Raw genomic sequence first — 72,089 nt, forward strand, 5'->3', positions numbered from 1 at the left:
CAACCGTCTCTGGAGGAGGGGATCCCTCTCTGAATTGCTCCTCCCAAGGTTTCTTCCATTTTTTCTCCTGTTGACAGTTTTTCTGGGAGTTTTTCCTTGTCTTCCTTGAGGGTTTAGGTTGATTGAGGGGCAGTTCTATGGGCGTATGTGAAGCCCTCTGTGACATACTTGCATGTAAAAAGGGCTATACAAATAAATTTGATTTGATTTGGTCCGCTGCCGTCTAAGGTCTGAGACCTCCTTCTCCTGCAACCACTGCTGAGATCTCGCTGTGTGTTTTACTCTTCCAGGCAATGTAGCCCTCATTGCTGTCTGCATCAAAAACGTGTTCCTGAAGGCAACATCAACAAAGTTGGAACTGTTAAGAAAGGGAGTTAGATTAACTAACTAAAGTTTGGGAGGAAGATAGCGCACCAAGACTCCTCCTCTACTCCAATCAAGCAACTCGCATCAGCCTAGCGAAAGCACGGAAGAATGCGACCAAACTCCCCGTATCAATTTACGAGGTTTGTATGAAGTGTCTTCCGTTGCTCTGGTCCTTGTGCTAGCATGTTTGTCGTCGCCCTCCCCTTTTCTCTGCTTCTCCCTGTCATCTATACAGGCTCCCCGGGGGATCCGATCGAGCCGCTGCTCGGCCGTGACCCATAAGGACTCTCCGCCACACACCGAGTCCATACCCGGTAACTATACATGCACAACTGGTAACTCACCTCCATCACCATTCTCTGCATCCCCTAATCACACTCTCATCCTCCCAGGAACCCAGGCCCGGCTCTGCTACCGGCCTCCATCAGCACCAGGCTCGGCTCTGCTACCAGCCTACACCAACGCGCGGGGGGGCGACCGACCGACCATGTAGAGACAGAAATTACATGCCGTCATGTAAATAAGATAAATAGCATAAAGCCATTTAGTTTGTTTAATAAAAGAGCAAGCTATAGATCTGTGATATAGGAATGGTAACCTTAAATTACTTTTTTTGTGATCTGGCGCTATATGCAATTTCTTTTCATTATTCTAATTTTTTTTTACAAAATGAACTTGAACTTCCAGGGGGGGCGGGGCGCCGCCCTAATATAATGATAGGGGAAACACTGCATTGCACAGTCAGTCGGTGAACAAGTTTAAGAAAGCTTTATTGCTTGCGGCCGGCCCACAAGGAGACAAAAACAAAACAAGCCATTGTGCTACAAAGTTTGTCTGCTACCATGTTGTGCTAGCTAGCTATTTAAACAGACCCGCTCTTGACAGTCATTGGTTAAAACAAAGGCATGCAAATGTCCCATTGGCTCCCTTGCATAGACCTGGGCCCCGTTCGTCGTAAGGGTTGAAGCTAAGTTAATCAATTGTCCCTTTAGCCCGTTAACATTAGCGAGATGAGTGAGAACAGCAAATATCGGTTCGTCAACGGCTGATCCGCATCCAAATCATGTGGTTAATTTCAATCAGGCTAAACTTATCAGGGAAATTGCACGTGCACGTCCTACTTCAAAAGGCAGGAAAGGTCGATCACAAAAACCGTGATTTTCTAACGGTATTATGGCGGAAAAGACGAAAGAGAGAGCGGTGATAGGCTATTCTCGCCATCCGAGCAAACTATTATGAGTCTCTAAGAAGACAATAAGCATATTATCATGGCTAAGTCAAACACCGCTGCCAGAGCAAGACAAGCAGCTTGGCAAAAAATTGCCGATAAGCTAAATGCGAAAGTTTTGGGGAAATGTATAGGCTCATCTTAAGTGCCTCGTTACCCCAATCAATCAGATCACATTTCTTTAAATGTGCCTGCTGGTATAGGCTTGATGGAAATTAATAATCGAATGAGATCTTGCTAGCAAAAATAATGATCTCAACTCTTTCAGAATAAGTAGGCTAGATAAAAACAAGGCCAAAGAGTATCTAATTGATACGAATTCATAGACAATTATGAGGATATATGTAGGCTACTGCGCTTATATCATGTACTATATATGTGTATATGCATGTAGGCCTATGTGTAAATCCCTCTTTGATTTCATTGACTGGGACATGGCCAGGGAATATGATGAATTGATTCATCAGCTGGTTAAGCGGCAAGTACACTTTTCTTACAGCAACTCATGCTGCGGCTTTGCCAATGTTTTCTGCATCGCCTATACTGCATAAAAATGTAGCCTATAGCCTACCTGACGCAAAAAACCTCAAGGCTATGCAGTCTGAAGCACAGTTAAAGTTTCAAGTAGCTTTATTGTCAATTTCTTCACATGTCAAGACATAAAAAGGACTCGATATGACGTTTCCCACTCTCCCACAGTGAAACATATAAAAAGCACAGGCACAACAGATAAGACAAGACATTTCGTAAAACATAGCGTTACATATTCACGTACAGCAGCATAAGCTAATAATAAAGCATTAAGCCTGCTGCGGCGTGTGATATTTGCAATGTACGGCCCGAGAAGGTCTTGCAAATAAATGAGTCCTTGTCGGCTGAATCGATATCGCTCAAACAAGAACTCATCCGTGTGAAATAAAGGATCTTGGCAATCGCGAAGAACTCTATTGGTATGGAAAGCTAATCTAACTAAAATATAGCTCCTTGGTCAACTGGGTCTCTCAAAAAGGGAGCTGCCATGTTATTTTCCGGGGGTGTGGCAAGCTTATCCATCTACACTTACGTTAGCCTGCTCTGGAGCAGGTTAGTGCTAATTGATATGTTACTATGGTGATTTATCGAAAGTTGCTTCCACGAACCAAAAAGAGGGGCGTTTTTTTATCTTAGCCTGAAAATTAGCTTGCTAAACCGCGTAGCGAGCTACGACGAATACCCCCCTGGTGCGCGTGTGTGCGTGCGTGTTCGAGTGTGTGCGTGTGTGCGCTCTCTGACCCCTCTAAGCTTGACCATCTCTTTTATGGCCTCTCCAGTAAGATAGTGATCAAGCCCAGGTTCCCTTTTACGTAAGCCTAGTGTTACCCAGAGTTCAGATTTGGGGGTAGGCCTCTCTGCACACAAGGAATACTGAACACAGAATCATTCTTATACAGGATAACAGTTACATCTTTAACTTTTCTAACATTTACCTACCCATATTTTTCAAACATATCAGCAACAAAAATGTTGACAAGATTGCGGCGAAAAACGATGGCATCCTTCATCCCTGCCATCGTTTTGTATTCTTGAAGAATCTTCTCCCCTCCTGGCTTTTGTTCCAGGACTCTTTGAACAAGCCTGCCATTGAAAAAATTGCAAAAAAAAAATAAAAAAAAATCAAGCAAGAATACACAAAACAATTTGATGCTACTTGTGGTGTATGTACTGTGCCCCGAGACACACTGTAGACTAAATGGCCCAAAAGACAATCTGTAATGCTTTGGGGAAAGGCAATAGGAATAGCATTAGGATTTATGCTTGATGTTATAACCTGCCACTCCAATTCTTTCAAAATTACAGACAGTACCATGCTGTGTCAGGCTTTCTAGTTAGTGCCAGAAAGTGAATGAGGAAGGATTGGCATGGAGAGGAACCATTCACCACTCTCTTCTGCTCTACTGGAGCATGGCTGTGAGGTTGGAATTGAATAATCCCTGTTGTTGCCTTGCATATAGTTTGTCAAAAGTAGTTCCTCTAAGGGCACATTTTCTCCACATATCTGGTTCTTGGCTACATTTCACATTGTGATTACTTAACTCATAGATGTTAAAGATGGCTAATGTTTGTCCAGGTAAATGTCATCATTTCTAGTGTTGTTTGGCATTTCATGAGGTACTTATAAATGTGTCCTTAACACTCGCAATATTGTGTGAAAACTTTCTACACTTAGAATAACTGGAATATGTAATGAAAAGGTTTTTTTTTTTAAACAACACCCTATATTTGTCAATTTTACATCATAATTTACTTTGAATGACATGCCCTCTTCTGGTATGTCAGTTTGACACTGGTAGTGGTCACAGTGGACTGACTGATGAAGTGGACACACTTTTCTGCAACCTTCGACCCCTTGTCCTCGATGTGTATTTACTTTATGGCTGACTGCTGCCAAATCGGAGTTGACCACAACTTCAGGCTCCTCACATGTTGTCTGATTGTAAATCAAGTGAAGTATTTAAAGAAATCAGTTGAACAACAGTCTTCCACTCCTGGATTTCACCATGCGCGGGTTCCTGCTCTCTCTTTGTGTAGCCCTTGCAAGTATGTTTCATTCATAATGTAAAATGTCATTCATTTAGCAAAAAATACTAATATTAACTACTTGAATATATTTTCTTTTACTTCTAATTTTCAGTCTGTGAAAACTATGGTGAGTATTACCAGTTTTGTTGGTTATTTTGATTAAGATCAAGTGAGTCTGTTAAACCTTATCATGTGTCTATTTTGTTCCACAGAACCAGGCCTTAACCCCAAAAAAACCTATGAATACAAATATGAGGGATCTGTGAATATTGGACGAGGCATGCCAGAAATGGCAGAGTCTGGTGTGAAACTAATGTGTACAGTTGCAATTATTGGTGTGTCAGATCAAACCTTTCTTCTACAGGTATAAATATCATTACAATGATTATGCAAGACAATCATATTCTTTACAGTCATGAGTAATATATGTCTACTAATAAAATATGAAAAGAGTAGAACTTATTTGATTGTATACATTGTTGTAAATATATACATATGTGAAAAAGATTTGTCTAAGCAGTTGACAAATTATTTTAAGGTTTCTGACGTGGATTTTGAAGAATTCAATGGCATCCAGGGGAAGAACACATTCAACGCCTCCCCTAAACTAACTAAACGGATGGCTGCAGAGCTTGCCAAACCCTTCATGTTTGAGTATGCCAAGGGACAAGTTGGTGACATTTATGCCCCTGCTGGGATCCCTGACACCATTGTCAATATTGTGAGAGGCATCATTGGATTCTTTCAAGTCACGGTCAAGACCACCCAGAGAGTCTATGAGCTTGAGGAGGTAATCCACCTTAAACTGAATATACAATCAGTGTCCATCCACCTTAATACTTTTTGGGAACCAACAATATAAGCCGGTATTTTTGTAATATTTGTACCTGTACCTACTATTTGTAACAGGCTGGTATTCATGGATTGTGTCAGAGTATCTATGCTATTGTGGAGGATGTTAAATCTAAAGATTTGGCCATCACCCAAACTGTTGACATCAATAACTGTCAGGAAAAAGCAGCACTCTACAGAGGAATGGCTCTTGCGGTTGAAGACAAGATGTCAAAAGAGGTTTGCCACTAACCTGACTATTTGAGGAGTATGAGCTGTCTACTTTACACTAATTCAAAAATACTTGATTACATATTCTAACATATTGTATGTACTATATGGAAAATGTGTGTCCCTGTAAAATCTGTGTTTTGTGTCCTACTTGGATGTAGAGAGGTGATTCCATATTTTCCACAGTGAGATACATCTATAATGTCAAATCAACTACTGACGGAGGTCTAATTACCAATGCTAATGCCTTGGAGCGACAACATTTCTCTCCCTTCAACGTGAAGGGTGGCAACTCCAAACTGCAAGCCATGTATGACAATTACACAGGAATCTTTTTGTACAATACACTCCAATAAATTGCTATTATACATCAGGTCTGTTAAACCTTACAGGACACAACCTCCAAAAATTGATTGTTGAACACTTTGGAATGGGCTTCGGCAGTGGCATTTTTGTACTGGCATTGATCAGAGGCAATATACTGTAAATAGACTTATGCCCATTATAAGACTATTTTCTTTTTCCAGTTTCAAATGGTTATCCTCATACCAAACCTAATCTTTTAGTTTAGATCTCTAAACTTGTTGACTTAACACTTAGGTTAAAACACCCCTGTATCACATATTTTGGCTAATGTTCTTGTACCTAAGCAACAATATGAGGTATATTTGTGTACCCAGAAATCTGAAAATATTGTGAACTGAAATGACTGAACTGAAATGAAGTTTCAGTGTGCAATAAGGTTGCTTTTATGTATTTTCCTCAAGAAAGGAACTGGTGCTGCTGGGGGTGAAAGACACAGGAGTAGCCCCTAGTGTTGTTCCCATGCAGAACAGAGGGAGTTTGGTTTACAAGTTTGTAAATGAGCTTGCTCAAATCCCCATTCTGATGAAAAATCTGGATAAACCCATTCCAAAGGTAAGGGCTGTGTACTTTACATAATCATCTAGTTAAAGATTACATGGTTGACATGATTGTGTTATAATGTGATGGTATAATACATTTTTCAATAATATTCACAGATTGTAGAAATGATCAAGCGCCTGGCCAAAGCCAATATCTATCAGATTGACAATTTAACAAGTGAGGATGTTGTAGATGTGTACCAACTTCTGCGTGTTATCACTCTTGAAAACATGGAGGAATTGTGGAAACAGTTTTCAGGAAATGATGAACACAGGTGTGCAGTTTTATTTATTAAGAAATGTATTTTGTCTTTTTTATTTGAGCAGCTTCCTTCTTTGATTTGAACAACTAGCCCTAACCCTAACTTGAGTGTCAGGTTATGTGTAGATTAATGTTTACTAATGTTTATCCCTTTCTTTGACCAGGCGATGGTTTTTGGACATGATCGTTGAGATGACTGACGCAAAAGTCCTCAAGTTTTTAATAAACAGATTCAAAGCTGGTGATATATTTGCCAATGAAGCAGGACAAACACTCCTTGTTACCTTCAATCATCTGAATGCAGAGGCTGAGTTAGTTGAGACAGCGAAAGTGGGTTTTTTAACTTATGTTATGATATTTGCATATTCAGTTGCATACATTATATACATATATGTCTTCTTTACAGGAATTTCTATCCATGTCCTTCAGTAAGTCCCATCCTATGCTGTGGAACACTATAGTGTTAGCCTATGGCTCACTGGTGTACAAGCACTGTGCCTATACAACACCTTGCTCAGTGACTGCTGTTCAGGTAAATTTGACATTTGCTGGTAAATCTCTTTCAATATCATAGTTAATTAAATACATGCAAATATGTATCTGTTTGCTAATGTCTTTGGTTAAATTCTTCTGATGTCTGTTTGCAATAGCCTTTGTTAGACTTGGCTGATGAAAGCCTGAAGACAGCCAATGAGATGGACATGATCATAGTGCTGAAGGCCTTGGGGAATGCAGGCCACCCCTCCAGCATCAAGACTATAATGCGCTTTCTCCCTGGCGTCGCTGCTACCCCTGTGGACCTCCCAGCCCCAGTGCTGAGTGCAGCCGTGCAGTCTATGAGACACCTGGCTATTAGAGATCCTCACAGTGTAAGGAAAAATTGTCAGTCTCTGATGCTGGTTGTTCAGCACCTATTTCAAGGCAGTATTGTGAATAAGTGAATTGATGTTCAGTATATCTTAAAACACTTAAACATATTCTAGAATTACTTAATCTGCTTGTAGGACTTGAAAGGTTGTTATATGAAAATGAGTCTGCCTGGCAGAGTGGCACAAATTATTTTGAGTCAAAGCTCCCATATGTTCATAAATATGTGTCTATGTTTGTGGTTCCAGGTGCAGGACATCACCCTAACCTTGTTTGTGCAGAGGGAACTTCCTACTGAGATACGCATGCTGGCCGTTATGATCCTGTTTGACACTAAGCCACCACTGTCTATGGTGTCAACAGTGACTACATTTCTATTAGAGGAGACTGACTTGGATGTTACTAGCTTTACTTATTCCCTCATGAAGAGTATTGCTACATCCAGGACTCCCGACAACCACTTCCTGTGAGTATTTCTTAGCACAAGATACACAATAATCATCTGTGTTATGTGAATTCAGTGCTTCTCATTTCATAAAAGTCTCTGCAGGAATCTTATCACCAAACTGAGCTGATATTAGTTATGGGGTTTAGTGTCATTGGGGATAAAATGTTTAGGTACGTAGGGAATATGAAGGGAAAGAGACTAACCCAAGCTATTTGGTGGCCTTGTCTTTGAGCACAAGCAGACACCTAGACTAGGGCAATGTTGTTAAGTGCCTATTCAGTGTGATTTATATTGATAGAGCATAGATCAATATTTTGTGTAGCATGTGGCTGAATGTTGGAATTATTTGTTAAAGACATTGCTTAACAATGTTCCATGTCAGTGTCACTTAGTCAGTGTCTGTAATGAATGTGATTGTGTGACAGGGGAAAGCATGAACATTTCATACATTTCTTTGACCAATAGATGCTGATGAACCATCATAAAACACAGATCGTTCCTTGGCATTAATATCACTGTAATGCTGTTGGAACTGTGCACTTCTAGTCCTTGTTTATCGACTGCAATTACTGTAAGCTATTTGAACATCACTGTGGTTAAAAGCATGTGCTAAATTAATAATTATGTATATAACTGTAACTATAATCTAAATATTGCCCATTGAAAGTAAAATATAAATATGTGCCCTAACCCTATAAGTTAATTTATGTGAATATATATATATATATATATATATATATATATTTTACTATACACACAGATCAACCATAACATTATGACCACCTGCCTAATATTGCGTAGATCCCCCTCTTGCCGCCAAAACAACCTGTCGACAATATTAGGCAGGTGGTCAAATTGTTATGGTTGATCGGTGTGCAGGCCGATTATGTAGATGTTACTAACTTCCACTGATACATTAACATGCAACTCTAGCTGTGACTGAGGAATGAACATAAACAAATGTGTAAGCCGGTGACAAGGCCATACATCTCTACAATTCAGAATTTAGATTTTTTTTGTGTTTGTTTTATATAGATCGACAGCATGTAATGTGGCTGTGAAAATCCTGGCCCCTAAATATGGTCGTCTTAGTTTCCGCTACAGCAGAGCTATGCGCCTGGATTGGTTTAATGGTAGGTTCAAATAAACTGCATGGAGGAAAAGTTAGCCCTGAAGATTTAACTAAATGGTATTTCTTGGCATACATGTTCTTGTTTCTTTTTCTAGTCTCCACAGATCCTTTAAAGTTGTTAGTTTTTATTCCTTTGTCAGTATGAAAGGCTAATGCCTCTTTGATTTCCAGATGACTTACTCATTGGCACAGCAATGGAGGTATTTATGTTGAAAACGGCTTCAACCTTCTTCCCAACAGCCATCATGGCTAAAGGAAAATTCCATTTCATCGGCAGAATATTGCAACTTTTGGAGGTAGATTATTTACATAAACTCATAATTTTTTCCTTCACAAAAATTCCTTCACAGCTTTCACACATGTTTATGTCCTACAGTTTGGTGTCCGTACTGAAGGAATCAAAGAATTGTTTGAAAATATTCCTGCCTTCAAAGGAGACCTCAGTCGCAATGACTTGGCGATCATCCTCAATGTGGTGAGTTTTTGTCTGTCTTTTCAAAACATATTTCATACTCTGCTTAGTCCTTTCATTTGATTGGTTTAATGTTTAATTAAATAAAAAGTATGTAATTTCTAGATGAAAAACTGGGAAAAATTGCCTACTGACAAGCCTCTACTGTCTGCCTATTCACGACTCTTTGGTCAAGAGTGGTTCTATGCTGCTGTAAAGACGGATTTTCTTCAGAAAATAATTATGGTAAGATTTCAAGTCATTAAACTTCCAAGGAACTCACAGCTTCACAACCTCATTGGGTATTGTGACAAGACCCTATTATATGTCACCATGAAGGGTCTCATCTTCGTTTTTTCCTTGCAGGCTTTTAATTCCTCAGCAGGTAAAGAGAGCCCAGTCTGGACAATGATGGAAACTCTTCAGAAGGGGATGTCATGGCATTGGACAAAACCCTTTCTTATGTTCGAAACACGCTACATCCAAGCCACCACCCTTGGTCTACCACTCGAAATAAGCAAATATTACAGCTCACTAACAGCAATTACTCTAAATGGTGAGCATATAATACCTATGGTATGGCATATGGGTGCATAATTGCATTTGATGACCAAATTATCACACATTTGTTGTCAATTATGCAGCAAAGGCCGGAATCAGTCCACCACTGACAGATCAGTTGGGGCCGCTGCTGACCTCCAATATTTCCCTGGAAACAGATGGCTTTGTTGGGTGAAGTATTGTCCATACAGTAGAGCAGCTACATTAATTATGTATTTATGCTGGGGTCAAATCTTAGTCTAGTATGATGTGCAATGGAACTGAGTGTGTCTAATTTGTCTTTTCAGAAGTACCAAGGATAACTTTGTCTTTCATGGAATCAACACAGACATATTCCAGTGTGGAACGGAACTAAAGAGTAAAATGATTTATTCCATGCCGTGGAGATTTAATTCAAAAATCAATGTTAAAAGCATGAAGTTTGAATTTGATCTTCCTACTTTGAAAAAGGACACAGAGTTATTTTCCATCAAGTATGTACATGGAAAACCTAATAATACATATCCACCAATTTTACAATTAACATAATTAACTCAAACCGGTATCATTGGATTTAAATGAAACAATATTCTACTTACTATTATCTAATTTTATGAAATAGCTTCAACATATATGCAGTCTCAAGAAATATTGAGGATCCAAGTTTGAACAAAATGACCCCAATGATGTCAGACTCGATTGACTCAGTAGAGGAAGTGCAGTCGGTGAAGGAGCCACTAAACTCTTCGGACCAACAGAAAATTGTACAGTAAAATTATTTATTGTTAAGTTACAAGGTCATTCTGAACAATGGAATTCTTCTGACATTGCAAGCAATAGATGCAGGTGAGTGAGGAAGGAAACAAAACTCAGATCACTGAACATACTTTATTCATCTGAACAGATTGTCAAATCAGATATCTACCAATCAAGGTCAAATGTGTGTGCTGAGGCTAAACTCTATGGGGCAGCTCTCTGTTTTGAGTCTGAGGTGAAGAGAGCACACTTCATTGATGAGTACCCTCTTTACTACTTCTTGGGATTCAGTCACCTTGCATATACACTTCGAACAGGTACCAACAAAAGGCCTTGGAATTTCAAATATTATTTCTGCATCACTTGTAGTTAGACGATAAGAATGGCATGTGAAGATAACATTTTACTAGATACCTTATCTCTCTTCTCTCAGTCCAAGCGAACAAACTTGTTGACAAGATTCATATTGAGATCAGTCCTGGACGAGACAAGCACGCAGTGAGTGCATGGCAACACCCAAGGCGTTTTTCCAAGGCTCACACAGTAAATACTTTACTTATATTCATGTTTGTGTCTACAGGCAGCAGCCAGGCTCTCCTCTGGCTCCTCAAGCAGCAGACATAGTAGCAATGAGCCTGTTAATGCCAAGGTAATAATAAAAAACAGTTAAAAGCACAACACAAAAATACATGTCTTTCTTACTTGTAATCTTAATTACATTAGTGATTTGATGAAATAGTGCATTAGAAACTACATTGTTTGCCACACTTTCTTTCCAGGTGTGGGATGCTACTCCTGAGCTAGTGTTTAGCATCAAAGCTGTGGCCATGGATAGCAAGGATAAGCCTGACGGTTACGAAGCAGTCGTTTACCACACCACCACAACTCTGATGGCCAACACTGAGGTGATTGTGTCGCAGGTTGGAGAGGAGGCCAACTGGAAGATGTGCACTGATGTCAGCATGGACACCATTCATGGAGATTCCAAGGTAACACCGAAATGAGTTTGCAGAAATACTCTAATCAACACTGGTGTCAATGTCTAACCAGAGACTGACAATAACTGAGGTTTTGATAAAAACAATAACAATTCTACAGTAAGCGATGTAAATGGAGTAGTCTGTAAGCTGTAATTTCATTGTCTATTTGAACAGATGCACCTTAGATGGGGTGCTGAGTGTCAGTCCTATGAAATGTCAATGAACGCCGCCACTGCACACCTGCCTGGATTGAACCCAACACTGAAGGTCAAGATGCACTGGAACAATGTTCCAGAATACATGAAAAAGTTAGGCAAAAGGTGAACCCAGAAGGCTACAGGTTCAGATGCTGCTCTGATAAGCACTAAGCATCTACCATTCCAATAGCTTAGATTATATTGTCACTCGGAGTCAGGTGGCTGAGCGGTTAGGGAAGCGGGCTAGTAATCTGAAGGTTGCCAGTTCGATTCCCCGGCTGTGCCAAATGACGTTGTGTCCTTGGGCAAGGCACTTCACCCTACTTGCCTCGGGGAGAATGTCCCTGTACTTACTGTAAGTCGCTCTGGATAAGAGCGTCTGCTAAATGACTAAATGTAAATGAGAAATGTATATCCAAATTTAGCTTTAAAATATATATATTTTTAAAAATGCTCTGAGCTAGATGATGTTTAAGATTCAGCTGTGCCACTAAATAACTTGTACTGAACAAATACAACTCAAGTCCACAAGGACTAATCAGGAGTCAAAATGCTTTCTGATTGTGTTCTAAGATTCCAAATACTGTATAATGCATTAAATCGTGTATAAATTCCTCCCTCAGAGTTGAAGAGTACATCCCTGGAATAGCATTCTTTGTTGGGTTTTACCAAAAACATGAATCAAATATCAAACATGAAATTTCTGCATCCGTTGTGGCCACCTCTGCTGATTGTATGGATATGAAGATTAAGTTTCCAGAGGTAAGAAAGAAACTTTTAGTCTATGCACATTTAATTTACTACTTTTTATGACATATCCTATTTTCTTTCATCTCTTTAGCTGACAGTGTATCAACGAGCAATACCTCTTCCGTTCCAAGTGCAAGCCTATACAGGCAACGTAACTTTGGGCATGCATTAAGAGGAATGAGGTGAGTTATATTTCTAGGGGGAGTTGTTTTTGGAACTTTCCATGCTTAAAAAACGTGTATGATATGTGCATATTTATCTATAATATGTATTGCAGAAATACACAATTTCTGAGGACCAACTCAAACCTGAACCAAATTGGAGAACTTTACCCACCCTAAACAAATTGTATTCATAATAAGTTTTTCTTTTAACACATTTGACCAGTTTGTTGGGTATTCCATAATCTGATTTACATCTGATATGTTGTTTAATGGAAATTGTTTCTTTGGAAAATTATAGTCCACAATACCTGAACATATAATAGGCTTTCTTTAAGGTGTGTTCAAAACTATGATGTATGTGATCAAGAAACAAATATGAGTTTTTCATTATTAAAATTCAACCATTGGAAAAACAAAACGGAGCATTACTTTTCTTGAGATTTCCTGTATTGTATCCATTGGACAGTGTAGCTTGTGCTGATAGCAGATTTACATTTCACATGGCATAACATCCTGCATACTGCTGCACCTTCTGCTCAAACTCTCGCTGGAGGATATCAGACAGATCTGATCGATTTCTGTTCCTGTCACTGTTGTTTTTGAAACTGAACTAGGCAAGGCTAAATTGAATTTAAACCCTAGATTTTTAGGATGATAGACATTAGGAAAATAAATAATCTTTTAACCATAAAGCCTATATGCAATATGATGGCATAGTGGCACAGTGCAAGACTGCAAATTTGAAGGTTGCAACTTCAAATCTGTCATAATGCTTTAACGTCTAATTTAGCGTCTGCTAAATGCATAAATGTAAATGTAATACCAACCTCATTCTTAGGAAAAATCTGTACTACAAAAATGGATATTCGTAATGAGTACATGGATTGGCTGAATTTAATTTACATTTAGTCATTTAGCAGACGCTCTTATCCAGAGCGACTTACAGTAAGTACAGGGACATTCCCCCGAGGCAAGTAGGGTGAAGTGCCTTACCCAAGGACACAACGTCATCTGGCAGAGCCGGGTTCCCAGCCCGCTTCCCTAACCGCTCTGCCACCTGACTCCCGATTCACACGATTAAATGATTTTTGAGTAGTAAGATGATGATTATATTTACATTTAGTCATTTAGCAGATTTGATTTTATCTGCTAAATGATATTTGATTCAAACCTAAGGAAATGTATAATTACATTGCTTAAAATCAATTAAAGATGTTTCACACAAATTTATGCTTTGAAATGCATTGTTTTACATTTAGTCATTTTTAGCAGACGCTCTTATCCAGAGCGACTTACAGTAAGTACAGGGACATTCCCCCGAGGCAAGTAGGGTGAAGTGCCTTGCCCAAGGACACAATGTCAGTTGGCATGACCGGGAATCGAACTGGCAACCTTCAGATTACTAGCCCGACTCCCTCACCGCTCAGCCATCTGACTCCCTTTTAGGAGTTTTATTATGATAATTTAGTTTCTGATGATTTTTAGAATCAGAATTTGTTTTTATTGCCATGTAAGTTTTCACAAACACAGAATTTACTGTGGCAAGAAGGTCCATACAAAAAACATATAAGGATCTTAAATAAATAAAAAAGCGCACCGGACTGCCATCATCGGCGCCATCTTGTATTGTATACACTCAATAGGTAGGCTAGTGTATTTTCAGAATAAATAGAATGAATAAATATATACTAAATTGAGAGCACATGCTAGATTTTAAGAGCTGAACGTGAAGAGCGTTTATTAGATTGTTTGCGCTGGGTCAAACAAACTGTTTGAGAATCTCATGTTAATCGCAGGGCTGAGGGAATCAGCATGTTCAATTTGCAATTAATTGGGCGTGCTTGCCTTCGGCAAGAGCACAACCTTTGTTCTCTCACATATATATTTGGGTGTGCTTGCCTTCGGCAAGAGCACAACCTTTGTTCTCTCACACATATATTTGTTGGAATGCTGAAGTATTGTTCTTTGAATCTTGAATCTTATTATTTTTCTTCTATTTCTTCCGTGGCACCTTTCAGCGCCTTCAAATCTTCAGCTATTAAAACCGTTCAGCTATCAAATAATTCAGCAGTTTCAGGCCATGGGTGCTATCGCTTTTCAGCTTGGTACCTCTTATGCTTGAATTAATATAAATCAATATTCATAATATTTTTAACATAGGTTTCCAATGGAGTTCTTTCAAATCCTCTCAAACTTCTTTAAACTTCTTCAATTTCCAAATCCTTCTTCCTCAATCTTTCAGCTAGAGCCACCATTTAAACTTTAACATGTTGACAAAACCCTAAACTATTTTTAAATAATTCAACTTTTTGATATCTATTCAACTTTTTTCAATATCACTGATTATGTTTCATGACTTTTTCAAACCGTTTCTGAGATTTACATGGGTGTGTACGTGAAAGCCTAGAGTGCAGACTGAAACGCTTAAAGTGGAAGGGAGCTTCGGATGTTGTTGAAAAAATATTTATAGTTTGCCAGCATTGCCACAATTTTCGCTCTTCATGCTTCGTTTTTGGATCAATAGATAGCTAATTTTATGCTGGTCGTAGACAGTTGTCTGTTGAATCCAACAGACGTACACATTTGTTCAGAGCCCCACGAAAGCGAGACAAAGTCAAACTCTCGCCCCATAGAGTGCAAATCTGGTGACAAAATCGTCAGAGAAAGCAAAAAGAACAAGATTCTGAAACGGCCGGTAGAGTCGTATTTCTGACTGCACAGACATATAAAGAATATCTCTGGTTTCGGCAGAGTCTTGGGTCTCGGAAAATATCCTTATTTTTTGGATTGGACGTACAGTTTTGCGTCTAGGTTAACTTGTTTGAGGTGTGGATTCTAGCTAAATTTCTGTTATTCTCTGCCCTCAGCGTGTTAGCAATCATAGCTGCACCATCACCGTTGCAACGACAGACACGCACCACTCAGTCTCTCACACAGGTGATTGGTGCGTTTACTTGACCATGAGAAACCCGATTACTAGCAATTGTCGGTTTACGCCAATAATACGATTACTCCGTTGACATGTGTAATTGGGTGTGCTTTGCCTTCGGCAAGGGCACAACCTTTGTTCTCTCACATAAATATTATTGGGTGTGATTTGCCTTCGGCAAGGGCACAACCTTTGTTCTCTCACATATATATATATTTATTTTCGCCCCCCTAAGGATCAGTCAATATTTGGACTACATACACAACGGCGGTGTCAAAAGGTTCGTCTTGGTAGCGATTGCGTTGGTTGTATTTTTATTTATGTTCCGTTGCATGGTTTAAGTAGAAATTGCGTTTTTGTGGTGAAAAGTGAAGCTAACGGTGGCTAATTTGCTAGCCACAGTCACTGACGTTACTAACGTCGCTACGTCACTAACGTCACGAAAACACGCGTGACTACCTGTAGCAGAACATTCGTTTCACATCTGTTAACTTGGGGGATAGCTAGGCTAACTATAGCTTTACTGCAAGGCAGCTGCAGGAATGCCACAAGCAAAGATGCCAGGGTGATAACTATTTACTCATTTTACTTTGTGATGTGAAACACAATTATGAAATGTAATGTACAATATTAGCTGATATTATTAAGGAAGTAGGCCCACATCTACTTTTGGAAACGGTAGTCTACTATTTCACTGAAGCATTAGCATCATGACATTAGCCTCTGTTGCCCGGGCAACACATACTACAGTGGTCTATGATGCATCTGTTTTCAATCGTTAAAATAAACATTCCTCACAAATACATTTTCGTTGTAGGATTTATTATGACATTACATTACAAGTAAACGATTTGTTGGTGAAATTATCATTACCTGTGGTTTCAAACCAGTGTTGCTCATTGCAACGCTGTAGCCTATGCGAGACACACTACAAAAACATCTACACAGCTGTTTAGGAAGTCAAACGGTGACAGAACATGTTCGGCACTCCCCTTACTTAAATCAAAAGTATTTCAATAGGTGAAACTATGTGACTACTAAGCTTCATTGCCACAGCCTAAAATTTGTCAATCTGTTCATGAAAATAATTAATTTCAGCCTAAACCGTACAACGGAACGTTACATTGAATTCAACCAACGCAATCGCTACCAAGACGAACACAGTAGTCTAGTAGTACAATTTACCGGGGCAGCTTCTCCACACAGGGCTCATTTTGCGTTGTTACTGACAATGATTGCTACCAGTGAGCTTTTTATGAATGAGCGATTTTCCACTAAATAAATGTCAAGCTCATTTACGTTTTTGGGGGCATATTTTCAGTTAGCAGATGGTACTGTTTGAATCGCGATTCCATCTTCTACTGCCGGTGTTGGACCGAATTTTCACTCCCCCGCAGAATCCCACTCCCCTACGCGTGAACGCGCACTGCCTTCCTAGCGTATTGCTAGTTGTAGTTTGACGAACCGAGGCGATTTTTACAAGCCTAGGTAACAACGGCAAGTGTAGAAAGCCACAACTAGAATCTTCCTTTAGGGTTTAGCGTATTTTGATCGTAACCTATTGTCTGGGTTCACAGTGACGATTTAAGTAGGCTAATTTGTAAGATGTAGTTTCATAAGGGGCTGTGGTATCGTGGGAAATTTGTCTATTGCCTCCAGACAACCCCTACGCGATTAGCCTACACATTCAGGTATTTTCTGGTGTGCCCACGATTAACTTAATTAACTTATTTCACAAACATAACATGTGAAAACGTACTGTGATAACAACACTGTGATAACAACATATACACATTCACATAACACTTAAACATTAATGCATATTATAGGACTTATACCTGAAAAGGGGAGTAATTGAATAAACGATGCACGTACAAAACTTTCCCTCACATCGTGTATTTAACAACTGAAGGGAGGGAGCGACGTGCACCGAAACCTAGCTCAATCGTTTTAAATTCCCCCTGCTGGAGCCCTATGGTAACTACAATGCTCCCGTATTTATAACGACACTTTGCACATAAAAAACAAGAACCGACAACAACACCCGAACCATAAACCGTGATATACCACCAATGCACATTATTCCATCTGTCACACTGTTAGGTGAACGCACAGCTCGCATGCTTACAGAAACCAGGTAGTCTGGAAACCAGGGCGATAACACCGCGGGTGTCCAGCACCTGTGCTAAGGGGAGCTGTAGAGCGCTACCTGTATGGGGGGTGACATACAGGTAGCTCTACATACCCCAAAAACCCAAGCAATTTTCTTTCAAAGGACATTTTTAAATTGTGTGTAACAGTCAGGTGGCTGAGCGGTGAGGGAATCGGGCTAGTAATCCGAAGGTTGCCAGTTCGATTCCCGGTCATGCAAACTGACGTTGTGTCCTTGGGCAAGGCACTTCACCCTACTTGCCTCGGGGGGAATGTCCCTGTACGTACTGTAAGTCGCTCTGGATAAGAGCGTCTGCTAAATGACTAAATGTAAATGTAATGTAAATGTAAACAGGGTATGAATGCATTGATGTAGGCTAATGGGAGTCAGATGGCTGAGCGGTGAGGGAGTCGGGCTAGTAATCTGAAGGTTGCCAGTTCGATTCCCGGTCATGCAGACTGACATTGTGTCCTTGGGCAAGTCACTACACCCTACTTGCCTCAGGGGGAATGTTCCTGTACTTACTGTAAGTCGCTCTGGATAAGAGCGTCTGCTAAATGACTAAATTTAAATGTAATGTAAAACGTGTTGTACATGATGGATGTAAGGACAGCAATTGTATTATCACTACAATGGCCTTTTACAAAATTGAATAGATTTAAATGTAATGTTTTGAGTCAAGTTAACTCTACATTTAATCCAAACTGAATAAAAGTTACATGAGAAAATAATATTATGTTTTTTAATAAATAAAAAGGGATGATTTGCTCAATGATTGCCTCAATGCACTTCATTAAAGTTCAGGGGTGTAATTTGGATATAAAAGGTGCAACACAGACAAAGGAAATCAGATTTTCCGGGGAACCCTCTCGTTGCTGCTCCATGCTGTTTTTGGACTTTGAAGAAGTTGAATTTGGACATAGAATATGATCAGAACTTTGAAAAAAGTATCCACAACAGTGCCTCTGTCAGTTGTGTTTCTATGTAAACTGCAAAGGTAGCCCACATGACCTCAACTTGCTCACTATGATTTCCTCAATGCACTTAATTAAAACGTACAAAAGAGCTGAAAGCGGTAATTTAGGTGGGGGAAGGGAGGGTTGGGGAGTGTTTCTTGCACGGGTGTGATTGTCTTTTTCAACTGATACCGTCTGGCACTTTTGGCCTTGTTTGAACACACCTTGGAGCCCCGTCTTGTAATGTTTCTAATATATATTAACTAGCAACTATAGCAAATGCGGTCAACATGTGCCTTCAGTTTGGTGTGTGTGTGTCTTCTACTAAAGAACCTGCTGCTATGTCGTCAAGATTGTAGGCCTTGAAAGAAGAGATCCAAGATGGCGCCGACGATGGCTGCCTCGGTCGTTAGGTGCGCCCTTTTTTGTCTTGTTTTGTCAATGCCCTACCAGAGAAGGAAACACCCTGGATCACTGCTACTCTACAATCAGCAAAGCATACCATGCGGTCCCCCGAGCAGCACTGGGTCACTCTGACCACGCCATGGTCCACCTGATTCCTGCATACAGGCAGAAGCTAAAGCGCTGTAAGCCTGCTGTGAGGACATCAAAACAGTGGACCAGTGAAGCTATGGAGGATCTGCGGGCGTGCTTGGACTGCACTGACTGGGACATGTTCACGACTGCTACCAATAGTCTGGATGAGCTCACAGAGGCTGTGACATCATACATCAGCTTCTGTGAGGACTGCTGTATACCAACACGCACCAGGGTAAGCTACAACAACGACAAACCCTGGTTTACAGCTAAACTCAGAAGGTTGAGGTCAGAGAAAGAGGCCGCGTTTAGGAGTGGGGACAAAGACAGTTTCAAGGAGTCAAAGAACAGGTTTAGCAAGGCGGTGAGGGAGGCTAAACGACTGTACTCAGAGAGGCTAAAACACCAATTCTCTGCAAACGACTCTGCTTCTGTCTGGAGAGGGCTCAGGCAAATTACCAACTACAAGCCCAGAGCCCCCCACTCCACTAACGACTCCCGCCTGGCCAACGACCTGAATGAGTTCTACTGCAGATTTGAAAGACAATTGGACAGTCTTGAACTACCCCTTCCCACCCAGGAGGCCTCCCACCTCCCCCCCTCTACAGTGACGACTCTCTCCATTCAGGAGGGTGAAGTTAACAGACTTTTCAAGAGGCAGAACCCCCGCAAAGCAGCTGGGCCGGACTCTGTCTCTCCAGCCACCCTCAAGCACTGCGCTGACCAGCTGTCTCCGGTGTTTACCCACATCTTTAACACCTCCCTTGAGACATGCCATGTGCCAGCCTGTCTCAAGTCCTCCACCATCATCCCTGTGCCCAAAAAGCCAAGGCCAACAGGACATAATGACTACAGACCCGTCGCCCTGACCTCTGTGGTAATGAAGTCTTTCGAGCGCCTGGTGCTGGCACACCTTAAATCCATCACTGACCCTCTACTGGACCCCCTGCAGTTTGCCTACAGAGCCAACAGGTCTGTGGACGATGCAGTTAACATGGCCCTCCACTTCACCCTACAGCACCTGGACTCCCCAGCATCCTATGCCAGGATCCTGTTTGTGGACTTCAGCTCTGCCTTCAACACCATCATCCCCGCCCTGCTTCAGGACAAGCTCTCCCAGCTGAACGTGCCTGATTCCACCTGCAGGTGGATCACAGACTTCCTGTCTGACAGGAAGCAGTGCGTTAAGCTGGGAACACAAGTCTCTGACTCCCGGTCCATCAGCACCGGATCACCTCAGGGCTGCGTCCTTTCTCCTCTACTCTTCTCCCTGTACACCAACAGTTGCACCTCCAGTCATCCGTCCGTCAAACTCCTGAAGTTTGCGGACGACACCACCCTTATTGGGCTCATCTCTGGTGGAGACGAGTCTGATTATAGGTGGGAAGCGGCCAACCTGGTGACCTGGTGCAGCCAGAACAACTTAGAGCTCAATGCTCTTAAGACAGTGGAGATGGTTGTGGACTTCAGGAGGAACACAGCCCCACTCACCCCCATCACCCTGTGTGACTCCCCAGTCAACACTGTGGAGTCCTTCCGCTTCCTGGGCACTATCCTCTCCCAGGACCTCAAGTGGGAACTGAACATCAGCTCCCTCATCAAGAAAGCACAACAGAGGATGTACTTCCTTCGGCAGCTGAAGAAGTTCAACCTGCCAAAGACAATGATGGTGCACTTCTACTCAGCCATCATTGAGTCCATCCTCACCTCCTCCATCACCGTCTGGTACGCTGCTGCCACTGCCAAGGACAAGAGCAGACTGCAGCGTATCATCCGTACTGCTGAGAAGGTGATTGGCTGCAATCTGCCTACCCTCGAGGACCTGCACACCTCGAGGACCCTGAGGCGAGCGAGGAAGATTGTGGCCGACTCCTCCCACCCTGGACACTCCCTGTTTCAGTCACTCCCCTCCGGCAGAAGGCTGCGGTCTATCAGGACCAATACCTCACGCCACAAAAACAGTTTCTTCCCTTCCGCTGTTGGCCTCTTCAACAAGGCCAAGGGACCACACTGACTCAAATGACTTATTGCTTAAAACACACTGCTTTTGCACTGCACCACAACATGGTATCTTGTACATTTGTATTTTTTTGTAATATTTGTATTTTTGTATTTTTATATTGTAATTTACGGCAACTTATATTTATCCCACTTAGTACTGCTAGTTTATGTACCCTTAGTATAGTTAGTCCACATATTTAAATTTTAGGTATATGTTTATTGTATGCACCTTCCTGCCAAAGCAAATTCCTTGTCTGTGCAAACTTTCATGGCGAATAAATCCCTTTCTGATTCTGATTCTGATTCTACAGATCACAGGATAGTTTTTTTTAAAGCTAGTCGTTGCTGCCCTCTGGTGTTCGCAAGTAATAACACCCCCAATCATTACACGTCTCTCCCCTCTCTCTTTTTCCCTTGTGCCAGTACCCATAATACGGCCGATCAAACAAATGAGTAAATACCGTTAAATACTCGTTATACCGTGTTATACGGTTATTCCGTAATTCCAAAATGAAACAAAACAACAGAAACCACGCATTTCCCCATCATCTGGTTCTGACATCCGAAATGGACAAATCGATATTATTTCATCTTTTGCCGATATCAGCATAAATGATATGGAATAATCAAAACAACGATTAATGGCTCGTTATACCATTTGTGTTATATGGTTATTTCATTATTCAAAAAAAACCGAAACAACCAAAAACAAGCCGTAATACTTAAATGTGTCTTTGAGTTACTAAAATGACAAAACGATATTACTGCCCTATTTTACGTTTGTCAACACGGGTTGCAAAATAGAAAAAACAATGGCCACAAGGTACACGGACCCGAAACGAACCATAAGTTCATCAGGTAGGTCAAATATTTTTGCTCAATACAGTAAGATACATAACAAATGAATAATGTGATATTTTTACAAACTCAGGAATGAAGACAAATGATTTTGTGTTTTTTTTCTCTCCAGATATGGCCTTGTTATATTTGGAGGGATTGATGGCTTCTCACGAAAGGTAATATTGTTTTTACCTATAATCATTACTTAAGACTAAATGAGATAATGACAATTCTAAATGACAGACATGGTTCTAATTCTGGATTGAAAAATGCTTTTATTTGATTTCCAATGAATGATATTCTCTTCTCTAGATCATGTACCTGGGCGCTACAACCAATAATAAAGCATCCACTGCACTTGATTTCTTACATTTAGTCATTTAGCAGACGCTCTTATCCAGAGTGACTTACAGTAAGTACAGGGACATTCCCCCGAGGCAAGTAGGGTGAAGTGCCTTGCCCAAGGACACAACGTCAGTTGGCATGACCGGGAATCGAACTGGCAACCTTCGGATTACTAGTCCGACTCCCTCACCGCTCAGCCACCTGACTCTTCTTGGAGGCAGTGCAGAAGTATGGCATTCCATTAAGGTAAATCTAAAAAAGTGTGGCTCACTGTGGTACTCATTTTTTAGTATTTTCTTTGTGTGACACGTTCTTTTTAGAGTGAGAGGTGACCAAGGAGTGGAAAACGTTGGCATAGTGCTAAGCATGTTCACCATTAGGGGTTGTGGAAGGGGAAGTTTCCTATCAGGAAAGAGTGTACACAACCAAAGGTATGTTTTTGTAATGGTCACACGTCAAGAGGCCTCAAGACAGTTGCGGGTCCAATAGAAAGGTCTGCACACTCCCTCAGTATCTCTGGTTACGTAACAATTACACTGGATCATGTGACGAGTATGTGACCTGAGTATTTGGGTTATTTAATGATGACATCTTTATATTTGTCATCTATTCCAAGGTTATCTAATAAATTCAACTAAAATGAGCTGCAGTGTGCTTATCTTTTATTACAAATTCAAGTGCAAGTTCAAATATACTGTACAAACTTGAAGGTAATTTGATGTTTTCTTTTAACAGAATAGAACGTTTGTGGCGAGACGTTTGGATGACTGTTTCAAATGTCCACTACGAGACACTTCACAGCGTTGAGGATGAAGGTGTTCTAGACCCTTCTAAGAGCATCCAGCTGTTCTGTGCCCAGCATGTGTTTCTTAAACATCTGCAAAGGGATCTTGTCTTCAGGGTGAGGTGGGATAATCACCCTCTAAGAACAGAGCAGAATCTCTCCCACAACAACTGTGGATGATGGGGCTCCTCCGGAATCCTGTTGATGCTCTAGTCCTGGCAGAGGTACTCATTGAATTTTTTTTATTGGTATAGTTTTGACCACTAATCCTTTATCATAGAATATAAATTCTCACATTTAATGAAAAATATTTTAGACAAGCATTGTTTAAACAGCTTTACAACACTGTAAAGAAATAACTGAGAACGTATTCTATGAAAAAGCTTAGAAGTGTAATTCTATTTTCCACTGTATATTACACTAATGATAAAAATTGGAGCAAGAAGATGAAGTAAATTTTTTGGCATCATTTTATATTGTTTATAAAAACTGATGTCGAAATGTGGTTTCCAATCACCAGTGTCAAATTAAGGAAAGATATAACAGTTAATTCTATCCAAATTGAAATAAGCATTGCTTATTAACTTTCTTACTATTATTAAAGTGATGCTTAAAACTAATGGTTTAAAGGCTGAACAACTCATATTTCTTAAGTCACATTGGATACAAATATAAGAGTTGATACTGGCATCAGCATGGCATCATTTCTGTTCACAGTAATCTTATTAAAATCTGCTTATATTTATAGCTTCATGTTCCCTGATTTAAGTGACTTTTTTTATTTGAAATGTAGCAAATTGAGGGTGCAGATCTTCATTTCAACACTGCCAATGAGGAAGATGTGACCAGTCCTGGAGGGATTCTCCTACCCATTGAATGTCCTCTCTCTGAGCAGGACATGCCAGGCCTTAGGGCCACTATTGATGTTACAGGACCATCAGATTCCTATGGGCGAGACATTTGCTTGGCTGTATTGAACTATGTGCTAAATCAAGTACTGTAGATTAAAACATTTTGTATTTCATGATCAGTTTAACACCAGTGGACATTGAATTTGTTTTGAATGTTTTTTTGAATGTTTTTTGTTACTGACAACCATGTACAAACATTCTTGAACTGCTGTGAGTGCTGGGTAGCAACTTATACAACTTATAAAACATGATGCCAATACTGGATGCACAACCTTGTTTGTTTTAAGACCAAATAAATACAAATGTACAAAGCGCGTCTGGCACCTTGGTTTCCCCTATTCAGCCTCTCGGCGGCAGAGTTTGAGGATCACAAATTGGCCGCCTACATTTGTCAGCAAAACAACCTCAAAATCAACGGAAAGGAAACGACGCGAAAACCACACACGCAAGCCCCGGCAACGGATCGTAGGACGGCAGCCGCCCGAGAGAAACCCAGCCAAACAGTGGTATGTAACCTGTGTTGTAGGCGTACTGTGCTACGGTTTGCTTGGTACGCAGTTTGAACGGGTTACCACCACTTGTTGAGTTTTTGTTCTGGCGGGTGAATTGCCGCTGTGTGGGATTGTGTCTGCAGCGTTTTTGGAGCGGACCTATCTGATCTATGTGTGTTGTTTCAGCGCGCTGGTTAGCGTGCCTGCATGTGATTGCAGCGGCTGTCGGTGTTGGGTTTTTACGTTGCGTTGATATGTGATTTGCATCCGTCTACATGCACAAGATGAGTAGTTCAAGGGCTGGTTCAACTTCATAAAAAATGGAAAAGAGAAAACTCACAATGACTGAAAAGGCTCTGGCAAACAGGATTGAGTCAATTCAGAACCAGCGTAAAAAGGAATTAAGCAAGGTAAAGAAACATATAGTCTCTCAAAGAGCTCATGAAGGATGAACAAAATGCTTCACAAGTCAAAGCACAGTTGGACGTTCTGTTGCAATTGTCAGAAAATGCCACTGCCTTGCATGAATCTCTGATGTGTTTAATACCACCTGATGAACAAGGAAACCAAAACGAATGGTTCACAAGCATCACTGGATACAATCAAGGATTTGTTGAGGATGTTGAAGTGTGGATTTCAGAAACCATTAGGCCTCGTTCAGAGCTGACCAATAACATTGAGCCACAGGAAGTTCTGCTTGAGAAAAAAGGTGGAGTTCATGAGGATGGAAAAATGGGACAGTGGGCAAAGCCACTCTCATCTCACCAGGAGGACGACCAGGATGACATATTGCCACGTGACAGTATATCAAACCTAAGCAGCAGAAAACAAGGTTCAAATGTTGGGGTGTACCTTTAAATTCGGCATAACTATTCAGGAGAGACCCTTGACCCGCAGAGGGATCCTTTCGACGGTTAGCTCTTTCTATGACCCTCTGGGGATCCTGGCTCCTGTGGTTTTTACAGCTAAAAGGATTCTTCAGGATCTATGTCGGAACCGGCTAGGATGGGATTACGTCATACCAGAAGAAGTTGCTCAGGGGTGGATAGACTGGTTGAAGGAGCTACACCAGTTGGAAGGATTCAGCATCAGACGATGTTTAAAACCTCTGAACTTCGGGGAAGTAACCACTGCTCAGTTGCATCATTTTGCCGACGCAAGTGAGGAGGGACATGGTACTGTTACTTATCTGCTACTGCGCAATGAACATTCTCAGATACACAGCGCCTTCATAATGGGAAAGTCCAGGGTGGCACCTTTAAAGACTGTTACTATCCTACGTATGGAGTTGACAGCTGCTGTCGTAGCAGCACGTATGGACCAACTATGGAGAAAGGAGCTAAGACTACAGCTTCAAGATTCTGTTTTCTGGACAGACAGTTTGTCTGTCTTAAAGTATATCAAGAATGAGACTTCGAGATTTCGAATCTTTGTAGCAAACAGGGTTTCAGAGATTCTTAAGGTTTGTGACGCATCTCAATGGAGATTTGTGGACACTGCACGCAATCCTGCAGACCTTGCCTGCACCAGAGGTGTAAGGGCGGAGCCATTCCTAAACAACGACTTTTGGATATCCGGTCCCTCGTTTCTCTTACAATCAGAAGAATGCTGGCCCGTTAATCCAGACGGATTGCAGGAACTTCCATCTGAAGACTTCGAGGTAAAGGTATCAGCTGCAATTGGGGTTTCTACAACAAGGAATGAAGATGATGCCGTGACTTGTTTGATAAATCGCACCTCATCTTGGACACGTCTAATAAGAGTGATGGGTTGGATCCTAAGATTCAAGGCATTGCTTTTGAAACTCAGGAGAACGGAGGACACTGCATGTCTTACTGATGCAATGCAACACAAAGATGCTCTCACTAAGGACACTCGTGATTCCAGGAACAGGCTCCGTGGTGGTTACCTCTCATCGGGAGAGATCAGAGGAGCTGAACTTGAGGTTTCTATTTGATAATAGAAAACGGAAAACAAAAAAAGTACAGTTTAAATTATATTTGTCGAAGAAAGCTATATATTACAAAAGGTTACCAGACATCTATAACATCATTCACAAACACAATGCCCTTTTCATACCAATCATATTTAAACAATGATTTCCTATTGATTACAATGACCCTATTGTTCCATAAGGCTCAAATTTGTTAAGATATAAATTTTTAGACTCGAAGTTGATAGGCTCGAAATGTTTAAGATCGAATTTTTTGGCGGGCTCGAATTTGAGCAACCTGAATTTCCGAGTCTTGAATTTTTGGGTCAGATTTTTTTTTTCATTGAAATATGTGAATTCAGTGTTGTTTAAATTATTCAAAGTATTCAATGCCTTTTAAAATTCAAAACATGTCACTGATTTACTTCCATACAAATGGCAAATGACCGATTTTGGTTTTCTAATTTCAAAACGAAAATCCATTGGCCGCAAAGTACACGGACCTAGCTCCACCAGTACCCCTAGCAAAAATAGGACGCTATTCTCCAAGAAACAAATCCCTGTTATGTACGACAAAGTAAGACGAGAGATAGCTGAGTCATTGAGAAAAACCTTAAAGTAGGTCATTGATAAGATGTAAATTCTGGAGAAGGCAGACCGGAAGGAGTCACGACAATTATAAAAGGGTTGACTCGGTTTTATTAGCTCGACGTCGGATCATGCCACCAATCCACAACAGAGTAGCTGCATGAGTGAAGACTCTCTCTTACAAGAGTGCTTAAATACAGTATCTGGACATGTTCAAACATAGAATGCACAGAATCGCTTCCTAAACGGGTCTTCAGTGGTCAGTACACTGATACACTAGAACGTTCAACAGGTGAAGTGGTCGTTAATCACATAAGCCTTATTTGTACATGATTTTCCTCACTGTCTCCCCACTGTCTGGACTGCATGCTATATTCTGCTCAGAGGGGGCCTCGCTGTATGACCTCTTGACCTTACAGAGACACAAGCTGTACATGTACCCAGAAACTCTGCCTTACAGTCATATGAGTTCAATTTCGTGTGTGGTGTTATGACAGTGTTTACAGCAGCTTGTGACTGCCAGTAATAGTTTACCCTTTTTTACATTCAAAGAACACATACAACAGGAAAGAAGGAGTGTTTTAAGGCAAGGTCCAGGCCTGATGTTATTTTATCTTTTGTCAGAGACTTTGTTTATATGTGAAGTAAAACTTTCACTTGTTTAGTTAATTGATGATTTTCTGTCTGACAAAGAAATAAATCATTATGTACCATATTAAATTGCATAGCATCATATTATTTTGCATCGCATCACACATTCGCACACGATTTGTTTGGAATAAATATGTTAAATCGTGATATCTTGTTTTGGCTTTATTGAATATTTTTATTTCTTGAAAATGCTGTATTATTACATTGAAGTTTAATTAATAAAAGTAGTAGTTATCGGAAAAGAACAGCCTGTAATGTAATATCACAGATATATCTTGTAAATTTGGAACTGGAGCGTGTCATAACATGGGTTTATAATGTGAACGTACACAACATATATATGTTTGTACAATTACAAATCGTTTTTCCCCCGCAAATCTGGTTTATTCAGGATAATAGTACACATTTAAAATTAGAAATGTTTTTTTTACAGAGAAGTTCAATTAATAAAAGTCATATTTACCGGCAAAGAACAGCCTGTAATGTAATATCACAGATATATCTTGTAAATTTGTTTCAGAAAAATTACAATTATTTAACATTAATGTTAATAAAAAATTAAAAAATAAATTTTATGGGTTTAATCTGGCGTCCCAGCTGCCAGATTGTTCCTTTTTTTTAATGTTTTTTTTTACAGTGTAGGCTGGCTCGTTGTCAGAAATATTAATCTATCAAGCATTGCACAGTCAGTCGGTGAACAAGTTTAAGAAAGCTTTATTGCTTGCGGCCGTAAGGAGACAAAACATCAGACGCCATTGTGCTACAAAGTTTGTCCGCTAGCATGTTGTGCTAGCAACCTATTTAAACAGTCATTGGCTAAAACAAAGGCATGCAAATGTCCCATGGCTCTTCCTTCATTGGCTACCCTTGCATAGACCTGGCGCGCGTGTGTGCGTGTTTACATGTGTGCGTCCATTGCAATGGACATTTACAACATCAACCCTACTCCCAGAAGGTGACAAGCTAATGGTCACCAGACCTCAGTCTTCTTTTTTAGCTCTGTCAAACAGTATCTCCTTTAAATAAACAAACAAACCCCTTGTTCTTAGTCCTTAGCCCCAAGATAAGGGTCTTGTATGTTTACCCAGAGTTCAGATTTTGGGGTAGGCTTCTCTTTTCACACAAAGCTAAACACAGTGTAATTTTATACAGAATAAAAGTGTTACATCTTCGATTTTTCCGACACTCGTCACTGTCAGAGATGAGGCCCACAATGGTTGTGTCGTCAGCAAACTTGAGGAGGTTGGAACTGTGCGTTGCAAGGAGACGCAAGGAAACAAGAGAGGGCTGAGCACACAGCCCTGGGGGTTGCCTGTGTTGGTGATCAGTGTGGATGAGGTGCGGTGACCGATTCTCACCACCTGTGGCCTCCCCGTCAGAAGGTTGAAGATCCACTTGCATAAGGAGGTGCTTAATCCCAGGTCCACAAGCTTGGAGATTAGTCTGGAGGGGATGATGGTGTTGAATGCTGAGCTGTAGTCAATGAACAGCATCCTCACATACGTATTCCTTTGTCCAGGTGGGAGAGAGCGGTGTGCATAGTCAGGGTGATGGCAACATCTGTAGACCTGTTTACCGGTATGCAAACTGCATTGGGTCCAGGATGGGATGCAGCAAGGAGCAAATGAATGATTTGACTAGCCGCTCGAAGCACTTCATGATGACAGAGGTCAGTGCTATCGGGCAATAATCGTTCATGCAAGTGACCTTAAAAAAGGTTAAAATCAGACCATTTATACAATTAGGCTACTGAAATGTGTAAGCATCATTATTTGAATTTAAAAAACTGAAACAAGTCAGGAGTGGTTATAGTGGTTTGATTTACTATTGAAGAATTAGCCTACATGAATTACAATATTTGAATTTGGGTATTGTGTGCCGTGTTAGGGTCTTGTTCTTGGTCTGGGTCTCCAGGAGGTATAGATGTAGATGCAGACGCTTTTATACAAAGTTACATACAAATATTGGATTTAGTGCTAGATGGTACAGCAAGTAAATTAACAATTTAGTGTAATTGAGAAAGATATCGATACACATTTGTACTTTTTTCTCTTCAAACTATCATATTCTTACTCAACATAATACATACAAACCTTCAGAGACTCATTTCTCACACGCGATATGCACCTGTTTCGAACATAAATGACCATTGCAGTCTCGCGCTCGCTCTTAATACAAAATCCCTGAATTCCGGGAGATTGTATAGCATTTGCGGGCGTTCGGGAGCCGCTATTGAAATGCGGGAGACTCCCGGAACTTCCGGGAGACTTGGGATGTCTGAGATAACGATTATAACATAGGCAAACTGACAACTTCGATTGGGGGACTTGGCTGTGAGGAAAGGCAAAAACCGATGACAGCTAGCCTGCCTAGCCAGCCAGTTGCACAGTTTGCTGAAGGCTTTTAAAATTATAGTTAAAAAGTACAAACGAATGGGTGAAACTTCTTTGTTAGTGTTACGAATCCCTGGAGGGCAGGGAAACGTAATGGGCCACTGCAAACATAAACGCGGAACCAGGGTGAGGAAAATGGAAAATGAGGAAGGGGACACAGAACAACCGGGGTAACAGAAAGAAAGGGAGTTTATTGTCTCCTCACCAATACACGGAATAACAATGATAATGATACTGATTAATGATGATGCTGGGAGAAGGGAGCTGAGCAGGACCAAAGCAAAGAAATCAAAGATGTAACGTACCCACCCCTAACCTGTCCTAACTCCCTACCCCCAAAACTCAAACTAATCTGTCACACAAACAAGGCGCCCTAAGCAAAACAATACAGGGGGTGGTCCGCTCAATGTCTTAGCTAGGGTGTATAGACAGAGTATTTCCTATGGGTGGAATGTAAGCCCATGGGCATCTTACCTACAGGCATCCCCCTTCCACCCAGGGTTAAACAAACGGCGAAACACTGATAACATACACTGGGTACAAAACATAAACCATACATCGCCCAGTCAAGGTATCACATAGTAAAACAAAAACCCTCCACACAAGGGAGAACAAATGAACTTAAAATAGCAATAAGAAAGCTCTGATTGGTGCAGGGGCAGATGGGTAATTGATAATTGGGTGTCACTGATTGGATGTCACTGATTGGATGTCACCGATTGGATGTGACCGATTTCACAGGAGGGCAGGACCTGGAACCCCTGGGAAACATAGACATGGACAGGACAGAGGGAGACAAACAAACAGTACAAACAGGGATGGCTCTCGGGACGTAAAAATGTTAAGAAACTTGACTTTAATCGAAGCATCACCTCACTTTTCAATTTAAAGCAGTAAATTCAACTCTATCTATGGAGTGTTCTAGCATCACTTCCGGTCTCACTAGATGATAATACCGGCATGGTACTAGATGCGTTCGACATGGACTGCGGCTGCATGAAACGACCGGCTAGAGTAGCTGCTTGCAGTTGGGGAGGAGTTGAAAACGGCTCTGTGAAGTCGGACATTCCAGCTTCTCGTGGTTTGCTGCGTTGACGTCAGTCATGGCCGATCAAGCGCTGTTTGCTTACTTTACTTTATTTATAATTAAACTTAGTCTTTCCGTTAGTGAAGAGGCGGACTAAAACCCTTTCTTCAACACGATTTAATTCAATTAAACTGTTTGGTCCGGATTTGAGCGTTGGCGAAACTGAAGGTGTCAGAATAATTATAAAACACGCGTCAAAGTTGTCGTGTGTGAGTCTGGCCAATCATGAAATAGCTGTGTCGTCATTAGAACCCGTGCAGTTGTCCTTGAGAAAATGCCCTCGGCTACACAGCCGGCAGTTCTCGAATCGATCTCACGGTACTTTGATGGCTACATCACAGTCACCTAGCCTCGGCGCCGTCTTAAGTCGGACGGACAAAAAGTCTAACCAGAAATCACTGTTTCAAGTCAGCCGCCTGCAGCCGACTGCAGTGCTGCATGAAGTCAGTCCATGTCGAACGCACCTATTATCATCATACTGGGGGGTATTCCAGGTAGCAGGTTTAGTGAAAACTCTGAGTTGGTTAACCCTGAAAAGTGGATCTTAGTTGTTACGAGGGTTCTCTACGAGCAAAATAACGAACTATCGTTATTTCTTACATGCGTTTCCCAAACATACTCGTAAGGAGAACCCTCGTACGTGTCTCTTAAGAACTACTTGAGAGTGGATGAGAGGCATGCTTTGGCCAACCATGGTACGTGAGTTTGCATCCCCCGTGCATGTGATGGCCATGCATTGGCTTAGTCAATAGCATTGCAGAAGGAAAGAACGAGAGGCAATGACGTAGTTGTGTTCGTACAGTGTAGTAACCACCAGATATAAGTTCTGGGAAATGCATGGAGTTGCCGTAATTTATTTAGAGAGTGAATAAACTTCTGAAACAGATAAGTATCGTAATGTAATCCATTGATTTCAACAATGTAACTGTATTATAAATACCAACTATTTAAATTGTAACTGTAACAGAATACAGTTACTTGGTACATATATTCTGTTACTCCCCAACACTGTGTGCGATAGACTAATGCGTTCTGAAGAAAAGCTATTCCGTTCCACGTTTTCGCTCTGGATAAGAGCGTCTGCTAAATGACTAAATGTAGTTGCAATATACTGTCCCAATGGGTGTATCCAGGCCCACTGAAAGACTCTTGGGGTGACTGCCTGGTGCCCCCAGGGTTGAAAAAGTGTTTCTAAAATTCCCCCAAGTGGAAAAAATGAGACCAAGTGCCCTACTGTCTGCCATTCACATTGGGAAATATGCTTGAGTGCCCAGGATGCCCCTTCATGCAATAAATGATAGTGTGCCGTCAATAAAAACATTATAATAACATGTCTTAATGAGTGCCTTTACAGTAGTGATGGGAAGTTCGGATCATTTTACTGATTCGGTTCTTTGAATCTCGTTCAGTAAAATGAAAGAATATTTTTTCGAGTCATTCGTTCATTTCAATGGGGGGGGGGGGGGGGCGCGCTATCTGTCCACTGCGTATAACACGTATCATGTTCTCATGTAGGTTAGTGCATGACATGTGCACCAGCAGATACTATTTTGAAAGAAATTGCTGCATTAAAATAATGTATCATGACAGTTTGTATGATTTGGTCATTTATTATCACACTAGCATTTAATTATCACAGCAAACAATTACACTGCACTAAACTGTAAGTGTAAATGTAAAGTGAAAATAACAAAACCAGTCAGTATGATGACTGGAGCGAATATCATTCACGTCTTACTAAAACAGCGGCCACACAAAAGGGAATGAGGAAACTGTTTCCTCTACTAAAAAATACAATGCGGGTCACGTGAAAAAAGGATCCAAAGACTCGTAGAAAGACCGAGTCGGGAAATGAACGAATCATTCGTTTTCTCCAGTACAGAGCCTATGCAGGTCACGGGAAAAATGATCCAAAAACTTGTAGAAAGACCGAGTCGGGAAATGAACGAATCATTCGTTTCCACTAGCTACCACTACAGAGCCTATGCAGGTCACGTGAAAAATGATCCAAAGACTCGTAGAAAGACCGAGTCGGGAAATGAACGAATCGTTCCCTCTAGCGTTTCCTCTAGCTACCACTACAGAACCTATGCAGGTCACGTGAAAAATTATCCAAAAACTCGTACCCGAAGACCGAGTCGGGAAATGAACGAATAATTTCTGTATACTTGGACGACTATGCAACAGTCCCGATGCGCGGCCACGAGAAAATGAACGAATCACTCTTTGAGAGAATTCGTTACTCTCGAGTCCTTGTAAGGATTCGTTCAAAATGAACGAATCGTTCACGAACGACACATCACTACTTTATAGTGGAGAAAATGTGATGTAGTGCCCTATAAGGTTCCCTTACAATGGTCTAAACTTTACTGTTCCCATGCACCGTACTTCCAATGGAAAAGGGTGCTGTTATGAAGTGCCTTTTCCAAATGAGAAAATAAGATGCTGTGCCCAACAGTCTCCCCTACTGTGCCCACTAGAGCATGCTTTCCCAAAGTGAGGCCGTGGTCCCATTCCCATTGTTACACTGGTTAGGTCCCATGTCGTGCAGTAACAGCCCTTTAAATGTTTTCACCCCTGACCTTCAAACAGCCAGAGTCTGCCACTGTCCAAACCCCACCTGGACCTGTGGAGGCAGACAATGTTAATTGGAAATCTTTCCATAATGTACAGGTGTACATTTAGGTTATGGGGCAGCCGTCCAAACACTGTCAGGCAGAATAGTAATAATTGGATTTGGATTAAATATGTAAGTGAATTTAAATGAATGTTCTGCCAAGCAAAATGTGATACAGTTTGGGTCACCTTCTGATCTGGAAGTCTGTGCTGGGATCTGTGCAATACTACTTATTTTAGTGAATCCCCATTTTAGTCATGGTCATCGTTCCCTATTTTAAAGCTCAGTATTTAGCCTATCAGTTAAGAAATGTATGGCAAAGTTATTTTGAAGTAATTAAATTAACTTTTGTTCAAGATGTGAAGACAAAAAACATTATTAGCCCACATCAAGTCCAAACCATGGCCTTCTGCAGTGTTTTGAATTCATACATAACCTACATCCAAATAACATTTTCAATTGCTGCCACGTTCTTTTTTTGGCAATTATTCTCAACCTCCTGTTGAGAATATCAGCCAGTGATTACTGTAAGAACGGTTTCAGACAGCTCATCAAATTACGCAAATTATCAGTAGGCTTAAATGCAGTAGTTATTTTAAGTAGATTTGGTAGGCCTACAATTTACGCATTTAAATGGTCAACAATGTTTTGTCAGATCGTCCACCTTTCCCTGTTAATAGTGGCAATATTGACATTTGAGGATAACACTCAAAATCCAGTTACGCTGTTGAAAATAACACCACTGCTGGTTTACGCTCTGCTTTTTGCGACATAACTCTTATTTTCGATGATCGCCTGGTCTGGACTGCTTCTGTTCTCCGTGTGCGCGCACAATCTAAGTTTATTGAGGTCTACCTTGAATTAGCATTGCTTGTTAGTGGAACGGAACGTTAGTGGAACGGCTTAAGTCTAAGTTGATGTTTACCTAAGCAAGGCTTTTTCATGCAAGCGTGGCTTTCGTTAGCGACGTTGATGGAATACTCCCCAGGTTTGTCTTCTATGTTTTTACACTGTCTAGCAGGGACTGACTGAGTCCAACTGAAGCAAGCGCACGGTTCGCTAGCAAATCAGCTAAAAGGATTCTGGTCCATGGACCCCGCCCCCCAAAGCCCCCACCCCCCTCCTGCCTTGCTTGAAAATCTCTGTACGGCTTTGACAAGCTTTTTTACACTAATTTGGCGATGAAACAAGGTCAACTGTGTGAGCGTGCAAAATTGAAAGGTGTGAACAGTGAGGTCACAGAATTGAAAGGCGCAAGCATACAAATACTTGAAAATCGGATTTCGAAAAACTAATATTTTCTGCGCTTTTGAAAAATAAGGTTTCGAATATACAAATCTATATTCCTCGTTCTAGTGATAGGAAGTTCCGATAAATTACAGTTTTTCTCAATTGTTTACACACAAATACTGGTACTTGAGACACAATGACCACAACATGTAACTCATGCACCTACCCCATGAACCAATTCTGCTAAACTACAAGCACAATTCCTGCTTTACACTCAAATTTCAGTTCTAAAACACACTTTTTTCCGAGCCGCTTTGGTTGACCATGTGGTCAACCATGGTCTAACAATGAGGGAGGCTGGGCAAAGAGTACAGCCAAATTTGAGCAAGTACACTGTAGCATCCATCATCCGGACTTTCCGAAATGAGAATAGGTAAGAAATCTACTCTCACTACAAAATTGCAGTAGGCCTACTGCATATCAATACAGTACTCAATGAGTACAATAGTACAGTATTGCCTGTGGACTGTTCTGTAGGACTGTAAAAATAAAGTATGTTTCAAGTATTTGGAAAATGTATTCCTACTTTGTATTCCTACACAGTATTTACAGTATTTTACTATTTGTTTGGCAGAACTGAAAGATTACCAACACAAGGTGGTCGGGAACGTCTTCTGTCTCCTGAACAGGAAACTGAAATCATGAACATGGTCCTAGAAAATAACGCCATAACATTACGGCAAATACAAAGAAAAATAATAATAATGTAACTGTATACACTATACAGTAAATTATTCTGTTGTTTTGTATGTAGACCACTGTATGGGCAAGTTTGTGTTGGTTGGGATGTACACTGTGTACATTGTTTTTCTGGGAAAAATACGTAAAATATATTTGTTACCGTGTATTTCTGTGTGCTGAGTATAAAAACAATATTTTCAAATATTTTACAACACACTTATGTATGTACTGTCTGTAGTAAGTGTAACACTGAACAAAAAAAGGCCTAACTCACTTTGATGAATGAAGAAGAAGTGTTTTCCATTCATCATGGTGTTTTACATTGAACACATCAGTGTTCAAATGGTTCTTATAAATGTCTATTCATATGATGGTTTGTGTTTGTCATTTGAAAACAAAATACAATTTTGAGATTAAATAACATTGTTTTGAATGTTAAGTTTAATTTTGCAGGAGAAGTGAGGGGTTTTGCCCATTGTGTGTGTGTTTTTTTGATTTGTGTGTAGAGTTCTGAGTATGAGGTATGCATTCAGAAAATGTGTGTAACCAATCGAGAAAAACTGTAATGGGTGTGTTTTGCACTTCAGGGCCACCGTAGATAATGCACCCAGTGATGTTCAGCTCAAACTCATTGACATGCAGTCTGATACATTACTGGCAGAGCGCTTAAAGTCAGTGTCACTGTTGGATTTGTATTATTTTCTCAAAAAGGAGAACTTTCCACACATGAGGAGGCATACTCAGAAGATGTTGGTTCTCTTTGAATCTACCTACGTATGTGAACAAACATTCTCAGTGATGAAAATCAACATATCCAGATACAGATCCTCTCTCACAGACCTGTCAGCTGTCCTTCGCATATCCACCTCAGACATTCAACCTGACTTTGGTGCACTTGTTCAAGCAAATATTTCCAGCCCAACGAGTGCTCAAAACCAGTCCCAAATGCCTGAAAACTAGCACAATGATTTTCGGGTGTACAATAGAGGAGTAACACTCGATCCAAGCTGGCATCGATGATGGCAGCCTCGGCAAGTTGGTGCGTCCTGTTTTGTCTGTTGATTCAGTGTTCTGCCAAGACTTCCGGAGTTCTCTAACAAGAGACACACTTTTTAACATCAGGGAAACAACTCCTGTGGATTTATTTCCCATTTTTCTGCTCCAAGCGGCAGAATTAGTGGGTATTATAGTCAAAGCCGCGCTAGGCTTTGCTCAAGCAGTGAAACGCCGCAGAAGGGGAAAGCGTGCGGGAGCGCTAGTTCGGCTGCGCAGATGTTTTTTTATAAACTGTAAACCCTTCAACTCGCCTCGCGAGTTTGCGTCGCTCATTCTGGTCGGAGTTTAAATGGCACCGGGTCTACAGGTTAAGTGCCCCTACTTCGTCACGGGCACTGTTGATTCATAGTTTCAGGAATCTGTATGTGTCTCGCCGACATCATCTTACTCACCGACTGCATCACGGGCACTGTGCACTAGTGAAGTTAATGTTACAAATGTTTCTTATATAAATATTGGACAAAGAGAAATTTTTATTTTCACTGATTATTTTATTTAGTTTTTACATATCATATACTGTATTTGCTAAGTGACAATGGTTTATTTTTTTTATTTTGTTTATTTGATTTATTAAATAAGTAAATTGTATTTTTACAGTATTGAAAATGCATAATGTCTATTGTTGCCTTCACAATTTAAAGCAGCTTGTGAAAAAAACAGCAAGCCACTGTACAGTAGGCTACATGCCACTCAAAAAACTTGAGACCCATCGTGATATCCGATTACTTGATTTGTTTATCTCAGGCATTCAAAACAACAAGGGACATTTTTGAACAGCCTGTAATATTCCTCTTGAATCTAGAGAAGAGAAAAAGGAATATGTTTAATATGTCTGAAATTAAACAGATAACATTCAAATTTACCTCAAAAAGCAGTTTAAGTATATGATCAGATACAACTAATTAACTTTATGATTACCTTTCTAGATAAGACACAGAGGAAGATGAAGATAAACATCCCTTGGAAGGTGTTTGCAATTGTGAATAGATAAGCAGAGAGCATGGTCTCGTTAAGGATGTGGAGCACGCCAAATGTCCAGGTGGCACCAAGGACAAACAGGAGGGCAAGGGCACCACGGGCACAGGACCTAAGGTAAAATACATGCTTATGTCATCATAGGCCATATTATTGTTTTACTGCTTGTCATAAACCTCAAGACGTGATACATTTGATCTAAAAAGTATAGCAAGAATGCTACCCCTTTAGACATACTAAAGTGAGTCTCTCATCAGGGACCGAACACATCACAATATGGACAGGTCACACCCCATATGTCCCTTGTGGCTTTATACTGCATGAGATTTACCTTATATTTTCATAATGGCTAATTTCAGGCTTTTTCACAGCAGTATGACGGAACACTTTGTAGATAATCACTCCAAAAGCCAATAGATTCACCTTAGATGGGAGAGAATCAAAGATGGATACAGTGACAATGAAGATGAAACATAATCGTTTGCACATTTTCAGGGCTTAAAAAGACCTTACTAGAATGATCAGGCAGGCAGGCCCAATAAAACTCCAAATGAAGTTATTTTCCGTGCTCAGCCAACACCTTATGTGAAAAGAACATTATATTATAACCATGGAACTATTCATAAATAGGTATTTTCATTTAACAAATTAGCATTACCTTTTTTTGCACTTACACTTTATTGGTACCATAATACTTGGAGCCGAGTGTAGCCGAAATGGCCACCACCACAGCTGGGCTTCCATAGCCAAAAATGTAGAAGTTGCGATGCAGGAACCCTTTGTTGTAAATAACACCAACAACTATAAGGTAAAGATGAATCCCCTCGATGCACATCCAGGCAAAAGCAGCTAAGAAGAAATAATGGAGGAGGCCAGCAATAATGGAACAGAAAAGCTGATACCAGAGACAAAAAGACAAAGAGAAGTCTTTAAAATAGTAGGAATAACACTTTACACCTATGCAATTATAGAAGACAAGGGTGACTGAATTAGGTTTCAAATGCAAAAAAACATCCACGAACATACTCACTCAAATATACACACAGATGCACACCATGCCCACATTCACAAATGGGTTTCATTGAATAGTACAGGTCTCACTTTATGGGTGTTCATATTGATTCCAATCAGGAAAATGAATTCTGCCATAAAGAGGCTGCAGCACAGGTTCTTGTGAATAGTGGTTCTGGTACTCTGGATCTCAGTAAAGAACCAAAAGGTGAAGATACACATGGACAGACAGATAATAGAGATAATCATCCCCAGCTGAGTGATCCTGGTCAGAATGTTGTGGTGGGCCAACAACTGCATAGGGGTACAAAGCATGAGTTTAAAAGGCTACCATAAAATAGAATTGTACTACATATACGACTTGTTTGATATTACTTTGATTTCACAGGGTCAATTTGACAGTCAAACCCTCCCGTAATAAAACAGGCAATGCCTCTCATCGTGTGGTCTACACTCTACAGCACAGTCATTTTGCAACGGAACTTATGTTGGTGGATCAGTTGGTGGCCACTTACATTGGCACGTCCCGATGACATGAGAATTGCAAAGTGCGTGAGGTGGTTACAGGAGCATGTGGTGGTAGTGCTGTTGACATCCACATGGTCACAGCCATGTGTAGCCCAGTGCCCTTTCAAGCTGCCTGGATCATACTCCCAGAAAGCACATTTGGTTGCATCTTCGTTTGTGTTGATTGGCTTCAGTGAAAAGAAAGAATGGTATTGTGATTTTTTTTTTTGAACTAACAGCATGAATTAGCGGTGAATATTTTGCCAACAGACAGCATCAGATCTGCCATGGGACTTTGACTGCTAATACCATTGTGTGTCTGAGGGTGAATGTTACACGGTCAAGCTGGTACATGTCAACAGGTTTGATAGCCACTGCTATGACTTGGGAGTTGACCGTGATTCCTCCTGTTCCAGCGTAGTGTGCGTAATCCATAACACTGGGGTCAGTGTTGGGTTTCATTATATCACCTATGCTGTCATACCGAACAAACACCACTGACACGCTTCCTGATATACAGAAGAAAAAGTAGAAGAATGTTGTTGTTTTTCAGGTTAAATAGATGAATTGTGTTGAAAGTAAAGTTTGAGTTTAATTAAAAACAACTTAATATGTGCCAAATGTTAAATATACACATCATTTCCAAAACATCTTACCATTTTTGTCACCATCTTGGTCATCGTTTGGTGTTAAACTGATATGTTCTCCACCTATTGAAACTGATAACTTGCTTTTCCGGGTATGGTGGGCATCCAATGTAAAAAGTTTTATTTCTGTATTTAAAAGAAAGAGAGCATTAATAAAAGTATTTGCACATCATTTTTCACATTAAAAGATTTAGTTGACAACAGATGTCAATGTGCTGCTTACCTATTTCACTTTCTGTGATCTCCAGATCGGTGGTAGTTTGATAGTTTCTTGCCAGTATCAATATGTTCTCCTCCACAGTGTGGAGGAGTTTGGTGATTGTGTAGTCCCGTTTATCTCCTTCAATTTTGCTCCAGGCAACCAACTCATCCTTTTTCACCAGGTTGTTTACAGCCTTTACAAATTTCTGAAAAAGAATAGCAGCTTGTATGAGTAGTACTGAGATGTATACAATTAAATGTATTTAAATTAAAGAAATACACTGAAGTTGAGATAATATTCTGTAGCTGATGTATAGATGAGATGGTGTATACAAATTGTTACAGAGAGAGTGGCCTTGGTCATGAATGGTTTAGTGGTTTGGTTCTTCCCCACTACACTCAAAAGTGAGGTGGATCGACACAGGGCCTCCACAAATGAGATCACATCAACTGGAGTCAACTCTTCTCGTGTGTGCCTGATGATCTCGTCCAACATGTTATGGGGCTCTGTAAGGTTGCCCATCTACAATTGTGAGAAATACATTTTAATGAGCTCAAACCCTTTCTAAGTTTTCTTTGGTCTTAATACAAAACACATGAGAACATGTTTGTCAACCCAGCAGAGGGCAGCATCCTCACATATTTCCATCATATTTGCAAAATCAGAAGAATCAGAAAGGGTTTTGATCGCTATGAAAGTTTGCACAAACAAGGAATTTACTTTGGCAGGAAGGTGCATACATTAAAAATATAGGAATCTTAAAGCTTAAATATGTGGTCTAACTATACAAAAGGAACAAAGTCTAGCTAATACTAATAATAAACAGTTTATAAACAGTTCGAGAAGTGTCTGCTTACATGTTCAAGGACTTTGTTAACAGTTTGTGCTATGCACAAGGGATGTTCGTGACAGTTTTTCTTAGGATGTTCTGAAAAAAGTGTTTAATAAATTGTATAACAAATGATAAAAACATTTTATGATCATAAATAGAGAGAGAGAAAAAAAATCTTATAACACAAGAATTGATATTGCCATTTATATCCAAAAGGCTCTTCCTTATGGTGCTCTAGCTACATAAATTATTCCATGTAAACCCTGCACCCTATTCAGCTCAAGCATTTCGTCCACCTCTGCTCACCACCTACTGTAGTAACCCCATCCCTACGAGGACACGGAACTCGTTAAATGTGGCTGTTTTCAAATTGGAGGCACAAGGATATAATTTGCTACTGTCATGATGACAATGTCATAGAACTGTCTATGACACTGAGGTCAGTGCAACTGTCTGCTGCACTGACCTCTAGCCCATGTAACTTTTCACTATTACCCATTTCCTTTCAGCATGTGTGGTTGAGAGGGAGGAACATTGAAATAGGTTGGAAAAAAGGTGGACATCTGTATGTGATCAAGTGATCAGAAAAGTTGATATTCACACACACTTACCATGACAAGGTCCACCCTTTTCTGGATGGAACCGCTTAGCACCTGATACTAGGATGTAATCTCTGTCGCAGGTGCAAAAAAAAGACCCATTTGTATTGTGGCAGAGAGAGAATGGTCCACAGACCTGAGTGCTCTTGCACTCATCTATATCTGAAAACCAGTATGGAAAGATAAATCGCTGGATTAACAATACACCAAGTATCCAGAGAAAACTTGTCTACTTATATATATAAAAAGAGAGAAATACAAAATAATACATTTTATGAAGAAAACTTTACCAGTGCACTCGGTCCCATCATTTGGTTGGAATTGGTACAGTCCTGTTGATGCGTACCCTGACAAACAGGTGCAATAGTAGCTCCCCACTGTGTTGGTACAGTCAGTGTTGGACCCACAGATATTTGTGACATTCTGGCACTCATCATCATCTGTGGTGGTGAGAAACAAAGAGAAAGGAAACCAGAATAAATACATGTAATAACTACAATTAAGTGGAATAATGTAAATTGGGTGTTAAGGTTAGGGTTCCATACCAAGTTATTAAATACGTTTTTCCAAAACAGACATTTCAATTAGTGCTTCAAACATTATTTAGCTTCAAGTTGACCAGGTACTCCCTGACTGGTCTTTACATAGTCATCAAATATCATATGCCCTTGAAAGTATATTGCAACAGGCTTAAGCAATAGTAGTAAGTTGGAAGTAACACAATATGACTTTCTATTGTTGTATTCGTTTCAAGGGATATGATGGACACAATACCCTGTGTAAAAACTTTATCCGGGAAGGGATATCCTTTGCTTCCAGTAATGGGAGGTTACAATACTCAACAGGAAATGTGCCCATAACATTCCAGACTTTTAAACCAACATAGCACAAAAAGCAAAACAAGGATTTCATGCTGAAACTATATTTTTGATTATTTATATTTAAACTTTATTGAAGTTTAAGTTAAGTTTAAGTATAAATGCACAAGATGACAAACTAAAAGAACCCAACAAACACAAAATGATCTATCAATACTTTTAGAGAATCTCAAGCAGGGGCGTCGTTAGACCCTTTTTACTGGGGCACGTGCCCCAGTGTAAATCTGCTGTGCCACAGTAAAATCTAAAGTTTGAGTTTTAACAATTTACTTCATTAGTCAGTGCATTAATTTAGATTGATAATCCCGGAAAAAAATGAACACAGTATCCCAATCAATGCTTGTAAAAGTGTTTAACCGAAAACACAAACCTATATGCATGCAGAATTCCATGTCAGCACGCTCTTCTGAGCTTGCCAAATAGCCACTGCAGCACGGACACAGAAGTCCAGCGGGTATTCCAGAAAGCAGGTTATGCAACATAACCGGGTAAGTTAACCCACCAGCAACATTGCTACAATGTACCCGGGTATGTCACATAACCTGTTTTCTGGAAAACCCCCAGGTGTCGGACTCGGCACACAAGTCAGAATTGAGGTAGGCTAAGAAAACATTACAAAACTAAAGATGGTTTTTAAATGATAGGCCTACTGTTCATCTTATTTTGACAAAAACATAAAAACAATATTACATGAAGCTCAAAAAAACAGTATTTGCGCTCAAATGAATGCGAAAAAAATGTGCGCGCTTGCATTAGCTATTGATGTCCTTGCCAAAGCTGATATCAAACTTGCGTCCCTGAACTGTTGTATAGTGGATTAAGCAAGGGGAGTTTCTATAGCCTATTAGTGCATTATGCACAGCAAGCTTGAAAGAAAAAAGGGATATGAATTAGGGGCCGGTGCCCCAGTAGAGTTTTATGTCTTCAACGCCTCTGATCTCAAGGTTGATAAGCTGATGACTCATTGGAGGTGAAATCCTAAAGTAGTTTCTATTATATTGAGGAGTGAAAATGATTCAGGATGGTGAGTAGAATCTGAGAATGTAACAAGATTAGGCAACAATTTATTTTAAGGTTCCAATAACCGTCATACAGTAGCATGACAGAAAGTAACTACTTAGAACTACCTATGGTAAAACATTGCTAGTGTATAGGAATTGCTATGTAATTAAATTGTATTAAGTGTTAGCAGTATAGGTTACATATTGGAGTCTTAAATGTTATGATGGCTAAATTTAAACTCAAACAAGTACACTTGATTTTCCTTACTTGAAACCTGTTCGAGGCCCTCCAGCGGGCCGGAAACGCTGCCCCCTCCTACCAGTTACTATGCACTCAATTAAAAAATATATAATTTCAGACTGCTACACATGCCATACATCATTGGAAAGCTACAATTCTCTTGAAAGAATCCATTTCAAGATCAAGTCAAGTACAGTCAACGTCTTTGTCCGGTCACCAATATCTAAACAAAGCAAACGACTCTACTCAGCCTAAAAGGTTCAGCGTGGTCCAGGTATGCAAAAAATCCCAACAAACATGGGCTGGTTACATTCCCAAAGGTCCAAACTATCTAACCATGTTGAGTAGTTCGTCCAAAATAATGAATTATATCCACACATAGCCACGATCTTGTTGCTTCATTCTGCCTTCGCCAATTCAATTTTTGCACTCTCTCACGCACTATCGCTCATTGAAAGAGATGTGATTAGAATATTTACGATTGGAGTGTCAAGATGGCAGCTACACTCTGCCCTTTCGATTGAAACCTTGTTTGACCCAATAGGAGATTCAATGCCCTAGCATTGAATCTCAATTCTGTCTTCCAGCTCATACCTACCACCTCTAGGCCTCTTCAGGCCTCTGTTTTCCAAATAAAATCTTGGCGGAAATAGAAACTTTCACTTTCCTTGTGTTCAAGCTTCTATTACTCAACACCAGTAGGACTGACAGGGGTGCTGACAACAGGGGAAATAACTTCAGATTGTCACCTTTCAAAAGAGAACACAGTCGTGCATGTACTCCAAATGGTTCAAGAACAGCTTTCAATTTACTTTGGGTATGCTGTCTAGGCGTTTTCAGGCTAATTTTACAAGATTCTTATTAAAGAAAACATTATCTTTGAAACTACTGGCTATTTTTGCTCAACTCTACACACTAACCACAAAACCTTACACCAAACCAGCAAAATATTACACTACACAAACAAGCATTGGAAAACTCTTAAAATATCTGAAAACATTATATATATATATTTTGACATCAGTACCATGCAAACAAACCATAATTTGAATAATCACATAAAGCAGCTACTACATATGGAAGCCCATGAGGACTATATTCAAATGATAATGCTATATCAGAAATGCATGATCATTTTCATTATAGTAGTAGTAGTAGCTTTATCGTCAATTTCTTCAGATGTCAGATGGGGGTCAGATGGCTGAGCGGTTAGGGAGTCAGGCTATTAATCAGAAGGTTGTTGGTTTGATTCCCCACTGTGCAAAAATGACGTTGTGTCCTTGGCAAGGCACTTCACCCTACTTGCCTTGGGGAGAATGTCCCTGTACTTACTGTAAGTCGCTATGGATAAGAACATCTGCTAAATGTAAATGTCAAGACATACAAAGGAATCGATAGGACGTTTCCCACTCTCCCATGGTGAAACATATAAAGTGCACAAGCACAACAGATAAGACAAGACATTTCCTAATACTAAGTAAACATACAAATTCATGTACAGCAGCATAAGTTTCTGTGAAGTGTAAAAGTAATACAAGTGATAAAAGTGCAAGAGACAGTTTGTTGCAGGGTCCTGAGTGATTTTAGGGGGGGGGGGGGATTTCAGCTTCCTGTCAGACTGGAGGATATGGCTGGGGGGAGTGAGGGGAGAGAATTTAGCTTCCTGACAGCTTGGAGTATGAAGCTATTTCTGAGTCTGGTGGTGCAGCAACGGAGGCTGCTATACCTTCTTCCATAGGGTAGGAGGCTGAACAGACTGTGTGTGGGGTGGCTGGTGTCACTCGCAATCGAGATAGCTTTCCGGGTGAGGCGGGTGGTGTAAGTGTCTTGCAAGGACGGAAGTGGGGCACCAATGATCTTACCAGCTTGTTCACTATGCATTGCAGTGCTTTCCTGCTGTGTTCAGTGCAGATACTGCCCCACACAGTGATGCAGCTGGACAGGATGCTTTCAATGGTGCCCCGGTAGAATGTGTTCAGGATGGGTATGGGAGCTTTCGCTCTCTTGAGCTTGCAGAGGAAGTAGAGGCGCCGCTGGGCCTTCTTCGCCAGTGATGCAGAGTTGGTGGCCCAGGAGAGGTCCTCACTGATGTGCACACCCAGGAATTTGGTGCTGCTCAGGAGCACCATCGATGGTCAGTGGTGGGTGTTCAGTGTTGCTTCAAAGCACTTCATAATGATGGGGGTCAGTGCCACAGGGCGATAGTCATTGAAGCAGGATGAAGCCAGTTTCTTTGGCACAGGTATGATGATGGAGGTCTTGAAATGTGATAGAACAGCAGCTTGACTCAGAGAAGTGTTGAAGATATCCGTGAAGATATCCTTAAGCTCCTCTGCGCAGTCCCTCAGTACACGGCCTGGAATGTTGTCTGGGCTTGTTGCTTTGTGGGGGTTGATAGTGGAGAGTGCCCTCTTCACACTTTCGACAGACAGGCACATAGCCTGGTCGTGGGGGGTGGAGTTTTCTGTGGGCTTGTGTTATTTATTGCTTCGAACCGTGCAAAGAAGCTGTTGAGGTCGTTGAGCAGAGAGATGTTGTCGTCGCAGGCCTGTGATGCAGGCTTGGAATCCGTTATGGTCTGGATGCCCTGCCACAGGCTGCGCGTGTCTCTGCTGTCCTTGAAGTGGCTGGTTATCTTTTTTGAGTAGTCCTGTTTTGCTCTTCTGATGTCACGGGTCAGGCTGGCTCTCGCTGTTCTCAGGCCAATTCTATCCCTGGCTCTGAAGGCTTTGTATCTGGCCCTCAGCAGCCGATGGACAGCTCCTGTTAGCCATGGCTTCTTGTTAGCCCGAGTGATGATGGTCTTTGTGTGGGTCACATCATCTGTGCATTTGCGGATGTAAGAGAAAACAGTGTCTGTAAGCTCCTCATTGTCTATGTGGTTGCTGTGTGTAGCTGCTTGATTGAACATGCCCCAGTCTGTTGTGGCAAGACAGTCCTGAAGAGCAAACCTTGATCCATCCGGCCACACTGAAATCTCTTTCCGAAGCGGTTTTTCCACTTTCACTCTGGGCCTATATGCATTAGCATAACAGTGATGTGGTCGGAAAGTCCGATGTGGGGGAGGGCTTCTATGGTCCTTTGTGTGAGGTATAGACCAAGTCCAAGGTGTTTTTCTCCATTGTTGTGAACAGTCTTAATAAGATCAGCATGATTTAAAATCTCCAGCGACGATAGTAAATCCATCTTGGTGTGCTGTCTGTTGTTCGCTGATGGCCTGATATAGTTCACAAAGTGCCGCATTCCTGTCACTGCTGCTGGAGGTTGGAGAGATATATGCCGCGATTAGCAAAACCGCAGTAAATTCCCTCCGCAGATAGAAAGGACGGCACTTTATGATCATAAACTCCGCCAGTGGTGAACAGTGTCTGCATACTATCACAGCGTCCTGGCACCACGCATCACGTATGTAAACACAAACTCCTCCACCGCGTCGTTTACCTCCGTTAACGTGGGCTCTGTCCGCTCAAATTAAAATACACGTTCTAACTATTTGAAAATGTCATCTCATAGTCAAAGACAAAGCTGTGCAGCAGACAAAATTCAAATGTAAGTAAGCTAAACAAGCTAAACAGCGCCCCTTGTCAATTGCATTTCCCTTTTCAAGTCACCATGCTCTTTAACGACAAAATCATGAAAATGCAAATCAGTCAGACCTGGTCTTCAGTTAAAACATTACACATCACAATTTTTTTCGCATTCATTTGAGGACAAATAGCCTACTGTTTTTTTGAGCTTCATGTAATATTGTTTTTATGTTTTAGTCAAGTAAGTAAGTAAGTAAGACTTTATTTACATATCACATTTCATACAAGAATTGTAGCTCAAGGTGCTTTACATAAAATCAATAAAAACGATAATACAAGTGATAAAAGTAATAATTAAAATAGCAAATTATAAAAACAATAATATAACTAATAAAAGTAGTAAAACCCTTCTGAGATAAAATTACATAAATGCTTCGGTAAAAAGGTAGGTTTTAAGCTGTCTTTTAAAAATGTCTAGCGTATTTGCTTCCCTAATATTTATGGGTAATTTGTTCCATAGTTTTGGGGCGTAATTGACAAAGGCCAAATCACCAAACTTCTTATGACTGCTTCTGGTGACCTCTAATAGGCCTGCATTTGATGATCGGAGTGTTCTAGCTGGTGTGTAGTTTATAAGGGAGTTAGCAATGTAGCTAGGTCCTTGTCCGTGTAGAGCTTTGTAAAAAAGGAAAAGGACCTTAAAGTCAATTCTGAAGGTAACGGGGAGGCAGTGTAAAGTAGCTAGGACAGGACTAATGTGTTCTCTCCTTTTTGTTTTGGTTAATAATCTAGCTGCAGAATTTTGAATGAGCTGTAGTCTTTCAGTGGTTTTCTTGGGAAGACCAGTGAAAAGTGCGTTACAGTAGTCCAGCCGGCTGGATATAAAAGCATGAATTAACTTCTCTGCATCATTTTGGTTTATGAATGGTCGTACCTTTGCTATATTCCTCAGAAGCTGTTTTGGTCACTTTATTAATGTGAGAGTTGAAATTCAGTCGTCCAGGATTACACCGAGACTCGTCACCTCTGGTTTAAGACAGGGGGTTAAGCCTCCTAGATTCTTAGTAAGCATCTCTTTTTTGGATTTGGGGCCACATAGTAGGACTTCGGTTTTGTCTTCATTTAATTTAAGAAAGTTATCATTCATCCATTTGTTTATTGCCAACAGGCAGTTGGTAATGGAATTGATGGCCGTTGCATCGTTGGGTTCAGTGGATATATATAGTTGTGTGTCATCCGCATAGCTATGGAAATCTATGTTATGTTCTCTGTTATGTTATGTTCTCTGTTATGTTAGTCAAAATAAGATGATCGGTAGGCCTATCATTTAGAAACTATCTTTAGTTTTGTAATCCAAGCTTTTGCTCTGGATAAGAGCGTCTGCAAAAAAAAAAGACTAAATGTAATGTTTTCTTGTTTTCTCAATTCTGACTTGTGTGCCAAGTCCGACACCTGGACTTCTGTGTGCGTGCTGCAGTGGGTATTTGACAAGTTTGTGTTTTCGATTAAACACTTTTAATAAGCGTTGATTGGGATACTGCGTTTATTTTTTCCAGGATTATCAATGTAAATTAATGCACTGACTAATAAAGTAAATAGTTAAAACTCAAACTTTAGATTTTACTGGGGCACAGCAGATTTATACTTGGGCAAGTGCCCCAGTATAAAGGGTCTAACGACGCCCCTGGATACAGGCTTTGCCATCATCAACTTGGAACAACAAAATTCAGCCCGCATAGTGACTTAAATATGGCAAGTCGTCTTTACATTCAATCAATGCATTTTTTATATCCAGAATTACTTTTTGGATATAAAAAAATAGAATTCTTGATATCCAAAATGCAATTCTTGACATTATTCATTGATTAAACTAAAGCACAACCAAAGCCACAAAGAGCAGCGATACTTTGACATCACACAATGATCAGGTTTGGGTAGGGTGCCTACGTTTCGGAAAAATAACTTGCGCTGTGGGGGCCATTGAAAAAATTTAGAACTCACGCATCTAAAGGTTAAAGTGCAATTCACACATAACATCTGAAATGTCTGTCATTTCCTTACATTACAATGACCTAACTGTCAATTGGTACTACTGCTCAAAATTATATAGTTTATTACAATCACTTTGACACTAATTTCAAAACCTTGATGTCCTTTTTCAAAACTCTAGATACAAAACTCAAAACAGTCATTACTTGTAACACAGACTGTCACATGTTCAAAGCATAGCATTGTATGTTTATATATTTAAAGACACCTTGTGCATGCAGAATCATTAGTTCAAATAATGAATTTATCATGAAATACCATAGGAACATTGACTTATATCATCCACACACAAGATACCCATAGTTTCACCATATAGTTGTTTGTACAATCCTTAAATATTGTACTACAAAATATGATATATGAATAAGATACTAAATCACCATAAATGGACTAAGAGAGAATACTACACAGTGGAATCATTGATACAAATTACAACATTTTGATGTTTTTTTTGTGTCAAAGCAAACATAATGAGCTACAAAAACTATGCCACAGTACGTAAAACATGTACAGCCGTGGCCAAAAGTATTGGGAACGACATACATTTTGTGTTTGCAAAGCTTGCTAGGCCTTGGCATAAAATGACTGCTAACATAATTTCAGTAAGTCATATCAGCACAGGGGAAAATGTGAACTAGTTCTAGCCAGGTGAAATCACTAATTGGATTTTAAGAGCTGATGTCAATCAGTTGTAAAAGACTATTTGCATATATTGAAAATGTTCGCCCCCAAAAAGCTTGAAATGTGCCTTATTGTATTGTATGTCAATGGATCTCGTTATACTGAAACTTTCATGTTCTAAACTTGGAATATTGTTTGTCATTTTCTATAGAACTATGCATTGAGAAATGCAAGAGTTACTTAAGGCCGAATTATACTTCTCCGACTCCGTTATGGATAGACGGACGGAGTCGGACGGATTGGTTGAATTCATAGTACTCCGAAGGCTGTGGGTGCTGAAAACAATTCACTGCCAGAAGAGTAGGTAGCGCAACGTTTTTTTGTAAATCGAGTGTTTATTTACCTAAGTTATCGAGAAGTCGGAGCAAATGTACAAATTAGCCGTTTCATCAATAAAATACGCACATTTTCTGCAACTACACTGCCCATTTCTCATCACATTTTTATTCAGATGCTGATTTACATGTACTGTTTAGCTGAAATATTAATTGTAAAAACTTAAGCAATGGCGGACAAAGGATTCTGTTCGTCCTGTTTATCACGGCAACCCCGCCCCTGACACAAGCGGTTCTTAACCCTTGTGTTATCTTCGGGTCATTCTGACCCATCAGTCATTGTGACCCACCGTCGTATTGCGACAACTTTCCCGCATACAAAAACAAAGTGAAGCATTTTCTTTTAACCGTCGGCCTGTCTCAGACCCCCCACATTGCAAAGGTTAAAAGAAAATTATTTTTATTTGTTTTTGTATTGGGTAAAATTGGGTAAACACAACGATGGTTCGTTATGAACCTTTGGGTCATGTGACCCGAAGGCAACACAAGGGTTAATACGGACCAATCACAGCCAAGGGGTATCCGTAAAATGACGGACGGACAGATGGATAGTCAGGAAAATCAGGAGGTGCACGTAGAGCTCTCCGAGGGGCTCGGAGAGGGCACGGAGAGGGAATTCCTCGTCGGAGAGGGCGTTCCCTGTGTCCGTCTCCGTAAAAACGGAGAAGTATAAATCGGCCTTTATAATTTGGAGCAGTAGTATCAATTGGCAGTTAGATCATTGTAATGTAAGGAAATGATAGACATTTCAGATGTTATCTGTGAATTTCATTTTAAAATGGTGATACTTTGATCTTTAGTTGTGTCATTTTGAACAGATAATTATAGTTCAATGAACAAATGATCTAAGGTGTATGTGTAATGTATCCAAGCAATTGAAAATTGTCTTAGCGTTTTGAAAAATTTGCATTTTGATCATCAGTTGTGAGTTTTGTGTCTACAGTTTTGAAAAAGGACATCACGGTTCTAAAATTTGTGTCAAAGTGATTGTATAAAACTGTATGTTGAACTAATTTGTAGAGACACCTAGAATGTTTTGATTGTTTGGTTTAAGGTTTTGTGGTAAGTGTGTATAGTAAAATAGCCAATGTTTCCAAAGATAGTTTTTTCTGATTGCTAAGGCACTATCGCGAAACATCTTAAAAAGAGTACATGGTGTAAACACAATGAGACAATTAATATTTTGTTCTTCATGTTCTTATATATTTTACCATTGCATGAATGAATTCCATCACCAGTATATCCATGGTTGCAATAGCAAGCATCGTCGGATCCATTCAGGGATTTGCATGTTGCAAGCATGTGGCATGACTTACAAATGTCAGAACATGTGCATGAATCTATAACACTGTAAAGCCATGCTGTGTGAGAAAGAAAATTATGTAAATATAAATTTCCTGAAATCACATGATGACATAAAAAGCAACTCAAAAATAATTTGCAGCATACATGTGATCAAATAAACTGTTTTACTGTGTTGTGTCTGTATATTATGCTGTGTGTATAGTGTGCTAACATGTTTAACAGTTGACCTACTAAATGTACAATACAACACATTTCTCACAGTTAACAATATTAAGCCTTTGCTCTGTACATACATTTACGGAAACTACAGAGTATGATAAATAGATAACCATTATATCCAGTAAGTCTATAATAGCTACTGTCTATTATAGGTGAATGGATAAGATAACTTACCTGATAAAAGTATGAGTTTCATCTGGGACTTAAGCAAAGACTCCATGCTTGCTCTGGAAAATAACTACTTTTAGCTGAAAATTAGGTAAGTGACGTATTGTTTCCTTGAATCAGTTTTCCTGTTTTCCTAAACCTGACCCTTCCTGTCCTAATCTTTAATCAGCTTTCAGAAACAGTATATGGGGACATGTCCCCATCAGATTATAATGTGTGTCCAAGCAGTGGAAGAAAACACAGTTCGATATTATTCTGTGTTCAGTATCTTGTAGTCTCTAGTATTTCTGGTAAAATATTTGTAAGGGTAACAGCAAGATATGAAGGTCCTTTAACCAACATTGTTAGTACTATGCCTCTGTATGGCAGCCATTTTACAAACTACTGTGCCATTGTTCTCAACAGAAAGGATACAGTACACTGTGTAAACATCTGCCAATGTGGCTTCAGTGAAGGATGACCTCCTCCCTTCCTCCAACACTGTGCATAAATGTTCACGTTCCAAAGTTAACTGCCCTCTGGTGTCTAACGGGTATAACATCTTTGGAGCTATTGCCTCAGAAATATTCTCTTTTCATTATATTCCACTACGTTAAATAAATACCAGAAGGGATTGTGATTATGGTTTGTTGGTGCTTTCTAGCAAACTGACCACAAAAAAATATCTTGCACAAACTTCTGAGGCCTGTACTACGAATCAAGATTTGGCGTTAACGAGGTAACTTCAGGTTCAACCCAGAGTTTTCTGTATCACGACGGTGGATCACTTGTTACCGGGTCGCCGTGGTAGCTCATGCTGAATGCCTAACCTGGTCGGGAGCAGGTTAAGTTGGAGATCAACCAGTAAAGCACTGACACTGACAAATTCATTTGTGATATGCAGAGATATCCAAAGTGCTCTCTGTAAAAACTTTGGACTCTAATATGTTGACAAAATTAAACAAAGATTTTCATTCTGTCTTCATCCAATGTTCTGATTTACGTTCTGGAAATGTATGCAAATTATATCATATTTTACAACTTAATGCATAATTTGCTCATTTAAACATACATTTACAGGAAACTAGTAATGAAAACAATATTTGAATAGTTATCAACTGGGAAGGTTTCATGTTGATATGTTATCCATATTCACTGGGGTGTCTCCCCTTAACTCCTTCTGTTGTCCTTGGGTTGCTTTGACCCATTTTCTAGTAATTTCCTTATCAGAAATTTGGGTGTCTTTCAACCAAAACATTTCAAACCAAAAAGAACAACATGTATGGTACCGTACAATGCTCTTCACAAGTTAAATAAATGATAATTTCACTACTTTCATTGAATTGTCTTCACTTTTATATCAATTTTCAAAAACAATAAATAGGACATTGAAAGAAACAAATGGTGAATACTGTGGAAGAAATTGGGATTTCCTGTGTGCTTACATTATTCACTAATCAATAGAAATAGTCATTGGATACTAGTTAGTATGTTCTCATGTTAGCTTGCTATTAATAAGAGTAGATTGTGTCTATGTGTCAGACTGTTGTAATGTCATAACTGCCTGACTGTCACTATCTATGTTTACATTATTGTGCCCTATAAAAGATGGTCTTCTGGCTTTCAGAGCTGAGAGTGACATGGTTGAGACCTAAGCCTGGTGTTGTGTTGTCATTTATTGTCAGGGGTCTGGTTTTCTCTCCCAATCTACAGATCGATAATACTTATTAAAATCCAGAACTCAACTGAACTTAGTCACTCTGTTTATGAAGAGACGGACAAAATACTTTTTTCATCAATTGGCGTTGTCGAGCAGCAGGATTTCAGAACCAGATCCAGGAGAGACCCACGGTGGCACCAGTATAAAGCAGAACCCGTGGTGCACAAAACTAAAAGGTAAGGGGATCCTTTTCCAAAACCCCATTCAAGGACTGCTTTATGCTTGGTGCGCCTGCTGTCCCTCTGTGATGCTGGTAACGTAAAGAATTTAACCCTTGTGCTGCTTTCAGGTCACATGACCCAAAGGTTCATAACGAACCATCGTTGTGTTTACCCAATTTTACCCAATACAAAAACAAATAAAAATAATTTTCTTTTAACCTTCGCAATGTGGGGGGTCTGAGACAGCTCAACGGTTAAAATAAAATGCTTCACTTTGTTTTTGTATGCGGTAAAGTTGTCGCAATACGATGGTGGGTCACAATGACGGATGGTTCAGAATGACCCGAAGATAACACAATGGTTAAGAACCTTTTATTGTGACGTTCAGTTGGGAGCCTGGTCTTAGCAGACCAGAATCTGCTAGGCCTCAAAAGGAGGGAGATAATATTAGAGTTTTTGGTTTAGTAAATTTGGGTCATTAATTGACTAGCTATTTTTACTTTGTCTAGGTCAGAGTTGGCGAATTCTGATAGCGCACAAGAATTCTGGTCGCGTGAAGTATTGAAAAAAATATGGAAAACAATCTGTGTTCTTGATCAGAGGCAAAGGATCTGTTAACAGAGAATACGGCCCATACTCTGATCTGGGGAAAAGGATCTGTTAACAGAGTGTATGGTTTTACAGATACAGACCAGAGGCCTGTTCCATAAAGCGAGTTTACCGAATAAGCCAGACTTATGTCAGTTAGTCGGACTCATTTCTAGTTCATTCGGTTCCATAAAGCAAACTCGGTTACTATGGCAACTTAGGCTGCGAAACTAGTCTGGTCCGGGGCAGGTTAACTGTCAGGCTTAGCGTGACTTGGTGCTTAACCAGACCTTCCTGTAACACTGACCCAACGGGAAAACGATGATTTACCACGAATAGTCTCATTTTCTTATTCTCATCAGTTCAATATGTTCAACATTGATAGAAAATCAACTTAAATAGCCTACATAGGCTACGACATTTAGCCTAATGTATTAAACGATGATGAACAATGATTTGATACACGCCACGTTAAACGTAGCCTATGGCTAGCCTAGTTTGTGATTTCAAATGTTTAGGCATCAGGGAGGCCTATCTCAATCAAAATTATCCGTGTATAATTATCATAGCTATATAATTGTTAACAGTAGTCTACAATTGCAAAACAAACCTAAATCCATAGGCTACATCTATATCCTCCATTTTCCCGACACAACCATGTTAAAAAGTTAGGCTACTTATTTAAAACAATGTCAAAAAAGTAAATTTACATGTGTTTAGAGGGTGTCTGTTTTTTAATCAACGAAGTAAAGGTCTCAAAAAGGACCTCGACCTACGTAGCCTATCGTTCACGTCAATCATGGTGTGTTGTTTCATTTTGATGAAGCGGTGGATGAGGGAGCTGTCATAGTACAAGGCTTAAAGGGAACGTTCTTTCTGGAAGAAGTCACGTGGCCGTGTGCATTGCTTTTGCCGTGGTGGATTGTATGATCCATGTTTTACCTCTCAGGCTGCTTAAGAAAAGGGTGCACGCGCAATTAGCTTGACTACTTAAATCTGACTTGAATTAGTAGGACTGCGTGAGCTGAAATTGGCCTTGATGAAACCGCTTTAGCCCCGCTTGACTTGTTAACCCTCGTGCTGCCTTCGGGTCACATGACCCAAAGGTTCATAACGAACCATCGTTGTGTTTACCCAATTTTACCCAATACAAGAACAAATAAAAATAACTTTCTTTTAACCTTCGCAATGTGGGGGGTCTGAGACAGCCCGACGGTTAAAAGAAAATGCTTCACTTTGTTTTTGTATGCGGTAAAGTTGTCACAGTACGACGGTGGGTCACAATGACTGATGGGTCAGAACGACCCGAAGAGACCACAAGGGTTAAGCTAATTCAAGTCTGGTTTGGGACTTTAAGTCCAATTTATTTGTGCGGCCTTTATGGAACAGGCCTCTGGGGTGAACCAAACAAGGAAAGGTATGGTACCCATCAGTCATTGTGACCCACCGTCGTATTGCGACAAATTTACCTCATACAAAAACAAAGTGAAGCATTTTCTTTTAACCGTCGGGCTAAGACATTGCAATGGTTAAAAGATAATTTTTTTTATTTGTTTTTGTATTGGGTAAAATTGGGTAAAGGGTCAGCACAAGGGTTAAAAAACATTAACAAACGTTAACAAACATTAACGGATGCATGTTTACAGCTGAAAACTTTAGTTGAACAGAGATCTTATGTTGGTTTGAATTGTAACTGTATTACGTTTTGGGCTTTTCTCTTTTGAACAGAGATCTTATTGGGATTTTTATTTTGGTTTGAATTATACTGTATTAAGTTTTGTTTTGGGGTTTTCTTAGGACCAAGCACAGTAGGTGGGCGGTCATAATGTATTAGGGTCAAAGGCTTTATGCGAGAGACCAACTTTTAAGGGTAAAGTGGTTTTATACAAGTTAGGGATACTTTGACAATTTAAAGGGACAGTTAGGATTTTTACTGTGGTTTATTGTGGTTATTTTGTTACTTATGAGGTAACAGAGTTGTGGAAATTATTGTATGCCAGTCCCAAAGAGTTGTCTTTGTATGCGCGTCCTATGATCGAGGGCCCGGATGGCGAGGATAGTTTGGCTTGTAAAGGGCCATATTTTTTGTTCCCTACCACACGCTATTGTAGTTCGTTGTGACTATTCTAAAGTGCTGTGTGATTCTTGCTGCAGTAAATCATAAGAGTTGGCTACATACCATTATGAAATTTGTTACAGATACATTGTAATTCAGTATGGGTAATCTAGCTTCCAGTACGGGAGCGATAGAGACGTTGTTACCTGAGAATAGTCCAGCCCGATATATGTTTGGTTACATGGAATTCAAGCAGTGTCAAGCATTGAGAAATGGCATGCGTGGACTAATCATGACCCGATACATTGTTTTCAGCTGGAGGGAAAGTTTGACATACAAATATTGGAGTTTAAAAGCGGTTTTCAAAGACAAGGAAACAAGTCGGACGTGTAAACAATTTGTCAGCTGGACAATGTTTATGATATGGTTAACTGAAGCTACGAGACGACTTCAGAATCAGAATCAGAAAGGGATTTATTCGCCATGAAAGTTTGCACAGACAAGGAATTTGCTTTGGCAGGAAGGTGCATACAATAAACATATACCTAAAATTTAAATATGTGGACTAACTATACTAAGGGTACATAAACTAGCAGTACTAAGTGGGATTAGAATAGAATTAAATATACAATAAAACATAAGTTGCCGTAAATTACAATATAAAAATACAAAAATACAAATATTACAAAAAATACAAATGTACAAGATACCATGTTGTGGTGCAGTGCAAAAGCAGAGTGTTTTAAGCAATAAGTCATTTGAGTCAGTGTGGTCCCTTGGCCTTGTTGAAGAGGCCAACAGCGGAAGGGAAGAAACTGTTTTTGTGGCGTGAGGTATTGGTCCTGATAGACCGCAGCCTTCTGCCGGAGGGGAGTGACTGAAACAGGGAGTGTCCAGGGTGGGAGGAGTCGGCCACAATCTTCCTCGCTCGCCTCAGGGTCCTCGAGGTGTGCAGGTCCTCGAGGGTAGGCAGATTGCAGCCAATCACCTTCTCAGCAGTACGGATGATACGCTGCAGTCTGCTCTTGTCCTTGGCAGTGGCAGCAGCGTACCAGACGGTGATGGAGGAGGTGAGGATGGACTCAATGATGGCTGAGTAGAAGTGCACCATCATTGTCTTTGGCAGGTTGAACTTCTTCAGCTGCCGAAGGAAGTACATCCTCTGTTGTGCTTTCTTGATGAGGGAGCTGATGTTCAGTTCCCACTTGAGGTCCTGGGAGAGGATAGTGCCCAGGAAAGAGGATAGTGCCCAGGAACAGAGGATAGTGCCCAGGAAAGAGGATAGTGCCCATAGACAAAGCCTTGGCTTTGTCTATCTTGAGAAAATACGGTCAGATCAAGCTAAAACTGATTCTGATAGAGAAGCTAGGAATGAGCCGGAGCGTCTTGAGAGACAAGAGACAAGATGAACAGAAAAGTGAGTTAGAACGTTTTGAGCAAGACAAACAAGAGGCTACTAGAATTGAACTAGAGCAGTTTGAGAGACAGAGCGTCCGGGAGTCATTGTTAAAACGTGATCAGACTGAACAAAGTCATAGAGTGAGGGAACTCGAGACATTGCTTGAACATGCTAACATGAAGTTGCTTGAACGCCACAAAAACAGTTTCTTCCCTTCCGCTGTTGGCCTCTTCAACAAGGCCAAGGGACCACACTGACTCAAATGACTTATTGCCTAAAACACTCTGCTTTTGCACTGCACCATAACATGGTATCTTGTACATTTGTATTTTTTGTAATATTTGTATTTTTGTATTTTTATATTGTAATTTACGGCAACTTATATTTATCCCACTTAGTACTGCTAGTTTATGTACCCTTAGTATAGTTAGTCCACATATTTAAATTTTAGGTACATGTTTATTGTATGCACCTTCCTGCCAAAGCAAATTCCTTGTCTGTGCAAACTTTCATGGCAAATAAATCCCTTTCTGATTCTGATTCTGATTCTGAACAGACTAACAGTGCCAAAACTAATTGTGATATGTCAGTAGTTGTGAAACAGGCTGAAGGTCAGGGCTCTACGCTAATGTTTTCACCAAGGAGTACAAAGAAATTTAGGAGCACAGTGTTTTTTTTATTGTATTTGTTTATTAAACATAACTTAACACAGGGGCGTCGTTAGACCCTTTTTACAGGGGCACGTGCCCAGTATAAATCTGCTGCGCCCAAGTAAATCTTGAAAGTTTGAGTTAAAAATTAATAAATAAATTAACGCAATATCTCAATCAACGCTTGTAAAATCAAAGCAGTTTGACCGAAAACACAAACCGATGCATGTCCAGGGGGGTATTCCAGGTAGCAGGTTTAGTGAAAACTTTGAGTTGTTTAACCCTGAAAAGAGGCTTACTCCGAGGTTTCCGTTCCAGAAAGAGAGGTAACGAAACCTTTAGGTAAGTGTACATGGTAACTTACTCCGTGAAACTAACCTGCTCGCTAGAAGGTTTTCCATGCCAAACTCTGCGTTTTTATCTATCCCCTCCCTCTTTCTGAGCCTGATAGCGTTGGCAGACTAGGGATATCCTTTCCTGGTTCAGCCAACCGATCTCGAACAAAATTTAATTTGCTTAGTTATACGCCGGGAGAGGATTTTAAGACTGCGATTCGATGTGCTTTAATTCCCTGATGAATACCTAGGTTAACGTTACCGTTTCCCGTCACAATCTGTAATATATTTTAGCAACATTGTCAGCCCTTAGGCCAACATCGCTAATGTTACTCGCCGTGGACGTGCACTCAGAACTGACCAAATGCTTTTTGGCACTGAAATAAAGACAAATAATTGAAATTGTATTTGGTCTTCTTCATTGCCTACAAATAGAAATCTAACAATGAGTATGTTTATTGGCTATTGTTCCTATAATTTACATGATTCACCTGTGACCATGTACCATCCTGTAACTGGTGTTTCAGCAAATCTATTTCAACATTGTAGGGGGTCAATATTGGCCAAACAACTGAAACTAATTCCCCTATGGTTTGAAGGAAGATGGGAAACTGAACAGTGTATTAACATTAACCAAATAATGCCAATACCAATGGAATTACAGTTATTCGACTCAATGGGTTAAATCAGAGCAAGAATGGTCAAAGTAAGGTTAAATAATATAATAATTTAATCATATTGCAAATGAATGAAATCAATGAAGGTTAACTCTTACCTACTCTACCATGATTATTGTAAACTAGAGATAGAAAGCAAGAGGTGAGGAAGAAGGAGTAGGACAAGCCAGAGCTGAGGAGAAGGTCTCAGGAGATCAAGAATCCAGATGCTTCACAATTCCTTTTATACCCAAAACAACTAATAACACCACAATCTTGACCCTTACTTATCAACATGACTAGCAATGCCACAGTAAGTTACACAATGATGTGTGAGAGCCATCAAGTTGAGACTCCATCCAGTAACTCCAGATTTTACCATATGAGAGGTGGGGGCAGGTTGATAGCCTTACAAGATCAGCCTTTATTCTTCTGCCCTAAGTACACCATCTCTTGGTCAAAATGGAAATTCAGCAAATTCAACAATTAATATTGATATAGATTATTGTTTCTACAATTAACATCACCTGTTACATGCATCCTCCTGTAACTGGTGTTCCAGTAAATCTTTTTCAAGATTATCCTTTATTCTTCTACCCTAAGTAGGCCTACACCATCTCTTGGTCAGTTTTTGGCAATTCTTCATGAGGTGCAATTTGTACAACTCATTTACTTGTAACTGGGAATACATGGGATTGCATTACATTTTCACAGTTCCACATGCAGAATTCACCTGCCATTAAATGAACATATCACTGTATACTGCATCCATGCTCTGTTCAACAGGATCAGAATGTGCAAATCGTTTTTTATATTCATTATTCTCATAATGTCAGTGTAACTGACAATTCCACACAAGCCTGTAAATAAAAGTACATGGGGAGAGAACTACCAGTAGCTACCATACATAATTCTCTGCATCCATTTTCTGCGGCAGCAGTCAATGTCTCTTCGTCATCTTAATCATCATCGTCATCATCCTTTGATGAAAATATTAAACAAATTACCAGAACTGCATTTTTCCATCTACGTAATATAGTCAATATAGCCAAAATACAAAAGGGAAATAAGATTTTCGTGGGAACCCTCTCGTTGCTGCTCCGTACTGTTTTTGGACTTTGAAGAAGTTGAATTTGGAATATGATCAGAACTTTGAAAAAAGTATCCACAACAGTGCCTCTGTCAGTTGTGTGTCTATGTAAACTGCAAAGGTAGCCCACATGACCTCAACTTTCTTACTATGATTGCCTCAATGCACTTCATTAAGACGTACAACAGAACTGAAAGCGTAATTTAGGTGGGGGGAGGGAGGGTTGGGGCGTGGAGTGTTACTTGCACGGGTGTGATTGATACCGTCTGGCACTTTTGGCCTTGTTTGAACACACACTGGAGCCCCGTCTTGTAATGTTTCTAATATATATTAAAGAAACTTAATATATATTAAAGAAACTTGGGTTCATCAAAGATTTATTAACTAAGTAGCAACTAGCAAACGCGGTCAACATGTGACTTCAGTTTGGTGTGTGTGTCTTCTACTAAAGAACCTGCTGCCATGTCGTCAAGATTGTAGGCCTGCAGATCACAGGAACATTTTTTTTAAAGCTAGTCGTTGCTGCCCTCTGGTGTTCGCAAGTAATAACACCCCCAATAGTTTCACATTTCTCCCCCTCTCTCTTTTTCACTTGTGCCAGTATGCATAATACGGCCGATCAAACAAATGAGTAAATGGCTCGTTATACCGTTTGTGTTATATGGATATTCCGTAATTCCAAAATTAAACAAAACAACGGAAACCAAGCCTTTCCCCATCATCTGGTTCTGACATCCAAAATGGACAAAACGATATTACGACGCTATTTTTCATTTTTTGCAGATACCAGCATAAAGGATATGGAATAATCAAACAAACGAGTAAATGGCTCGTAATACCATTTGTGTTATATGGTTATTCCGTTATTCCAAAATAAAACAAAACAACCAAAAACAAGCCGTTATACTTAAATGTGTGTTCGACTTACTAAAGTGACAAAACGATATTACGGCCCTATTTTGCGTTTGTCAACACGGGTTGCAAAATAGAAAAACCAATGGCCACAAGGTACACGGACCTATAATGAACAAATACCAGAGAAGTTATAGGTTAGTTGAAAGTGAGTTGAGTTGAACTGTATACAGCAGGTCCTAAACTATGATGAGGGTTGGTACAAGATGGTAGGTTGAGAGCGCGTGGGGAGGGGGAAGGGAGAGAGAGAGAGAGAGAGAGGCTTCTGGAGAACAATGGGAGAGTATGTTAACTAATCCTAACGAAAGTTAGGTTAAATCATTTGCAAACTAAAATCAAACGTAACAAATTAAATCACAATATGCCAATGTTCACAAGTAAGAAATGTAGCAATATCGCAGTTACTGTTGTCAGTTTGAAGAAGAAGAGTCAAGGTTCCGTTCGTCGTTGTCAAATGGTTAGAGCAAAGGAATCTTTCGTTCAAGTTCTTAGTGGTCCAGTGAGTTGCTGATTGAGAAGGATAGGTCAGATGTGTCGCGAACACTTCCGGTGAATCCTTGCGAAAAAGCCAGGATTGCTTGTGCGTCGAGGTTTTATAATCCTTGAGAAAGGGGGGTATTAAAGAATATATTGTGCTTATTAAAGTTATGCATTGTGCTTATTAAAGTTATGAACTTAGAAGTGTGGCCAGGCTTAAACATTGGGTCTCACACTGAGTGTGGGAAGCAGGCTGTTCTTTGTGTCTCTATCTCTTCATTTTCAGAAACAACCTTGAAACCGGGTGGAGACGGCACCCGAGCAGGTGGGACGCGTAGGCAAGAACAACTCCCTGATGCACGAGAGAACAAGCTCAACCCTTTTTTGATACTTGTGTTTCAATTGCACTGTATAAATATATGCTGGGGAGGGACAGATAGCCAGTTGGACTTCGTGAACCAGCCCAAACTTTGTTGCGGGTAGGGAAACTTAGACAACTCCAGAGCTCTGTACTTGTTGATTTCCAACTGCTGCATTAAAGCTGATATTATCGGACCTCTGCGACTCCAGACCACTCTTTCTAGAACACAGATTTGTGTCATTGAATACCATCATTACATATTGGAATAGACACATAGATATATGAATCCTTCAGTATCCTTTTGGAGGTGAACTCTTTGATTGGTCAGTTACTCCCACCTGGGCGTCCATCCTGAGATTGACGTATGGGTGTGAAGTGGTTGATAACCTTTCAGAGTTCAGCTATTTCAAATGTCCATGTATTGCTTATACTTCAAAATGGAGTGGATGTAGAGTCAGGTGGCTGAGCGGTGAGGGAATCGGGTTAGTAATCTGAAGGTTGCCAGTTCGATTCCTGGCCGTTTCAAATGACGTTGTGTCCTTGGGCAAGGCACTTCACCCTACTTGCCTCAGGGGGAATGTCCCTGTACTTACTGTAAGTCGCTCTGGATAAGAGCGTCTGCTAAATGACTAAATGTAAATGTAAAATATAACAATACAACATTAATAAATGGTTTAGTTTGTAGATTCAAATCATTTTGATATCAAGATTGACTGATTTATCATAACAGTAAAGGAAGTTACATTAAAACATCAAATTATATCAACACAGCATTAAAGGGAAAGCATACATTATAACACATCAACTACTGTCATTGAAATAGTGTCCCTGAGCCATGTAGTCCTTGAGAATATGTTTGTAAATCCAGAAAAGTTAGTTCTTCCTTAAAATCCTTTGTCTCCATACTGTAAGGCCATTTTGGTCTACCTTCTGACCCCATGCTGGGCCAGAAGCTTTGAAGCTCCTGCTCTGGAGATAAGGACAAGGGGGAAAACCCCCTTTCTCCTTGTCGGGGGTAGGGGAAAGGTGTGATGGTACGTGGTTTGTCTGTTGGCTCTGCTACACAAGTGATCACGTTTCGGCGAGATCAGAGTGTCGTAACTCTCTTTTTATATGGCTCTGGCCCATTGGTTGCGAATCGTCGCTCGCGCGTCATCATGCCATGTTCACATCGTGCAGTCGCGACCCTGTCACTTGCTTTCCATGTGAAATCATTGGTATACTTGAATACTTACCTATTTTTAGGTGCAAATGCGAGTGAAATACTCGCAACTCTAGAGCCCTGAAGGTAGCGCTAATTCTCTAGGGAAACAAGAGAGACTACCTAAGATTTGTAGCCTATTTACAGAAGATAATGTTGTTGCTATTGATGTGGCTATGCAGAGGAGAGCCAGAGACAGGGAAAATGCCTTGTTAAAAAAACTATGCAGCTCGTGGGGCGCACAGTTGGCAAATCAAGAGTTGAGTAGTGAGTGACTGGTTGTCAAATTGTAATTCTCTAATCTTGATACATTATTTAACAACTGGCGCGAGACTGGCGCGAGACTGGCGCGAGACTGGCGCGAGACTGGCGCGAGACTGGCGCGAGACTGGCGCGAGACAATAAAGTGAAGATGGCAGCAAAGTAGAGCTACGAGCTCAAACGGAAGCAACTTTTTTTATGGAACGAAGATGCACTGTGTTGTCTGTCGTATGTTCCCGTCTAAAGCAGACAAAAGTGGATATTTTTACAGAGGCACTGACAATTTTCTAAAACAATACCTGACCAGCCATGCTAGCAGACAGCACCTGGTTTGCGTGACAGCTAAGCGGATTGTTGACAATCCATCTTCGAGGCCGTTGACCATGCTGGTCAGTAGGGATGGGCGGATCGATCCTAAAGTATCGATATTTTCGATACTGGAATTGTATCAAAAGGATCGATTCTCAATTTGAAATATCAATCCTACCTGGGATTTCTTTTAAACAAGTGATTTTAGAATATGTTTATAATAGTAGTATGCCGTATAGTATAGAAATGTACTTAAATAAGAAAGTCAATGGGAACTATTATATACACATCAGCGGCAGCGCGCCGCGCTATCTCACTCTCACTCAGTGAAAGCACACTCAGCGCAGATTCGAGTGCATTGCTGCGGTCATGACAAAGAAAAAGAAGCATAATCTGGAGTTCTTTCACTCCAGTTAACAACGATGAAGCTTCATTTGACATTTGTCAAAAAACTATACACCATTGTGGCAATACCACAAACATGACAAAGCATCTAAAAGTTAAACACCCTAAAGAGCATGACGAAGTACAGTTGACGCGAGCAGAGGAGGCAACACAGACAGTAATGTCTATTGCGGTTTATTTAATATTAATAACAATGGCTTTCAGAATGCATTATAAAATTAAAATTAAAAGTATTTCATAGAAGTATCTGTATCGATATCGACTATTCTGGTCTTGAAAGTACTTGGTATCGGATCGAAAAGAAAATTATCGGTATTGCCCATCCCTACTGGTCAGGAATTTAAATGTAGATGCCCATCGTGTTATTGCACGACTTATAACAACGGCATATCACGTAATTAAGACGGACTAGCCGTTCGTCTTGTTCCCCCAGGCTATTGAACTGCAGCAGAAGAATGGTGTCGACTTGAGTACTTAGTATCATACTGATGAAATGCTATGGAAACTTTTATGTATTAGCATTGAGGGACCAGAGGTTTCAGTTTCAGCCAGACAGAGTTGTGCAGAGATGGCTGTCAGCAGGGAAGAGAGCACGTCAAGTTTGAGGTTAAAAGTCAATTGTTTTGCTGACTATTACCTTTAAATTTTTTATCACTAGAAATGTGATTTCATTTTTGTTCTTTTATATCCAGGATGTGTTTAATACATGGTTAAACATGTTAACAGAATAACACAACTTATAAGTCTTTGGTTTTGTTGTAACAATGATAAATTACAACTTTTGGAGGGGGGGCCAGTAAAAACAGTCTTGGGGCCAGTAAGTTTCAAACCCACTGGCCCGATGGGGGTAGTGCCAATCTTTTTTTATGTTGAGCTCTGTTTAGAGTCCCTAAACGAGTTTTTGTGTTTTAAAAGAAGGAGTGGTGTTGTTTGACTGGAGCAAAGTGTATGATTGCAAACAGTGAAAAGATGAGGATCCTACAGGTTATCTGGAAAGACTTACTAGGACTTTTGAAAAACATTCTGGTTTTACAACAGCTGCATCCCCATGCCACTTTGTCATGTGTTCATATGTGGATTGCTTCCTAAACTCCAGGTAGAAGTTAAGAAACAGGTTCTACATTGGGAGAACAAAACTGTTGATATGATTATGGGTTATATCAAACATAATTGTACATTGATACAGGAGAATGCAGGAAAGAAAGTTGAGAGATTAATGACATTGCAAATGAATGTTTTACGGAAAGAAAATAATGGGCCTCATTCTCGAACGCAGTTAAGAAGAATTAAGAAGGAATTTCTTCTGAATTGGATTTAGGAAAACATTTGGCATTCATGAAAGTTTTCTCATCTGGGATTTGTTCTGAACTTCAGAAGACTTTCCGAACTCGAAATAGCAGTCGTAAATCGTCCAGAGTTGTCTCAAATGCGATTCCTTAAAAAACCACAAGGGGAATCACATTTAAAGGGGTGATTGACTGGATTTTTGGGGTATTTCACACCGTTCCTTAAGGTCTCCGAATAGGGTATGTAACATTGGTTGGGTTGAAAATGGCCCGGGTGCTGTTCTATGCCCCCTGATAGATCCTCTGAAATTTTCCCGGGAAAAAACACTAGCTTTTCTCCTTTTATGGTATGCTCATTAATATTTAGATGAGCTGCGCGCTGATTGGTTTTCAACGAGTGAAGCTGGGGAGCAAAAAATAAATCTAATAAATCTATTGTGTCTACACAACACTGTTTTCAACCGATTGACTAGATATCATTTGTAATGATAACGTTAGTTGTTTCCACTTCTGTTGTCGAAGCAAACGGGATTGACTTAAGTGGGTAGAACGTTACAGCTTATAGCAACCAAACTATATTGTGATTCAACTCAGCTTCAGTTAGCTAGCTCTAGACATTGCTGAAAAATAACCTGACAAAGATCTGGACAAACATGCATCGTGAATTGTAGATTTACATAACAACACAGGTTATTTATTTGAATGAAACAGTCAGGAACATGAAACAACTTTAGCCTCATTGCCTATAAACTAGGCTAAATCATCACACATTCTACCTATGCTCTTGCGTTAGCAAGTTAAACTAGTTTACATGCCTAAAGTCTAGGTGTTTTCGCTATCTAGTGAAGGATTCATTTTTCTATGTGTCTATTCCAATATGTAATGATGGTATTCAATGACACAAATCTGTGTTCTAGAAAGAGTGCTCTGGAGTCGCAGAGGTCCGATAATATCAGCTTTAATGCAGCAGTTGGAAATCAACAAGTACAGAGCTCTGGAGTTGTCTAAGTTTCCCTACCCGCAACAGAGTTTGGGCTGGTTCACGAAGTCCAACTGGCTATCTTTCCCTGCCCCAGCATATAATATACAGTGCAATTAAAACAGAAAGATGAAAAGAGGGTTGAGCTTGTTCTCTCGTGCATCAGGGAGTTGTTCTTGCCTCCGCGTCCCACCTGCTCGGGTGCCATCCCCACCCAGATTCAAGGTTGTTTCTGAAAATGAAAAGATAGAGACACAAAGAACAGCCTGCTTCCCACACTCAGTGTGAGACCCAATGTTTAAGCCTGGGCACACTTCTAAGTTCATAACTTTAATAAGCACAATGCATAACTTTAATAAGCACAATAGAACCTCTTTTGATCTCTGAAAACACCAGAGATCAATCAACATAGCCCGGACCAACCACTGCCTCCTCGTCCTGGTCAGCCAGCCCCAGCAATGGCATTTGGAACCCCGTCTTTGGGTTCTCCACAGCCGAGACAATGATTCGGTTTCACAGGGACCTGATACACGGGATACAGCAACAGTCATGTTGATATTGATATAGCCCACTCTTAAGTAAAATAGCGGAAACCTTCTTAGTCCAGTACTATTCTAGTGTGGTCAAGCAGTATCACTCTTGACCTAGTCGTAACCCTCTTTTCCGGACTCTCACATTCGTAGCAATAGCAAAAGGTTCACTGGCCCTCCTGGCCCTTCTCCACCAACTCCTGCAACGTACGACTGGATTCTGGAGCAGCACAACACATGCTCCAGTGGTACCACGTACTTCCTTTCCCCAGCACCCTTAGGGCGTGCAAGGTTCTCTCGATGACCTTGAATGGTCCTGTCCATAAATGTACAACAGGCTTCTCCGAACATCGGATGATGTATTGGGGCAGGTGGGGCAGGGTCTTCAAGGGGAAGGGGGGGGGGCAGACCACTCCTAGGTCTGATGGGGCATAGGGGCAGATGGGGCAGGGTCTCCAAGGGGAAGGGGTAGATCATCCAGTGAGAAGGGGGGGGGGGGACAGGGTCTCCAGGGGAATGGGGCCTTAGAACAGGGGTTAGGTAGTCAGACCCGCCGGCCTGACTCGTACTGAAGCAGAAAAGAGTTACAGTCCCAGCATCACCTTATCTCCCATGATCAAGCAGTAACTGAGTCAAATGAGATGCGAACAGTCGAACACCAATGATTAAACACAGATATTGAAATCAAGAACCCATTTAAGGATTTAAAGTGGATATTTTTAAAGTTCAAATAAATCCCTCCTTTCACACCCTTTTAGGGTGTGACAACAAACACAAATTTAAAAATATCCCATTACTGATTACACAATGTTGGCATACAAATCAACAATAATGATGAGACTATGCAGCGTTATGGCCAAGTGGTGAGGACACACTGGACACAGTGGGAAAACCCTAATGATGTTATAGGGGAAAACCCACCGTCACTCCACAGAGTGGACATTCGACATCCAGGTATCCACGGCAGACCTGGACATACTCACAGGCCCCCTTCACCACATACATACAACTTCAGCCAAGCTTTTAGAATTGTAATAAAATAAAATAAATTCTAAACAAATAGAAAAACCAGAAATTAGACAGGATATTTTAAAGTTCTCATAAGATCTCTCCTTTCATTGATAACTTTAATCAATACCCAATCTCCTCGTTTGACCCCTCCACTCTTTGGTTTACTGCTTCACCTGGAACAGAATTTAGCAGAAGACATCTCTTTTCTCGTGAGTATTAGGTTTAAGTTGTGTAATTATGATCTTCTATAATTCAATTCAAATGTTGTTAATGCATCTGGTACAGGACTGGGAAAGATTTCAATCCACTGTAAACATATCTATAATTACCAGGAAGTATTGACCCTTCAGTTTTCTTATTGTTGAGCAAACACATGTAACAGCATCTAATAAGACAATACATCATCATTTGATATTCAACTCCTATTAGTCATGCCTAGAAATGACAATCTGTTTCTTTGTTCCCTTCTTTAGAAAATCAACTGTTAGTCTAATTTCTTTCACTCCAAAAAACCTTTTCTGTCTTTTAAAACAGTTAAGTTTAAGACCTATATTGTTTTAGATTCTCTATTTTACCAAATCACACCTCTTTTTATCAAAGATATGATAAAAGCAATTTACATTATGCCAAACCAGAATCCGTATGCTTCTTAAATGAAATATAAACCAAATAATGTTCTTAATGTAGCTATTAACCAAACATTTTTCCCAACTATATTTTCTATAAAGGTCAGATAGGTAGAACTTCATAACTCGTTTTGCTGCAGTTCAAAACGAGCCAATTAGCTCAAACCATCATAACCACAATTTATCAGACTTGATGAGTCTTCCCAAATTATTTCAGAACTGAATGTTATAATAACCCTCTTCATAATACAACATTATCACAGCCTAACTGTTTATCCCAAACAGTATGCCAGGCTCCGATAAAACTCTCAAATAAAACTTAAAACCAAATTACAATTAAACTCCAAATAAAAGTACATTTAGTTATTTTCTCTTTCTCATTTTTAACCAAATTATATCTAATACCTTTATCAAAACTCTTAAAAACCCTAGATTTTACTATTTTGACTTAAAATGTTATCCATATACCTTTCCAATTGCTTCCTCATAATTTTTCACATACATTTCCTCAAACCATTCTTTGACCAACACAGCTGGTTTGCTCTAGTATAACTCTTCCAATTGTATTCGAACCAATTTATAAACCAGGGGTATACCCTCTGGGATCACCTTTGTAAGATCTCAACGTAACTGGACTCTTTTAGCCCCCACCTTTCTCCAACTCTCCTCGGGATTTCTGTAACTTCTTGGTCAAAGAAAAAAGCACGAGATTAGTAAAAGTGAGTGATTGCACAAGAAAAAAGCACGAGATTGATAAAAGTGAGTGATTGCACAAGAAAAAAGCACGAGATTGATAAAAGTGAGTGATTGCACAAGAAAAAAGCACAAGATTGATAAGTGAGTGATTTCACAATTTGAAAACTTGTTAGACTTTGCAGTGAAGGCAATTATGGTCCTTGGAGGGCACCTTTTTCAGGGACTGTGACCCTTTTGTACCGGAGAGGACAAAGGAAAGAAAAAATAAACACACACACAACAAATTCAGGGACTCTAACCCTTGGAGTGCTCCTTTTTTAAACACAAAACAAGTTCAGGGACTCTAACCCTTGGAGTGTATTTTAACCTCTCCTTTTTTAAACATAAAACACGTAGGCCTACAGGGACTCTCACCCTTTTTGAAGAGGACTCTAACCTCTCCTTGACAAAGACAAACCACGTGTTAGGACTCTCACCCTTTTGAAGAGGACTCTAACCTCTCCTTGACAAGACAAAACACATATAGGGACTCTCACCCATTTGAAGAGGACTCTAACCTCTCCTTGACAAGACAAAACACGTGTAGGGACTTCCACCCTTTTGAAGAGGACTCTAACCTCCCCTTGACGAAGACAAGCCACGTGTTAGGACTCTCACCCTTTTGAAGAGGACTCTAACCTCTCCTTGACAAGACAAAACACGTATAGGGACTCTCACCCATTTGAAGAGGACTCTAACCTCTCCTTGACAAGACAAAACACATGTAGGGACTTCCACCCTTTTGAAGAGGACTCTAACCTCCCCTTGACGAAGACAGGCCACGTGTTAGGACTCTCACCCTTTTGAAGAGGACTCTAACCTCTCCTTGACAAGACAAAACACGTATAGGGACTCTCACCCATTTGAAGAGGACTCTAACCTCTCCTTGACAAGACAAAACACGTGTAGGGACTTCCACCCTTTTGGAGAGGACTCTAACCTCCCCTTGACAAAGACAAAACTTAAAAACGGTTGATTTCCCACCACTGTTCGTTTGACTAGGTACGATGAAACATAGTAATCGTCTAAATTTGGTTCTCAGTTCCGAATTAACAGGTGTCTGCTTACCTTTTTTTAATGTTGAGGCGCCTCTGACGATTACGTCTGCCTCCTCGTACCGGTGTATGGGTCTTTCTCCCGATCTGTCGGTCGGGCCGGAACCCTCTGGACTCCCTCTTTTCAGCGTCGGGGTCACCATTTGAAGGATTCATTTTTCTATGTGTCTATTCCAATATGTAATTATGGTATTCAATGACACAAATCTGTGTTCTAGAAAGAGTGCTCTGGAGTCGCAGAGGTCCGATAATATCAGCTTTAATGCAGCAGTTGGAAATCAACAAGTACAGAGCTCTGGAGTTGTCTTAGTTTCCCTACCCGCAACAGAGTTTGGGCTGGTTCACGAAGTCCAACTGGCTATCTTTCCCTGCCCCAGCATATAATATACAGTGCAATTAAAACAGAAAGATGAAAAGAGGGTTGAGCTTGTTCTCTCGTGCATCAGGGAGTTGTTCTTGCCTCCGCGTCCCACCTGCTCGGGTGCCATCTCCACCCAGATTCAAGGTTGTTTCTGAAAATGAAAAGATAGAGACACAAAGAACAGCCTGCTTCCCACACTCAGTGTGAGACCCAATGTTTAAGCCTGGGCACACTTCTAAGTTCATAACTTTAATAAGCACAATGCATAACTTTAATAAGCACAATATATTCTTTACTAGCTGTTCTTGCATTCCTTGCAAATCAGCGTTAATAAAAAGCAGATGAGCTAGAGTCTAGCTAACATTGACTAGACGGGCATGGCTGATGTTTGTCTATACCGTAGCGTAGAAGATCCCTGTGCAGTTCGACAGTCGTAAAACCTGTTAACTTTATACGAGCCAGGGGACTTCAGCATCGTCAGTTTATTACGTTCCTGCAAGAAACCCATGCGGATCATCAGGACTTACTTTACCACTCTCGTGTCCACTGGTTAAGTTTGGGAAAAGTGTTTCAATGATTGTGGGAGCTCAAAGAGGAAAATCCAACGAAATTCCTGAGCTGACCGACACGAACTGGCTTTGTGACTTTGCATTTGCTGTGGACATATTTTCACACATGAATGAGCTGAACGTGAAACTACAGGGGAAAGATCAGTTTGTGCACGATATGTACACAAATGTGAGAGCCTTCAAATCCAAGCTGACCTTATCCTCCAGACAAATTTCAAACAAATCTTTCGCTCATTTCCCCACACTAGCCACGCAGAAAGAGGCCACCCGAAATGTGAAGAAATACAGCAA

The 72,089-nt window shown here is 40.3% G+C and overlaps 2 protein-coding genes across 3 annotated transcripts; one reads left to right on the forward strand and one right to left on the reverse strand.

The window, feature by feature from the left end:
* The first annotated feature begins 267 nt into the window (after window positions 1-267).
* vtg3 (vitellogenin 3, phosvitinless) lies at window positions 268-13,085 on the forward strand. Of its 2 annotated transcripts, XM_067229535.1 has the most exons (29): window positions 268-680; window positions 759-882; window positions 4,266-4,280; window positions 4,366-4,517; window positions 4,692-4,943; window positions 5,063-5,224; window positions 5,377-5,525; window positions 5,983-6,133; window positions 6,238-6,395; window positions 6,547-6,712; window positions 6,789-6,914; window positions 7,033-7,251; window positions 7,498-7,715; window positions 8,733-8,830; window positions 9,001-9,125; window positions 9,206-9,304; window positions 9,407-9,526; window positions 9,647-9,836; window positions 9,925-10,012; window positions 10,129-10,314; window positions 10,443-10,584; window positions 10,725-10,893; window positions 11,010-11,074; window positions 11,157-11,225; window positions 11,356-11,565; window positions 11,731-11,876; window positions 12,377-12,515; window positions 12,595-12,685; window positions 12,781-13,085. In XM_067229535.1, the coding sequence occupies exons 2-28, from the start codon at window positions 873-875 to the stop codon at window positions 12,673-12,675; spliced, it is 3,705 nt and encodes a 1,234-aa protein (XP_067085636.1). In that variant the 5' UTR covers window positions 268-680; window positions 759-872; the 3' UTR covers window positions 12,676-12,685; window positions 12,781-13,085. The 2 variants fall into 2 exon arrangements, with proteins under 2 accessions (XP_067085636.1, XP_067085637.1); XM_067229536.1 differs by lacking the exons at window positions 12,595-12,685; window positions 12,781-13,085 and having other exon boundaries at window positions 11,731-11,823; window positions 12,377-12,504.
* Window positions 13,086-37,395: 24,310 nt separating this feature from the next.
* adgrl4 (adhesion G protein-coupled receptor L4) lies at window positions 37,396-52,149 on the reverse strand. Its single transcript, XM_067229769.1, has 16 exons — window positions 52,093-52,149; window positions 51,606-51,755; window positions 41,973-42,122; window positions 41,695-41,844; window positions 41,109-41,179; window positions 40,594-40,773; window positions 40,273-40,456; window positions 40,059-40,175; window positions 39,712-39,911; window positions 39,411-39,590; window positions 38,986-39,189; window positions 38,559-38,779; window positions 38,398-38,464; window positions 38,216-38,307; window positions 37,828-37,996; window positions 37,396-37,707 (listed from the first exon to the last, which is right to left on the reverse strand). Exons 1-16 carry the CDS (start codon window positions 52,136-52,138, stop codon window positions 37,645-37,647), a joined length of 2,244 nt encoding a protein of 747 aa, XP_067085870.1. The 5' UTR covers window positions 52,139-52,149; the 3' UTR covers window positions 37,396-37,644.
* Between the last annotated feature and the right edge of the window lie 19,940 nt (window positions 52,150-72,089).

The sequence above is a fragment of the Osmerus mordax genome, chromosome 26, assembly GCF_038355195.1.
Source record: "Osmerus mordax isolate fOsmMor3 chromosome 26, fOsmMor3.pri, whole genome shotgun sequence".
NCBI classification, from domain to species: Eukaryota; Metazoa; Chordata; class Actinopteri; order Osmeriformes; family Osmeridae; genus Osmerus; species Osmerus mordax.

What these genes read in the sequence shown, in the direction of transcription:
- vtg3 (XM_067229535.1), top strand. An exon ending in ATCAAACCTTTCTTCTACAG is followed by an intron (nt 4,518 to 4,691) that starts GTATAAATATCA and finishes AATTATTTTAAG; the next exon opens with GTTTCTGACGTGGATTTTGA. An exon ending in GCGCCTGGATTGGTTTAATG is followed by an intron (nt 8,831 to 9,000) that starts GTAGGTTCAAAT and finishes TTTGATTTCCAG; the next exon opens with ATGACTTACTCATTGGCACA.
- adgrl4 (XM_067229769.1), bottom strand. Translation starts at nt 52,138, where the DNA reads ATGGAGTCTTTGCTTAAGTCCCAGATGAAACTCATACTTTTATCAG. An exon ending in TCACCCTCAGACACACAATG is followed by an intron (nt 39,591 to 39,711) that starts GTATTAGCAGTC and finishes TTTTCACTGAAG; the next exon opens with CCAATCAACACAAACGAAGA. An exon ending in TCAATATGAACACCCATAAA is followed by an intron (nt 38,780 to 38,985) that starts GTGAGACCTGTA and finishes CTCTGGTATCAG; the next exon opens with CTTTTCTGTTCCATTATTGC.